Raw genomic sequence first — 60,948 nt, forward strand, 5'->3', positions numbered from 1 at the left:
CCTTAACAGATAAGCACATTAGCCACAAAATATAAATTAAAATGGCGGTCATTTATCAAGATGGCGGACATTGACTAAAAATTCAATTTTGGAATATTTTTAATCCCTATAATGTTATTTTTAAGAATGTTGAAACCAATAACTCTCACGTTATGTAATCCTTAAATGTTCAAACATGTTTTAATCACTTTAATCAACTTATTATTTACGATGGCATCCATTTTGAAAAACAATGGCTGTTTTTAGGTCTATTTGTAAGTTTGTTTAAAGGTTTTTTTGTTCATGATTCCTGAAGGACTTCCTGCATGTGGTGATTTTTTGTGTATATCTACAGTAAAGAGAATTTTTTTAGTATAAGAAATAAGTTTTTAAAACATTTTTTTTATGATTTATGGAGTAGTCGTCTAAGCACAACCAGGGCACAGTGGTAACGCCACTTCTGTGAAACCCAGTATGGGGTTCAGTGCCAGCTAATACATTATTCATCCACAAACGGTACATTCGTTTTTTATGTTTTTAATGTTTACTGTATGAAAGTGAGATAGCCGCACCTGAATTTACAGGGTGTGCCAGCGCGGGAGAGCCGAACCAAGGATAACGGGGTTTTTGTAATCTGGAAGGACAACAGATCGGACGGGATTTAATTGGTACTGGATGAACGATCGGTCTAGATGTAGGGTCGATTTTTTCTCTATTCCAATCTAGTTGTATCCCATACATGAAAGTGCTTTTGATTATCTAAGGTGGTTAAAGGATAAAACCTCGGCCTTTGGACATCAATTAGATTTATATTGCGATTTTGCAAACATAAACCATTTGCGTTTATCTAATTTACTGCAGATACTTTGAAAGATTATGTCAGAATTGAACGCGTTGGCCTGGCCAACGGCAACTGACTGGAGTAAATGCTGTCTTTGCCAAACAGAACGGGAAGAAGAAGAGTTAAAATCCCCACCTACAAGATACGAGATTAAAGGAGACAGAGACGGGTATGTCATGATCGCGAGAAATGTTCTCCGAAGAAAAACAAACAAAATATCACTAGAGTTGCAGGCTCATGTTCGGCAATAGCAAGCTCCAAATAGCAACTAATCGAGTAGCATCTTCAAGTTTAACCGATGTGATTTCAGAAAAACGTACACGACTGAGCATTGAAAGCAATGTATGTTTTCTTTGTGAAAAGACATATCGCAAGATCTTTGACAAGCAATGACAATGCAGCTAGATAAGAGATTAAACGAATGTGCCAGGACATAAAATGAAGTTTTTAGGCCTGTTAAGCGAGGCAGATGCAGCAGCTTACGAGTTAAAATATCACTGCTCATGTTTAACTGCACTCTATAATAGAGAGAGAGCATTTCTACTGAAACAAAGGGACCAGTAAAATGACACAGATGCAGGAGAAGAAGTGATCAGCAGGTCTTTTCAGAACTTATAGTTTATTTGAAAGAGACTAAAACAAAAACAGTTGATCCAGTAGTTTTCCGACTAGCGGATTTAATCAGTCTGTAACAGCAGCGTTTACAGTAACTTGGAGTCGAAGACTATAATGTCAATTCCACCAGACTCAAAGATAAACTCTTAGGATGAATGCCAGAGCTTGAAGCGTATAAGAAGGGTAGAGATGTTCTTTTGGCCTTTAAAGAAGATGTTGGTACGATTTTATCAGAGGCAGTAAACTACACCGAAGCTATTATCATTACAATAGCAGCAAAAATCTTTCGTCAAAGAATGATGGATCATAAATCCTCATTTACTGGAACCTTCAATGTCAAATGTGTTGAGGATTCGATTCCAACAACGCTTCTCCGGTTCATTTCTTTGATCGAACACGGAGCAGTATAACATCCCAATTACGACTTGGTGCGTCAAAAAACTGACTTTGCGATGTCCCAATTACTTCAGTTATGCGAAGTATCAAGAAGATGGTAAATTGTTGCGATATTCGAAAGACTGAGAGACACCCTTCCAAATATTTTCGAGATTGTCATTTTATTCAAAAAGCAGAAAGAAGCATTTAATGGAATTACTGCATGATCATGGTCTGAGCATTTCATACGATAGATTGCTTAAGGTTTAAGCTGAGTTGGGTGATGCTGTTGTTGTAAATATAAAGCAGAAGGAGTCGTATGTTTAAATATTTTAAGAAAAGGTTTATTCTCATACTCATCCTTCGATAATATAGGCCACAATCCAACTGCAACAACATCTACATCCTCATACCATGGAACAAGTATTTCTGTATTCAAACACCCAACTGCGAAAAACGAGGGAGTATTACAGGAACCATGGAACATAGATAGTAAGGTTAAGTCTTAATCCTGGCCAAGTTCCTGTAATTGCTGCTGATCAACCACTTTTTGCCATGCCAAAGCAAATGAAATGGCATTGGCCAGAAAAATATGGTGAAGACAAATTTGTGATTATGTTTGGTTTACTACACATAGAAATGGCTGCTCTAAAGTCAATCGGAATCCTCTTAAAAGACAGTGATTTGACGACAGTTTTGGTAGAATCAGGAATAAAAAAGATGGTACACCTAGTTACAAATATATAGTTCTTGGTAGAAATTCCTCATACTTTGTAAGAAATAATTCCAAATCATCTTCCAAATATACAGAGGAAAATGTTTACAAAATGCTGGAATTTTTAATCGACAACATATTTGTCTAGTGTGGTGGACGTGTTTTTCAACAAACGGTCGGCATTCCAATGGGAACAAATTGTGCTCCTTTACTAGTTGACCTATTCTTTCACTCTTATGAGACTGACTTTACAGCTGATCTGATCAGAAAGAAAGAATATTGTTTAGCTAGATCCTTCAATTTTAGTTTCCGCTATATAGATGATGTGTTATCTTTAAACAATCCTAATTTCGGGGATTTGATACATCGCATCTACCCAAAAGAACTTGAGATAAATGATACTACAAACACTGTGAAGTCAGCCTCATATCTTGACCTACACTTAGAAGTCGATGGTAAAGGAAAACTATTGACCAAACATTACGACAAACGTGATGACTTTTCCTTCAGAATTCTCAACTTTCCTTTCATCTGTGGCAACATCCCTTCGGCTCCTGCGTATGGAGTGTTCATATCAAAACTCATACGTTATGCCGAAACTACGCAGACTTTTTGTATCGCGCTAGAACTCTTACAAATAGGCTTCTGGAACAGGGTTATGTTGCTACAAGATTGAAGTCATCACTAAAGAAGTTTTATGGTCGTCATCATGAACTCGGGGATCGTTATGGTGTATCCATCAGCACCATGAAAACTGACTTATTCAACGGGTCATAGATTTCCTTTCCTCGTTTGTCTACCCCGGACTTGACCTTTTATGAGCAACTCGGCGGGTGTTTCTAGAAAAGCAGATGACGCTTACCCTACCGGTACACCTGGTCCATGCTCCCAGTTTTTAGTGGAGTCCGAGTTGCTCATTTACTTTTGTTACTTTGTATGTATGATTTTAGTTACTTTATGTTCTTTGTTGTGTATGTCTGTTTTCCATGGATTTTGATTACCGCTATAACCTTGGTTCCCTTGATTACTATTGTACAAAGGCACAAACATATGATCAACGTGAACTTCGTTCTGATTGGTGTGACATGCGACAGCATCAAAGTCCACAGATCCAGTATTGGTTAATGATTTTAGAAATGAAGCTGACCATTTTTCGCAAAAATTTCGATTTGTATTGTCAGGCTTACAAGAGTTGCTACCGTACGTTTTTGCCAATGACAATTCAAATTATGCTCGTTGGTTGCCGATTCATCTCCGAGATATGTTGCGTTTAGATGAAACTCATCAAGAGATAAGAACTTTAGTTGTTGCGGTGAACCTCTTGGGAGGTTTGATTCTTTATATGACAAAAAATTCAACCTACCAGTTGCTAGACATACATAATATTCTCTCTAATGATTCAACGTTCATTTCCTGCCATTGTTATCCGTAATGGCCTCCCAAACGTTTTTGGTTATAATATTGATAATGTTTACATGTGATTTGTTATATCTAACAAATATAAATCAAGTTAGGAGTTTATATCTGTCTGTTATGCATTTCTAAACATTTTTACTACTTAAGTTATTACGACTTTTTAGTTAGTGTCTACCATCTTGGACAATGGCGGCCTTTTTGATATTTCATACTCAAAGTTAGTAAGTATTATCAACAATTCATCATATTTGTATTTTTCTTTCAATGTCGTGATTGATCGACTTTGTAAAAAAAAAAAAGAATTGTACACGAATTTTATTCCGCTATTTTGAAATAACCGTAACGGCAGTTAATCCTTAAGCATGACAAAAATGAAACACAGGTGAAAAAACGAATTGTACCCGAATTTTATTCCGCTATTTTGAAATGACTGTAACTGCCGTTAATCCTAAAACATTACCAAAATGAATTACATGTGAAAAAAAAAGAATTGTACCCGAATCTTATTCCGAAATAACCGTAACGGCCGTTACTCTTAAAACATGACCAAAATGAAACACATGTAACAAAGACGATCTACAAACACAATGTGGCGAACCAAATGATAAATATTACACATAAAAATGAAAAGTATGGAAAAGGACGTCAGACAAAATAAAACTAAAGCATAATGAATATTGACTCCCACAAAAAAGGAGTGATTTCGATGCTCCGGAAGGGAAATCACGTCCTGTTAAACCAGCTGCTACTGTCATAGTGCAACTGAGTAATAATGGAATTTTCCGATGCGAGTCACTAGGGCGAAATCAATTATTTCAACAAAGTGTTATGTAAACATGGTTACTAGTGTAGGGATTGCGGAAAACTATCCGAAAAAGACAAAATTGAATTAAGATAATATCAAATCCCAATACAACATGTGACATTATCAACTAAATATTTTTAAAATTTTGTTTCTGATATCACATAACAATAAATCATGCGAGAGAACATGTTGCCATAAATTTGTTTAAACGATTACCAAATGCTTAATTGATGCTCACAACCATTGCTACATAACAGACTCAACATTGGAGATTTCATGTGTATCATCATCAGTGTTTGAATCTGGAAACAAATCCAGAAAGTATCATTATTCACAAAAGCTCTGAGTTTGCCAATCTTTGCTACTTTATCATTCTATAAGATTCAAAGCTTTGATACAAAAGATACAAAATTTGTACCGAAATGATATACAAAGGACGCAATAATAATTGCGCTAATATAAAGAAAGAGTTACAAAGTGACCCAAGATTATAGCGGAAATCAAAAGAATGTAATCCAGGGGACAAAGACCGGGCATCGCAAAAAAACGGAAAATATAAAATTCAATTATTTAGAGTAATTATAACGTGCAATTTACTAAATAAAATACACGATACTAAATGAAAGAAATGACAAGTTTCGCCTCTTGCAATAACATCAATTGAAAACTTGAAGGTATTTTTATTCTCAATGGAGAGCGCGAGTACAGCTACCTGTGTCACTGGACAAAATAAGGTAATCTCTTACTGCCTTTTTTTACCTGTACGTCTGGCCTTTTTATCAGTTACTTTTTATCGAGGCGTAAAGTAGTAAATTGGTGTATTTCAATTATAGCGCCGATTAAAAGAAACTATAAAAATGCTGACCTTAATGAACACATAACAAGGATGAAAACTTGATACAGTTGAGGAGGTTTGGATTAGCTTATGTAATAATGAAAGTATGGTTTAATAGTCTACCTAATGCTGCTGGTTCCTTTTGGTTCCAACGTTAGGTATCGACATAAACCTATATTCATAAGTCGGATGAATAGCCAATGTACTTTCATAACCTATAATAGTAAGACGATATTTCACCCTCAGTCGTACACTTCCGTAACACACACAAATGATGAAGGTGAAACTGGAAATGAGAAAGGCGCTGCTTATGCATTAAAATAAAATAAGTATAACGTTTATAGTGTGAAATGTTTGTTTTAGATGTACATGTAATTCAGATATGTTCTTGGTATATATTTTACAACTATTATTACCGATAGCTCATGGGTTTGAGTTTGTAAAGTTGATTGAATTGCTTTCTAGACTAAATAAAAAGCGTGTTTAATATCAAACGTTATTACACAAGAAGTATCTAGGATTATTACACCACAGGGAAGTGCCCGTAAATTCATCTTTCATACGAACTTGATGTTGCTATTTCACTGTGACTTTAGAAATCAAAACATGAACAGTTCGAAATGTTCGCTTTTATAACGACCTTTTGACTAAGTAGAAATGGAAGAAATACACACGTTTCTACATAGAATATAACTTTTTTTTTATAATAAACAATATATAAAAATAACCTTTTGGTGTAGTTTCCCTTTAAACAAACGGTGCCCGAATAAGGTGAACCAGCAATATAATTTGTCATCTGGATAAATGATTATATGTAATATCATGTACAAAACTAAAAAAAAAAAAATACTAATTATATCTTCAGTATCTACATTTTATGATTATCATTATTTTCAGAAAATCTTTATATGCACCACTTGGTCGGATAAGACTACAAATTAAGATAATTATTTTCACAGGAAAACATTATTACTCTGGAAAAAAACAACAAGAACATTTGACCTTTGTCATGTCAGATCAAAAAGATTTGTGGTAAGTCTCATTCATATGTTGAATTATACCTATTATAAAGATAAGTACAAAAAGTACCAAGATGGAATCAATATTGCCGACAAAATCATTTTTATTGATTAGTCGAACTTCGGGTATTGTCTTCAACAAGACTCTTATTTTGGAGTAACAAGCTAGCGCCATCAGTAAATTATGTCTTTACAAAATCCGAAATATTCAACGTGTTCGACCTCATTTAACTGGAACAAGCTTTTACAGCTTAAATTAGTCCACTCTACATAAAGATTAGATTACCACACTTTTCTATGGTGTAAATGCAAACTAAATAACTCCAACGTATCGAAAATACTACAGCAAGACTCGTTACAAAAACAAAGAAACATGAATATATAACACCTGTTCTAATGTCACTTCATTGGTTACCGATACAATATCGCTGTCAATACAAATGTTTGCTCTTTGTTTTAAGGTTATCCTTATTACCACACCAGCATACACCCAAGAAACTGTTTTGTTATATGTGATAGTAATCTCCTGGAAGAGCCAAAAGTTTGAACAAAAACTTATGGAGGGAGGCAATTCGATAATTCACGGCCACACTTTTGAACAATCGGCATGCTACACGACGTAGTGTTAATTCCCTGGACGTGCGTAAAAAGGACTTGAAAATAAATCATTTTAGACATTCATTTTAGATATTGTAATTTGGTCAGTTTATTTATGGTACATATGGTTTATCTTTATATTTGACATGTATAGTATTTTAAAAGTGTAAATATTGTTTTTTGTTATTTTGTTTTACACTGTAATTTACCTTATTGTAATTTCTATATTTTAGTTTGTGCATACATGCAATTACTTCTTAATTTTTTTAACATTTGCTTTTCTGTTATTTATTTTTATTTTGGTTTAAACTTTTCTGTGATAAAGATCTCATTTCTTTTTAATTCGTACAATATAATATCTATAGACATAATTTTTGTTTCTCATTTTTCATTTTTGAATTATTAAAATGTCTATTTTCAATTGGTATTTGTATTTGTTAGATATAACATATATTCTGTGCAAGTGTTTAACATCTAATTTAAATTTAAAGCGCTTAGAGTGAATACATTTGGATATAATGCGCTACATATATGTCTTGTACAATGTTGTAATAATAAAAAGTAGACATAAAGTTATGTGTCAGTCTCAAATAATATCGGACTGTCCATTTTTCTTTAAGCAAAAAAGCAAATAAAATACATTTTTTTCGTATTTTTATTCTATGTGTATATTAATAAAGACGAAAAATGAAAATAGAATAGGAGCACACAAACACTACACACTTGTTATATGAACTCCCGAAAAAAGGGATTGACATAAGATAACAAACAATTAGATGACAAGAACATACAGTACAAAAAAGTAAAATGGGAATCATCCTAACAAATGTGTGTGTTGTTGATTAGGTAAACATTATCTTTGATCTATAAAAAGAGCATTTCTTATTTAAAACATACTCATTATGAACTTGGTTTTCAAAATTAAGAAGACAGTCATTCTATACGAATTCGATTTTCGAAACTAATACCATAAAACCAACAAGGAAGATTTGCTTTGTAAGACGAGTTGATTAAATTAGACAAGAAATGTTGATAAGAGTTGAGGGGAATTAGATTTGTTAATGCTTCAGTATAGTTAGATCTAATTACATTTAAAAGTCTCTTTATTCAAATGAAAGTATTTGACATTTTATCAAGTACTAGCTGCATTATTCAATGTCATCATGAAGGTGAAAATATTTGAAACAAGTGCGTTTTTAAAACGAAATACAGGTATGGTGTTCATTGGATGTGTACAAAAATCGAGACTTGAATATTAATGATGCATATTGATTCTGTATGAGGACGAAGTTTTAAGTTAGAGTTTGCCCTATTGATGACGGCCCACATTCTGGTAGACTTGAGACTACTTGTCTGTGAGCTTTTTTGTTCAATATGTTAAGATCCGAAACTAACTTACTCTTCATTTAGTTCGTTTTTATATTTCAGAAAATTTCGATCATTTTGTATGCACTTCATCCATTAATCCCGCAAAGTCAAAAATCAGACTAACATCCGGATATCTGCTATACAGTTGTAATTTAACTTTGAGTTCATTACGGTCAGAATTTCGTCCTCAATAAACATGCAATCGTGAATTTAAGAAGGATGTAAAAAATATGTCGGTGAAATTATCCTGCGTGTACTTATATCGAATCCCAAAGTTCGGCCAAAGCTCTTTAATATTTGCAAGTATCCAAGCAAGGACCCTGTAATTGTAATAACTTAAGATAATAAAAGCGGGTGTAGTTCTCTTTTAAAACAATAAATAAAAAAGATTTCAATAGTACGTATTGCGTACTGTTAACCATCTCCGATTGGAATCGGAAAATGGAAATACAGATGGATGATTAAATCTGCTAGTATCAGAAAAATTAAATTCCAAAATATATGAATATTACACAGTTTCACATTATTATATCAAATTACAATTAAAAAAATAAACAAACTCTCTCTTGAGAATGTATGAAAATGTATTAGATATATACTTAGCTTGCATCATGCGATACATTTTTTTTTTGTATAATTGTCTTAAGAATAGTTTTCAGTTGTTATTATGGGATAAAAACGACTTTTGGTCTGTTTACACTGAATTTCACGTAAATTATTACGTTTTCTATTAAGAATTTTACAAAAATTAATACATTGATGAATATAATTTCTATTGTTGATAATTATTATGTTATTTGCACACAGAAACAAAAAAGGTAACGAACCTTATATTTAATTCGAGATTATGATAAAAAAAGATAACAAGTGTTAATTATCTCGCGTAATCAAACAATCCTGTTAATTTCAAACTGAAAAAGGCTTAAACTGATCCAAAAAAGAAACTGATTGTGGGACCGTTAAGTAATATTTCAGTCACAGGTGATTCAAAATATTGTGGCTTGCTACGGACATAAGTGTTAAAGAATTTAGAATTTAAAGGTTTGTTCACATTTAAATGAATTAAATCTTATGTAATTATATGAATTCAAAAATAGAAGTATTCTTAATCCGTAACTTTAACTAGGATGTGCCGTATATACGCAGTACATAACACTTTCTTCACCATATACGTGTAATTACGATTCTGTATTGTAAGTCCATGGATTGTCTATAGAGAAACAGATTTAAAAATGAAGAGTATTTTCACGTTCTCTTATTGTATCACAGTTCTGTTACTGGATTTTGTTGGGGAATAGATGTAAGATGTAAACAAGGTTATGTTGCTGCAAGATTGAAGTCATCATTTTAGAAGTTAATGTCTCGTCATCATGAACTCGTGAATCTTTAGGGTGAGTTCATCAACACCATGAGAAATGATTTGTTTAATATGTCATAATTTTCCCTTCCTCTCTCAATATCCCCTGACGCGACTTTTAAGAAAATCGAGAAAGTCCACTTGTTCGATACGTTTGCTTTTAAGATTACTTAGTTGGTAAACCATGAACAACTAAATATATTACTTTTTTTTAAATAAAACTTTATCGAATGTATTGAGAATAATTGCATTGAGTTTTGTAAATAGTAAATATATCAGATAACTCGTGATGAACGACTCAAAATAAAATATTGTTTATATCAAAATGTGCCTATTTCTATAAGCTTTAAATATAAGTAAACATTATTTGACAGACGCAATACATTTTATCAATTAAAAACTTTATTCATCGACGCGTCCCCCCTTTTTATCGCCATTTTCTTGTCTGAATAAGTTCGTCCTGGCAAGATTTTCGATTTATTGTTTTGATATTTTCAAAAAACAAAAAACTTATGACCAATTTAAAGCACTTTTATTATTCTGTAAGAAATCACTTTAAATTTTTGAATTTCACAGAGTAAAACTAAAGTTATAGCCAAACAAGCACTATCTTTAAAAAAAAAGATAGCCGACGCAGAAGAATTTGTTTCATTTTACTTTTAATTTTCTACACTAACACATGGAGCGCAATTTTAATTTTCGATACAATTTTTTTCGAACGCCACTAAGTTATCAGTAATTGGCCAATCGAGAAATAGAATTGCAATCAGGTGACTTGCGTTTCCATGGAAGAGCGTCTTTAAGATCAAAGGGTAAAAAGAGAAACTATACCAACTGCGTCGGAAAAAGTATCAAAAAATGCTCGTCCTGTTTTAAAACCAAACCGTTCAATTTCCGTTCTGGGCGCCATCTGTCGTCATAATAATCGTTAACATATAATGCAACTAAGCATAATTTAACATTTCTAGAATCGACATGTTTCACGTCACAAAACTTCAGAAGACGAACTAATAATTGTCAATCTTACGCTGTTTATTACATTGTCAAAAGCCGAATGACAAAGGACGATTTGTTCGCTATTTCAAAGAACGTTTAAAATGACGCATTACGAATTAAGAGTATTTGATGATTTACAAGTCTCGAAAAATGCATTACGAAGTGAGAAGTTGCAAATCAAGAATTTCAAAATTGTATTTAGAGATTGTCAATGTACAAAATGGAAAGTTACACACATACAAGTTACAAGTTGACAATTTACGAATTTCAAATATACAATGTACAAATTTCAAATTGACAATTTACAAATCAAGAAGCTACAAATTAACAATTTACGGATTAAGAATTTCGACCCCGTTGGCATTCCATAGATCTTAAGGTACTTTTTTATATTTACATTTTTACAGTGGTTGATGAATAGTGTAGAAACGGGCCAGGGAGATGAATTAAAAGTGAAAGTAGCATTTCAATTCATTTTAAAATTAAAGTATGCAATTCAAAAACAAAGAAAAAAACAAGAAAGAATAATTAACAGTATCTATGTCCGGTACGCTGATTTTTGTTTTTATTGGACGACTAATGTTATTTTGACCTATCCTATCTCGCCCTTTTTAGCTTTCGTCACAGTTTAGATGCCTGGAAAAATGTGATAAAAATGTATTAGTGGGATGATCGGTTGTAGGCTGTGCCTAACACATATTACAAACAATAACGGTAAGGATCTAACTGCGTAACAATATGTTAATATATCTTAGATATATGTAGATTATTTAAACGTGTGGTACGATCAAGTCAATGCATGATAAGAAATTTAATAGAATTGTTAAGTTGCCAACGGAAAAGTGATAAGATAAAAATTGTCTTCCAGAGCATTGCTTTAACTACAGCACCACTGGAAATCAGGAGAGACGTTCTTCAAACTACAGTCTTCCACCACGGGAGAAACCTATTAGTGATGAACACATAAACAAGGACTGGTATAGAATAAAAAGTACTTCTGAGATAGAATTGTAACATCTTCTCCAAATCGAAATATGTTGATTTTTTTTTTGTGTGTGTTTTTTTTTTAATTTTTTGTACTTCTCTCAAGTGTAGAAGTTCAAGATGAATTGTAATTAGTTAATGGCCATTGCTTAACAACTCAAATTTTTAAAAAATGCTCTTCATATTTCCCTATGTTATGTACATCACACGTATATAGGACGTCTCTTGTGGAAGCTGTGTAGTCTTAGTCTATATCATTGTATATATCAATAGTGTGTTTTGTAGGAGACCCTGTAATATGCGAAGATGGACTATCATCTGAAACAGGATATTATCCTGGATGTGTAGATAAGTAAACTGTAATGTTCATGTTTATATATTCAAACATATAGACACTCTACACATATCTTCATATTCTGTAAGTACATTCTAATTGCATGTGGTTTTCTTTTTTATGTTTATATCCCAATCACTGTCTTTTTATACTATATTTTATCAAATATTACATTCTTATAATTTGTTTGAATGAACCATTTAACAATTCAAATTCTATTTTGTTCTTATGTATATTTTTGCAATATTATTTCAGTCTATTATCCCGAGGTGACAATAACCCCTTCCGTTTCTGCTCAGCTAAAATATGACGAATAATAAAATAGTGGTTTCTTTGCAAACCTAACTTTTTTTCGATGTAATTTTTATTCAAATGAGCATTATTTCTACGATGTGTTCTGGAATGTAAACGGGTTCCATGTAACCAATGCAAAAACAAACAAAACAATGAAATATCGGATACAGATTTGATGCAAAACTCGTTCAGACCTATATTTACGATGAATATGGAGGTAATATAATAACAAATCTGATCATTTGTCTTGTTCCAGTGGCTTTATTATAATGAATAAGTTCTTACTATTCACAATATTCCGTGGTGTAAATCCGACGTGTTTTATGGGTACAGTTTGCAAAATTTTAATCAACTTACATAAAACTACTTTTTTTTTAAGACATCTGATAATGAAATTTTAAACTTAAAATCGGCGATACAGCATTGCTTTCATTTGTGTAATTTCCTTAACTTCTTAAAAGGGAAACTTAAGACATGTGATAAATGTGTATGTTTTATATTGCATTTAAATGCAAACAGCAGAACTTGATATAGTTTTCACTTTGAACTGTCATGTCCATTTTCTGCTGCGTTGGTTGAATGAAAAAAAAGGTGGTGGTTAATATATAGCGTGTCATACCATAATACGTTTCATTTAACTAAACGGTTCATTATTTTGTGCAGCAACATTCAGTTGGATTTTTATGATAGCTTTGAAACCAATATTATAGAAAACTAGAATACTGTTGTAAAAAAACAGCTAGAGTACAAAGGTAATGATTTCAAAAAGAATGCAAAATGTTATTAGTTAAAAGTAGAAAAATAATCATATAAAAATCATTTAGACACATGATAATATTTTCAACACTCAATATCACTAGCGCAATCGTGTATATAGACGCAATCAGCCTATCATTGAATGTTTAACAAAACAAAGTTTATCATTTATAGCGGAAAGTGATATAAGAGTCATAGATTTTGAAAAAATAAACTTTATTGTATGAACGTTTGCTTCACAATTATACCAAGACGACAGGTACAAATAAGTTACATTTTCTATTCTATTGCGACACGAATGTAGTATTTAAAAATGTATATACATATTTTTTTTCATTTTTAAAAAGGGTTACATGTTCTGTAAGAGTAAAAGCGAAATATAACGGTATTCCCAGCCCTCATACTCGCAATGAGATTTTCAAAGCAGGACTTTTTGTAAGTACTTTATTGATTGCAATCTGTCTATCACTACCTGCGTTGGAATGGGGGAAATGCATCATTTAATGTTTTATTTTTGACTAATCCTATTGCATATTAACTTTGCTAAACAAGATGTATAAGAAAGTATTAATGTATTTGAGTTTATTTTTTTCTTGTTTCATACAGAAACAATGATTCATTTTGACTTTTTCATAATAATATTTTTTCAATGTAAAAGCTACATCATTATCATTGTGTCCTAATATAACGAAATAAATCTAATAATTAACATCTTAAAGAGGTACAGACATAAATTGCTTAATGATCTTACTCAAGGTTTCATTTTTCGTAAACATAGATTTATATTTGGCATGACCTTCAACGTGTAGAAGGGATGATGGCTTGTCAGAATTAGAAATTGCTAACATTTTTCGGTCATCCGAATTCAATCTTAGTTTTACTAGAGATCGTACTAATTGTTACCATGTCCTATAAAGTTCTTTATTTTTGTACGCTTTATTTTTAATTTGTAGTTTGTCGGCCTTTGGCCTTCATCAAATAGTCTTATCCAAATATTTGACCTTGGTTTTTTTGTATCTTTGTTATTGCTTAATTTTCGTATAAACAATACACATTTTGATACACGCTGATTTAGGAATCACTAGGTTAATGGTAAAGGTACAGGCGGCTGTAATGTGGGTAATAGTTGAATGACAAAATTGCCTTTTAAAACTAAATTTAGGTATCTTTTTCAAATGCAAGCATTTTAATTAAACATACAATTATAGAAACTATGATTAATAACAAATATAATATCAATTGGATAACTTTTACCCAAAAAGTCATTTTGTAGGAGATGAATGGTTTTTAGGGCTAATAATTAGATTCATTTATAGTAATGTTCAATTTCTTATGTTTCTTTAACTGATCCAATAAAATGTTACTTCTGAGGTTAAAGTGAGTTCAGGCTGAGTTTTACCATAAGTTTCTAACTACATGTTGTTCTTACTTAAAAACTGAGACAACAAAATGTATGCGCATTGTAAAAAAAACTGCTGCTAAGTAGTTTTAAAAGAAGAAAAAAGTGTCCAAATATGCATAGTCGAATATACCCAGCGGTTGCGCTTGGTTGAACATACGTCAGGAGAGTGTTCAAGATAAACATGTTTTGTTACTTAAACTCTGTATTGAAAATGGATATTTTTTACGTTAATGATACCAATAAGAGTGCAGTTACAATGATTATTACTAACGTTTTTTGTACTCTATGTTGGCTTTTCAGTCAGTTCTTTTCTTTTGGGGACACCTAGACGATTAGAACTGATTTCTAGATATATTTATTTTTCAGTCAGTTACTACAAGTCTTTATTTTAGTTCCCTTTTCCACTTTCATATTCCAAAAACTACATTGAATGCAATCCAGAGGGTGACACAGACGGTCAATTGAAAGAATACTGTATAAAATTGTATAGACACTTTTATAGAGCAACAAATGCTTAAAGAAATTAATATCACTTATTTGAAATTTTTATACGAAATAATATCAATGGTTATATGGCGAACATCGTGGTTTTTATACATTGACCACAAGTGTCAAGACAACAACGAAACTGTCTAGTCTGTAGAGACATTTGATTAATTGGTCAAACTGTCATTTATGCAAAAAAGTAAAAGTTGAGAAAAATACCATGAAAACAAGTGAATCATGAAGTTTGTCTATTTCGTTATTTAAATATTTGTTCATGGTTGATAATTTAAGCCTTATACGTATGCATACGAGGTTGAGGAAGGAAGCTCAATGCTAATTACCTTTACGTCTACAGTTCCTGTTGGATATGATGGCACTACTCTTTGTAATGTCAAGTTCGATTTGTATTCGAAAAATCATCAAACAACTTGTTATGGGAACAATACTAAACCTGATTATGTTGTCTTTGGTAATGGAGGTACCCAGTCATGTGTTATCGTTATAGAGAGTAACACTTAGAACACCAATGTTTCGTTAGTAGTGTGATGATATAGTGATGGAATATACAACTACAAAGACATGATATAATTCATTCGACTTTCCTATATCGTAAATGTGGGGATTTATGATCCATGGACAAATGTAACACTTCCAGATATCAAGGTTTACTACATTATTTAGTTAGTATAATGTTTATGGCTTTATTTTGGATACAAACGAAACGCTTTAAATTGATGGTATACACACAAACACTAGTGAATAAAAGAGCAGCAAGGACTAAAATTACAGTGCAGAGTTTAGACCCGGTCACCGATAGGGTGAGCGCCCTCTCAGTTTATGAAGAAGCACTGGCCGAGTGGCTATCATGTTTGGTGCGAAATTAAGACATTATGCACAAATTCGTTCACGAAATCGGCATTTCTACCCAATAACGAACGATGAGCTAATGATTTCCATCGTAAAGCTTGTGAAGTGATTAAGTCTTGTGTCGGTATAATTCCATGCCGAAAACTTATTTGTAAGAAGTTCAGCACGTTTAAAAAGTCTATGTCTGAGGTACGAAATTGGCTCAACAGAAGGGTCTGATGGAACTTGCAACAGATAAAAGGAAAATAAGCAGTTTTGAATGAGAAACCTACCCTTTTGTGGTATAGTTGAGAAATGAGTTTCTACTTTTTTCTATCAAATAGTAGTATAGGATAATTTTTAGTTTTGGAAAATCTAATATCATCATTAGTACTCTTTACGATAAAGAAAGCATCTACATGGTGTTTTGATTTGTAGTGTTTCCGTTTTATTGTTTTCTGATTTATTATCTTTTTATAGTTTTAGTTTTTAAATGGATATTCAGATAGGTTCTATTTCAATCAAGGCAAGGAGTGATGTTTGTTTTTAAAATGCTTTTTAAATACGCAAATCTATGTTTAGATTCCTTGACAAACATAGTAAGTATTTCAAGTTGAAGATATATATCAATTTACAGGATAACTGATTGTAAAATGTGCAGATGTTTTTTACTTTCTTGAATTGATTATCACCATAAGTCTGGGTTGTTTTTGTTTTTTTGGGGTTTTTTTTTGTAACTTTTAACATTCGGTCAGTAGACATAACACTTCAAAATATTAACAAAACGTAGGTGATAAATGGCGACAATGTGATATAAAAACATCAAACATACCATTAATTTATTGTGATTTATTGAAATTTATCAATAACTGCATACTGCATCGAGGATCGTGTTATGAAATATTTCTGTTATAGAACATCTAACATTTTCTGTCGAAATTGAAATTGCAAGCACAATTGGAATTATAATTCAGTCCTTATTTAGAAAGCTTGTTTTTTTCAATCTCGCTTGAAGTAAATTAACTAAGCAGTTTTAAAATAAAGACAAGTATTTCAGGTAACTGCTGTAGACAAGGATAAATTTCGTCAAAGGAAACTATGTATAATAGTAATCGATCCTCACAACTTTTGATGGCACTTATCATCATTACATGGAGATAGGGGAATGTGTCCTGTATAGAAACGACAAAGGGCCTTTTGGGGTAAATATATGATGTTTTTAAGTCGTATGTGTCTGTCTGTGTAGCTGTTTTTAATAATCAAATATAAGAAAAACAAATATAGTCTACCTTTTAAGCTATGAAAAATAGCCTAGTTTTATAAATATTTAGATTAGTCGTTTATAGGTTTTCCTTCAGTAATTGCCTTTTTAAGCAGAAGAACAAATTTCGTTTCATGGTTATACTTTCGTATTCTGTCATGTTCCTCAACACTAACATTAACGCATGTTTGGACATTTTTGGTTATTCCCTTAACCAAACAAGATTTCATAAATAGTTAATTATTATGAGATCATGTATTTCAGGTACACGCATTTTTCACAAATTGTGGTTCGGGATGGGAAGGGTCAACATGTAACAGTGGTGTCGCGGTAAGAAGTGGACGATCTGTTTTCGTGTTTCGTGTCTGTGAAGAAATCACAAGAACAAAAAAGAAACTGCTACATCAACCTTACATTAAATGGATCAACTGTGATGCCAATGATATGTCTGTAGCTGTTCATAACCACGTGTACACGGTAGAGTATTAACATTTAATCAAACGGATCAAGAAATGCACTTTTTTCCTTCTATTATTCTTTGCACAAGAAGAGGATTTTTGGTTTACAACAGAACTTGAAGTTCAATCATTTTTGTTAGCTAGTCGTCGTTTTTAATTTTATCAAATTGACCTAAGAGACATTTAAAGCTCAATGGTTTCGACAAAGATATTTTAATGTACATATAATAAAATTACTTCTATGACATAAAGAAATAAAAAGCTTTCCGAAGACATAAACAAATATTTTTAGTTAAACATATACAATGCTTGACTTCATCAAATTTGTGCATTAAGGAATTACTTCCGACTGGTGCAAAGATTGTTTTCTATCCTTACTCACGGCATGGATTTATAAGTAGTATAGGTATCGTACCCTCAATGCACGACTTGCAACAAACGGAAGGTTTATGAGGCACATTAAGTGTTCCTCGAATCCCGGCAGATGACTATAAGAGTAATCAAGGGAACCAACGTTATAGCGGTAATCAAAAGAATGTTATTCAGGGACAAAGACCAGACATGGAGAACAGATATACACAACAAAGAACATATAGTAACTAAAATCATACATGCAAAGTAACAAAAGCAAATGAGCAACTCGGACTCCACTAAAAACTGGGAGCATGGACAAGGTGCACCGGTAGGGTAAGCGTCCTCTCCTTTTTCTAGAAACACCCGCCGAGTTGCTCATAAAAAGTCAAGTCTGGGGTAGACAAACAAGGAAAGGAAAACTATGACCTGTTGAATAAATCAGATTTCATGGTGCAGATGGATACACCATAAAGATCCACGAATTCATGATGACGACCATAAAACTTCTGTAGTGATGACTTCAATCTTGTAGCAACATAACCCTGTTTCAGAAGCCTATTTGTTAGCGTTCTAGCGCGATACAAAAAGTCCGCGTAGTTTCGGCAAACTCTGGCATAACGTAGGAGTTGTGATATGAACACTCCATATGCAGATGCTGAGGAAATGTTGACACAGATGAAAGAAAAGTTGAAAAAGTCATCACGTTTGTCGTAAAGTTTGGTCAATAGTTTTTCCATAACGATCCACGAGTTCTTGATGACGACCATAAAACTTCTTTAGTGATGACTTTAGTCTTGTAGCAACATAACTCTGTTCCAGAATCCTCTTTGTTAGAGTTCTAGCGTGATACATAAACTTCGGCCTGGCAATGTAACTACTGATGACCAAGAGTTCGGAAATTCATGGAGGTTGGTTTATTTGTTTTAAATATAGAATGAAAATGGGATACGTTGTAAAGTCAAAGACAGTTACTTCTTTATAAAGTAATTACTGTTAAAAAATATACAAAAGAAAATCGGAATATAATTTTAGATAACTATGTTTTTTTCATAAGTTGGACTATCACGTAGCAAATAAAAAAAATAAAAACTTAAATTATCAATGAAATTTAATATACAAAAGATGAGGAAACAAACAAAACAAATTTATATGCAATGAAATGTACAATACCAAAAGATTATTAAGTCTGACATAAATGATGTGTATTCCAGCCAGTATTAAACTTCCCATTTGATGAAATACTGGGCAAAACGAAATGGAACGGGGTCATGGACATTTTGGAATAGAGCAATGGACAATGAAAAGGGGGTTAAGTAAAATGGAGAATCGGGATTTTCAAGTCACACATAGATAATAAACACATTTTTACTTAAATCATGAATGTAAAATATTGATGGAGCGATCTTGAATATAAGTAGAGAGAAAACAATAGTTGATAAAAATAGAGAGGGGAACGTTTCCCTAATAGGGTAGCTATTTAAACCATGGAATAGGTATTTTTCGTACGAACAATATAACACTTCATTTTACTTTTGCGCATTTATGTTAATGCTGAACGTTGACGGTAGTGTAAATCATCTCACAAATTGAAAAAAATGGGTTTTCCCGCTTCGATTAACCATAAATACGAACGGTTGAGCATATAAATGTACTTTTTTAATTGCTGCCTAGGATACTAGAGAAATATAATGATTGATTCATATAATCGTACAAAGTATGTTAAACACGAACTTCTCAGCTTGTAAATACGGATTTCAATATCCTAATTTTATGAGTTAAGCAGTTAAGCAATAATTACTACACCAACACTGGGTAATGTGACATTCTACGTGAGCCAAAGCCTGTACACGTTCGACACCTGCACCAACAGCCGACATGATTAAGAAAAGTCTTGCTTCACGTGTACAAAACAATTCTTAATAATTAAGTATCTGTAAAATATAAATTGAGCCAACGGATTTCTAGATGTCTAAACATTACCTATATTCCCGACAGCGAGAAGGAAATATCCGCTCGACAGCAAGATTTACATTTATATAAATTGAAATAGAGGACAGACAATCTGAGTGTAAGAAAAAAATAACCAGGAATATTCCTGACCTGCACTGACCCCTAAAACGTTAACGTATCTAATGCATGTTCAAATCTGAGCTTAATCACAAGGCGTATGTTTCAGTCCAAATTCATGTGTCGACTGGCTTTTATCTCCCCTCCCCTTAATTTTCAGTAGTAATTGTAACACGTGATAAACAGTCATTGTGTTAGTCTTAGCTACGGCGTTAACCGAAAATATAACCATATTGGGTACCGTATAGCGGGTTATTATGGTGAGTGTAAAAGTTTGCGATTTGCAGGGAAAATGCCAAATATTTTGGCAGATGCTATGTTGTGCTCTAAGTACCTAAGCTCAGGGTAAATATTTCGCAGAATGTTTTTTACCGTTTTTGGACAGCCTGCTGAAATATGCCAGAATAAGCATTTCAAGAAAATTTCCTTCTATACGGTATAAAATAATAATAAATACAAAATTGTTAGCAGAACATTTTTTCTTAAAGTAGGATTTCGTACAAGATATGCATCTTTATTTTTGTAATTTCAAGTGCTAAATATGATAATATCAGATGTCGAATAAATGAACTGAAAACAATTAAAAATTGAAACGATCTACAACTTCTAATCGACCCAGCTTTGTAAACATGGTCATATTTTATCCTATATTTGTATAAAAGCATGAACGTGCATTTGATAATTCAATGAAAAATTGAAAAAATGTGAAAAAAATTGCTAAGTTTGATGCGTTATATTATCGGTTGGCATGTTTATGATAGCTTTTTCTCATACTATACATGTCACAACAAATCAGTATTATACAAACGTCTCGGGAAAAAAATCCAAAGAACAAACATTAAATGTTTTGAAATTTAAAAGTAAGATACTTGCTTGTTTCTTACATGTTCTAAGTTAGATGAAGTCGACGGATGCTTTATCAAAATATTCTTTTGCAGATCAAATAAAAAAACCAAATACTGCGTACCTTTTAATGTGTCTAATCTGTTAGAATAATAACTTCCAACAAAATTAAAAATACAAAAAAAGATTTTATTTTTTATTTTCGATCAAACTCATTTTTTCTATTATTTGGAAAGTCGACAGAGATATATATTCCCATTAATTGTTGGTACTGTGTTTGATCGCACGATTTATTGCTTTGTGATGTCAAGTTCAAGATCAGATTCCAATGGTTTAAAAAATAAATTGATAAATGCGTATGTTTAATAGTGATTTTTATTACCTTGATAAAATTTTGTCAAATTCGAATATGTTTCCACAATTATTTACTACGTTTACATGATAATAAGTAGTTGAAATGATTGATTTCCTTCCTTTGAATAATGTTTTACACCTGTCGTGTTGCTGCGTTTTTATTGCCTGATTAGTAAAGGATTATACCTGCTTGTAATATAACGGGTGCCGCTGGTGGAGCAGGATATTTTACCCTCCGGAGCACCTGATGTCACTCCATGTAGTTTGTACAGGTTCATATTGCTAGTACTTGTGTGTATGTGTGTGTGTGTGTGTGTGTGTGTGGTGTCATGTTGACTTTTTCTTCAGTTTGCACATGTAATTTTTTTCCGGTTCGCCACATTGTGTATGCAGATCGACTTTTTTTCCATTTCTTCACATTTAGGCCATGTTTAGGGATTTAGACGTATTTGAATCATCCCATAGCTAACGCTTCGGTATTTCTGCCGATATTTACCATAGCAATTTTAATTTAATTAGTTTTCTGTTGTTCAGCGACATTTGAAACATTTTTAACTTTGCTATTGTGGAGTGAATAGCTCCAGTTCAGAGTCATCTTTCGCTGCTGAGCTAACTCCCATGATAGAAAAATCGACAACAGAAATACCCTAGTCCACCATTAAGGAAATAACGACACAAACTGAACCCAACTTTGATATTTAAAAAAAAACAACAATTAAAATTGGTTTTACTACCACGATTAAGAAAAAGACACGTACAGAGCACACTACATCCAGAGATGACGTAACTGCACAAATTGAGGACACTCTTACGAAGGAAATGAAAACTGAACCTGCAACAAGTACGTTAAAAACGACTGAACAAACCTATACTAAATCAGATAAGATTCGATGAAAAAATTATCAAAACTAATCAGGGGATTCAAAAGAAGGGGAATGAAATTAACGTAAATATATTATTGATCACAAATTGTAAAATACTTCTTAGAGTAGTGTTGAGTGGTACATAAATCTACACCAAATATTTGTTGTATATATATGGCTCATTACATAGCTAGATCTGGATACTCTGTTGAGACAGTTTGTTTGACCGAATCAAGATGTTGTATTGCAGATTACCTTGCAGTTACAACACTTATTGGATCCTTTGCCGGAGTAGTTGCTGTAGCTGTATTTTTTTATAATAATAGTTGGACTTTGTTATAAATTCAGGTAGATTTTATTTTAAAATGCTATAATTCCCTTACAAAAATGTGTTTCTCAATGTCTACATGTACAGGTCCAGATAAATAGTCGTTGTCGTAAATTTAGATACGTATACATAACAATAAAAAAGCTTAAACTTATATGTAATTCTCATTATCATCCAGGGCGGATCTAGAATGTTATAACAAGTGTGAGGCTTACATGTAACACTGTTATCTTTATCCCTGGATTTGCCCTGAGTGACTACAGATGCACATGAATCAATTCATATGGAATGGGGAATATAAACATTTACATTTATACTGCATCTTCAAATATTTACTCGATCGAACTACGATGGCTCGAACACCCGGGCTTTCTCAAACACAAATGAAAGTACAAAACGTTTTATATCTACAAATCAACATAACAATCTGAAAGCGAATGACAAATGTCCAACAACAAAATAATAGCAATTTCTAACGATAATGACGAACTCAAACCGGCAACGAAACAAAATCCGGAAATCTTCGAACATATGAATAGTCCCTTGAGTTCAGGCTAGCGAGGTTTAACTGATGTATTTCAATCTGGTCATTTTTTTGTCATTTCCGGTATTTTATAATTTAGGAACAAAAAAAATGTCTCATTGCAAATACTATTGTTGACAGGAATACTAAGCGGAGTGATTCAGAGAAAACAAAAACCAATGGTGATAGTAATATGGACCATGATAGTATTTTAGATACTGGATTCTCACCTCTGTATCGGTCAATTTACTCAAGGAATGTTGATGAAGAAACTATCTTTGCTGAACGGTTCAAGAGATCGTCATACAATGGATCCTTCTAACAAAATTATCGTAGAGCAGATGAGTGTATAGAGAATGCGCATGTATTAACAATTACTCTGACTTCAACAGTTTATTTACAGTTCATGTGAATTAAGCTCCACATTAAATTCTTCTAATTGATCTTCTTATGGAATTCACTAAACATGGTTTAAATGTGAAATTTACACATGAAATGAATACGAAAGTTCGAGTCGCATGAATCTCATGCCATAAAATATATTTTCTCCATTTACGTGATAATCATTTGAAAATAATATGAAAATGATGTGTAAATATTTTTCCCGTGAACTTACAAAAACATGTTTTGTGTACTTTTATTTTCAATAGTCAATCACAAAGATATGGAGCGGGTTGTACTAATAATAAGTAATTTATCCGGCATTCGGCGTTGAACTTTTTAAATGCTAAAATGCAAATTTTTAAGTACATGTACAAGTTTCTGTTATAATCCGGCAAAATATGAAGAGTCTGAGACGTGAATGTCAATAATTCACCCATCTGTCAATATAGTTTCATTAAAGAAAGTTTCTATTTTGAAATTAAATGACAACTGTTTAATCGCAGCATCTTATTATTTTGATTTTACTTTATTATTTTTATATCTTAATTATTTTTCAGAAATGTTTCATATGAATGGCAGAATTGAATTTTTGAGAGTTATCTGTCTATTAAACTCTTCAGTGCATTTAATGAAATAATGACTACTTTTGTCAAAATGGTATGGAACATTATATATATCTATTCCTTGATTCTGGTATTACAAACAGTTGAATGACAATGCATCGTGGTGGTTTGTTATTTTATACCAGTTTTACCCGTCGCCTGATTCTTATGCAGACTGACACTTATACACTGAGTGATGGAACAAGGTAAATCAATCATGTTTCCATATGCTAAATGAAATAAAAACGGAAATATTATTGGTGGATTCAATATTATATACGATGAGTGCATTACTGTTTGTAGGTTTAAATTGGTAAGGAGCTGACATATCAGTTAAATGCTTAGTTCTTTCTTGTGCATTTGTGTAACGAATTGCTTTGTTTTAACAAGGGACTTAAACCTTTTTTTGAACTTACATTCAGGTATATTGATATCTGTAATATTGTTTTTGATAAATCACAATTGTTTTTCGTAGATACTTCTTTTATGCTTTCTGTATATTTTGCATATAATCGAATTGACCTTGTGCATGATTATCGCCGCTTTTTTCGGTTTATATTGTGACGAAAATATAAACACAGTGGATAACGTCAATTATCTAACTACTATCAACTTCCAGAGGCAGAAGATTTCTTGCAAATTGTATGAACTTTTTTTTCAAAAATGCAATCATTACAGATTATTGTGGTTGCTATTTTCATTAATAAACATGTTTATTTAATTGTATAAAACTTCGATCATTTAGGAAGATCTTAAATTGCCTTTACTTTTATAGTTGAATCTTTTGATAATCCTACAAAAGTACTTATAAATGAACAACAGTTCTGATATAAGTGCAAAATAAGACTCCTGTTGCATTTTGAAACAAAAACTCAATGTTTGTTTAAAATGAAGTAATCTAGATAGTTTTGTATGCGTTGAGCTATTTATGAGTACATATAATATATATGTGTTCATTCGAATTCTTGTAAAAGTAGATATGTTGTTTAATTACATTGCCTTTTGCGTTTTAAATAAAATCTATTTTCATAATATTTTGCATATATATACACATTGTAATAATTCACTTTGTATTGTTTTGACTTCGTTTTCAATTATAGCATGTTTGTATTGTCTGTTGGTTTGTTTCTAACAGAAAGATAACAGCTGATTTCTAAAACTAACCATAAAAGGTTAATTAACAAAAATAAATTATAGATAAGCAGTCCTTTATGAAAAATACCATAAGTGCAAGATTATTCATACGTTATGACGTCAATATCTTAACCTATTATGACGTAATAACACGACTAATTTCACACTTACTTTTTTGTGAAGTTTTAAGTCTTGCATCTTCATGACCTTAAACAAATTCTTCTGGACAAAACACAAATATACATATCCTGTCATTTGTTACAGACAAACCAATCAAGATCAGATGTGCCCTGTCATCTTAAACAATTCAATGCAAAGATTAATACATTTAGGCTAAGTATTTCGATCTGTAGAGAAAAAAACAGCATTACGTTTGGACAATGAAGATAAGATAATTAAGGACTGTAAAAACTGCTTGCAATTCATTTCACTTCTCATGATATTTGTAATGATTTTAATGATTCCAATTGATAGCTGTTGCAATTGCAATGATTGTGTTAGGAAAGGAGAAAACTTTTAATTTAATTCGCAGGCTAGGATTGAAATGGTTGCAACTGACGTTTTCCATATCAATTTAGAGCTCTTTATGTCTTGGATTTATCATAACTCTTTTATCAAATGGTTGTTCATATACAACAAGTATAAGCACTGCATGGGAAGGACAAATAACGAAATTCCGAAAATGTTGCAAAATTCCTTATCATAAAGTCGCAATAAAACTTGCGCTTTTTAAAATAATATATATGCATTATTGATACGGGATATTCCTCAGAACTGCACAAGTTTTAATCTCAGTTTTATCTAAAATTACAAAATCGCAATAATTAATGACCTAATAATTGTACACTTAATTCTGCATTAAATCAAAAGTATTTGTTCGAGAGATTTTCTAGCTGGTCAAAATTCATTCACTAAATAAGTCTTGCACAATCGCAATGCAAGTTATCAAATGAATAGCTAAAATGTATTCATCTACCAGATAACTATTGTGACAAGTAGGCGTTAGTATAAAAGGAGGGTGTTAAACTAATAAACAAGTTTAAAACGAAACGCAATAAAGAATATTTGAAACGGATTAAAACATATTTGAGAAACGAAACGCAACGTAACAAAATTTACTAAAATTCTTTGTTAACAATTTTTATTTTATTTTTTGAAACGAACCGAAATTCACTAAACTGCAAAACGATATGAAGAACCAGAATAAATCACAAAAATCTTGATGAATATACGTATTGGGGTACTCAATTCTAATTTATTTGTATTTAGGCCACTTTTTTTATAGCTGTAAGATTGTTGCCACTGTTTCCTATTCGTTTAGCCCCATTACAAATACCCGTGCCCAATACACACGCAAGTCTATAGAGTGAAGGGAATAATGTCTACGTCTGCAATTGAGAAACAGTAATCAAAGTAACCAATGTTCTAGCGCAAATCAAAAGAATGTAATACAGGGACACAGACCAGACATGGAAAACAGACAAACACAACAACGAACATAATATAATCAAAATAATACATACGAAGTAACAAAAGTAAATAGGGCTCGGACTCCTCTAGAAACTGAGAGCATGAACCAGGTGCACCGGTAGGGTAAGCGTCCTCTTCTTTTCTAGAAACACCCGCCAAGTTGCTTATAAAAAATCAAGTCCGGAGTAGACGAAAGAAGAAAGGAAAACTGTGACTCGTTTAACAAATCAGTTTATTATGATGAAGATGGATACACCGTAATGATCCACGAGATGATTATGACGACCATAAAACTTCTGTAATCATGACTTTAATCGTGTAGCAACATAACCCTATTCTGGAAGACTCATCGTAAGAAATTATTTCTACTTGTACACACTCAAGTCAATAGCATGAACAAACCGAGGATTTTCTAGAAAACGCATGACTAGTTTAATGAAAGTTTGCTTATTTTTATGGATCTTGTGGATTGAACACAATTGTAGGCATCAGTTTCTGTTGTTTAAAATTGATAAACTCTTTCTAGCATGGAATTTAATATTGCGAGCATCATCTTTGCAGTAATCTAAAGTAGCGAATTTAGTACACCGCAAAAATTGATACGTTTACAATATCAATTGTAATATGTTCTCTGTATCAGTAACATTTAAGCTAATCCATGAAATAATACTATATAAGTAAATTTAATCAATCTCCTCCACAAGTTTATAACCGTTTCCTGATTTACTACGTATCACTCTGCTGGTTTATAAACTCTGATTTACAGGATATGAAAATCTTACAAAAACATATGCACTACTGGCTGTTTTCGATGTACTGTACTAATTTGCAAAAAGAGGCGGGGTTCAAGTGTTCAGTGTGGCAGATGTGTTAAGAGCTTTGAAATAGTGTATACACCCTATGTGCAGGAGATTTATTGAAACTATATTACCTCCAGGTTAATTATCAAATTTAATGGAGCAATTGTCATGTATTAACCGTAATTTCACAAGTATAGCTTCTGCTTGCTACAAGCGTCATTGATGATAAGGTTGATAACACCCATACAAACATTCAACATTAATTAAACATTATAAAATAATCATTAGGTTACTTGAAGGTCCTTGTCAAAAAATTAATCACAATTTATTACCAAAAACGTCGACGACTAATTTCAGATAACACCAACATTCATCTTACAAAATACAAAACACTGACTTTAATATAATACCGTTCATCACGTCAAAAAGATATGAAAGAGATTAAATTATAAAAAACTGAAAAAAGTGGGTTTTTTAAGTGCAATAAATGCGTTTTCAGATTTCTCCAATAGATATAGTTTAATTACTGACAGCTTTCGCAAACGCTTACAATACGGTCATTTAACTATCAAAAATTTGAAATTATAAAATTTACAATTGCAGTTAAAATTCAACCAACAACGAGAACCCATTTGTTTACTAGGTACATTTACTATACACGTGTCAAACAACTTCACTTGTTTGGTATATTAACATTTGTTAATATCTCGTGGTAACAACTTATCTTGTTATAACAGAGAACAAAATAACGATCATCAAAATATAAAATATTAAGATTGACTTAATAAAGCCAGTTGCATAAACAGACAAGTGCAATGATTAAAATGTCTTAAAATCTTAAAAGCCGAAGATTTTAATACAACACGGTTGCGTAAACAAATGCAAGCAATAATATCATGTTTTGCTCCAGCTAAGGCCAAAAGAAGTTTTGAAAGCCCAATATTGACTTTAATATTGTAAAGACTTTCTTCATAACAATTTAAAATAATTTAAATCATTTAGAAAAATAATCAAAACGTTTAACAGCTTATTCAAAGGACGTACTGAAGTATCATATTATGTGATAGACTGTTTGAATACGACACGATATAACGTTGATTTCAATTTACTTCTTTTAAAAGCAATAATAGACACCGTTTCTAAACATGCCCATGAAATAAATAGCAAACATACCGATACCGAATTCGAATCTGTATTTAAAACAATGATTTGTTCTGTCCTGATACCAAGTCAGGTGTGTGTATTTAATTCGGTCAAGGCCGCGAAGTTAACATAATTCGAACTTTGAGTGTTGTTAATTGTTGTTTGTTTAACGTTCAGTCCCAAAAAAAAATCACGAATAACGGGAACAAACCGAACAAGAATCAATAAGAAAAAAATGCAAAAAACAGGGGAATAGGAAAAAAGAAAAGCAAAATTGTGACTGTCGATCTGGGATATCTTAAGACTAGTATTTATATGTAGTTCATATTATGAAATATAATACTTGTTCTACCAGTGGTAAAACGAATAAAGGACAAAAAATGCCAGACAATGGCCAGGCGCGGATTCATAGAAGGCACGTTTCATTTACTCAGATGTTTAAAGATTTTATAACTTACTCGTGTTTTTCTAAGAGTTTGTGGAGGTAATTTTGTAACGTTTTCAAACGTCAAAAATAAATCATCCTTCATAGCAAGTTCAATCATCATGATTAATGTCGTCACTGCTCGTAATAACGCATCAGCAAATACAATACGATTAGTCCTTAACCAATACCTTTTGATATCTTCTCAGTCAGTATGTTTTGATTGCGTCCTCAGACAAAACCTTTGATTATGTCTTAAGCGAATACATTTCGACTACGTCCTCTGTCAATACATTCAATAACGTTTTCTGCAAACATAATTTTAATTCGTCCTTAGCAAAAACATTCTGGTTACGTCTCCAGCCAATACATGTTCTTCTAAGCTTTACTTTAGCCAGATTGATAGGTAATTTTTCTATGGCAAACATTCCATGCATTTCCAGATACCAACATTTGATTAAATCAAACAGACACGCTTTTGCCATTCTATCGGCTTTTATGTCTTGTTATATGGGATTGTTGGTCATCATATTTAATATACATGAAGTATTATTGCGTAAAGTTTTCATTTTGGTATATTTTTTGGTCCAATATGGTCATCCGAGGACCAATAACTCAGCCAATATGGAAAACCTTACCTAATTATACCTTTATTGACTAACTAGTCCAATACCTCACACTGGTAAGGCAGTGATTGTGATTTTGCCATGGCAAACATTCCATGCATTTTCAAATACCAACATTTGATTAAATCAAACAGACACGCTTTTGCCATTCTATCGGTTTTTAACCATGGTAGGGCAGTCTTTATTCAGTTGTTCTTGTTTTGATTGTGCTTTACCTGGGAATTTTGTTAGTTTTATTTAATTTTGATAATTTTTAAACCATTTTAAGTAAAATATAGAACATGTTGAACCTATCTAAGTCTAATCCGGATTTGTTAGGTGTATGTTGTTGACGATGGCGTGTTTTGGTAAGATATGTTCTTATTGCATCGTAAACACCTGCCTCGCTGGTCGTTGAATGAAATATCCGATAAGAGAGAGATGATATCCTTGGCTGTTTGATGTCATTTGTCATATTGAAAACGCACACTCAATGTCGGTTTTTCACTTCAGTGTGACGACTGTGGAACTTTTATTAATCATATGTATCACAATTTGCAGTATAATGAATTTCAACTTCCTAATACAACAGAGCTTCATTCCATATATTGCACGTGGTAGAACCACTCAGTCGTGGATTACGCTTCCTGTTTCGATAGTTTGGTTTTGAGTACTTTTTGTATTTTTTTTTTTTTTTTTTTTTTTTTTTTTTTTTAGATCTTCCTATATATTTGATTAATATACTGTTTATGAGCGTTAGTATGTTATCTGTAGATAAGACAGCAGTATAAAACGTAGAAAAATCGAAGGATTTCAAGCAACTTCATATAATATGATTAGATCTTAACCTCTGTATAAGTTCTTCGGAATTATTTTTATCAAAATCCACATCAATATTCTGCTAAATGAGTCCTTTGGTATGACAAAAATTAAAATTTGGAGACAATTTTTTTAACAAATTGTTAAGATTTAGCTAAGCAATTAAGCAGAAAGGAATTTGGTACAAAATTTAGTTGATACAGTCCTTGAACCGATCCGCGCAACAATTTGACAGATCGAGGACCGTTGACTGATTGATCGCTGACGGATCGAAGACCGATGACCGGTGACCGACCTGATCGCAATTTTGTAATGTAAAATGACGTTAAATCTGTTTAATTTTTTTAAGTGTAAAATAAACGCATAAAGTAATGTTTAAATCTACTACATTATGTAAATATGTGTTAACTTGACAAAGAAAACAACAAAAACCGTAAAATACATTGACAGCTCTATGGTCACGTGATGCAATCATTAGGTTAATGGATCGGTTTGACAGACCGTTGACTGACCGGAAACTGATCTATGATCAATAACAGATCGCAATTTTTGTTGTATGGATAGGTTCAGGTACTGTACAATAATGAAACATCTTCTATAAGAATATTTATGAAGAATATGTAACCCGTATATATGTAGAAAAACATCTTCATCTTTGGTAGATGGAATCAAGAAAAACAAGACCAATTTGAGACTTTCTTTGAATGTGTCAGCTGTTTTAATGTAATTGTCTTGTGAAGTTTTCATCCAATTTCATTTAAACTATAAATGTTGTGGATCAACATTTAAAGGGTAAATGAGATGACTTGACGACACAGATTACAAACAATGGTTAATATGGACAGAAACTTTTCAAACTTTGTGTTGCTTTTGTACAAATTGTATGAACTCAAAATTTCAAATAAAAATTTATATTATTACATTTAAAACTCAACATTAACAATCATTAAAATAAGTATGTAAATATAACAGTTTTTTTTTCAAAAAATTATCAACAATTAAAAAATACATTATCATAAAAATTGTTTGATATAAGTAAAATGGAATGATTGTCGACTACGGTTTAAACACGTCCTTTTGGCTATGAAACATCTTGGTTAGAAAACTCGCACTAAGTCGTTGTACATCGTTTATGTATTCCACGCCTTATTTTGGCTTAAAAACGTTCTTTGAATAGCTGCCTATCATGTTTCCAGCAGGACGGTAGTTCGCCACCACAATGACTTTTCCATTTCCTCTGGCTTTTCCAATACCCATTTCCTTTGTACCATTCCAAACCACTTGGGTAAAATGTCCATATGCTGAAAAGATTGGGTATACAATTAAATTCTAAGTTTTTTCAACACCTGGTTTAATTATGACCGTATTAAAATGGAGGCTTTTGTGAAAAGTCTCTCTCTTAAACTGACAGGCCTTCTGAAGAGAATTAAAAGGGTAATTTCGTTTTCATCAGAGATTGTATATTTCTTATTCATACAACTTTCACTCAAAATGTAAGCTGATATCGGCTATTGGGAAAATATGAAATCGTAAAATTTGTGTTTTTTTTTTTTGTTTGTTTGTTTGTTTGTTTGTTTGTTTGTTTTTTGGGGGTTTTTTTGGTTTTTTTTTGGTTTTTTTTTTGGTTTTTTGTTTTAGAAAATTTCAAAGAGATGAGGCGATCGTCCGATAGAAATTTATTCTTAGAAATATAGTACTGTATAAAAAAACAATGTAACACTAGTCAAGATTTTGTTTGTTTAAACGCTAGAAGATGTGTTCAATTTGTATGGTTATTTTTGTAAACAGAGTATTAGAATAAAACACGGAAATCAGCTCATCTTCGCCCACGCATCCCGCAATTTTGATATATCTCTAGTACCCTTTTTTTCATTTAATTTTAAATGCCCGAAAATAGTTTACCAATAATTTGAGTAATTTGGTCGTTTTGTGTCGTTAAATAGGTCAAATAAATTATGGGAAAGTTATTTTTTTAAGCTCGTTATGCTTCTTCTACACACAAGTTCTATTTATTGAAACATGTACAACAACAGAAAACAACTATGTTATGCTGAAGTTTAATAGATAGAAACCTTAATAAAAAAATACTTTTTTCACTCTTATTCAAGAGCTTTTCCTACCAAACAAAAACAATAAGTATAGGAATCAATTGAAACCAGGACTTAAAAGGTAATCAAAACAAACTTATTAAAGGGATAATGATGAGTCAAAGAAAATACACAAACGTAACAAAGAACATGAAATAACCAAAATAATCACACATAAAACAATTGTTCTACAGTAACACGGGCGCCACTTTTATTTTATTTATTTATTTATTTATTTTTGTATTGGTTGTATGTTCATGTACTAACCTGGCACAGATCCAAATGGTGGTGGTTCCTTCCCATAGTAAGATCCATACTCTTTTATCTCGCTGTACCAAGACGCAGTGGCCGCTGCAGCTATAACAGAGAAAAAGGCACTTTTTATCAATCTGATTAATATAAATGTGTTAATATTTTTCGGTTGCTAATTTTCGCAGATTCTGTCAAATGACCGTATTCGCGGGTATCGATACGAGGTTTAAAAAAAATGATTAATGTTACAAAAAAATCAATTTCACGGGTACTATTTTTCGCGCTGTTCAGTCCACCGCAAAAATAGTAAAATTAGTACACCGCAAAAATAGTAAAATTAGTACACCGCAAAAAAATACATTTACAGAATATGTATATCTAGTTGGGTCAAATGTGTATATACTAATACAATGTATGCGTAATAAATTTTGAAAGTGGTACTATTTTAATTTACTTTTAATGAGCGAGCGGAACTCGCACTAAAGGGGTACATAACACCCCAGGAAAAGAACGTTTTATTTTGTGGCATTCTGATTTTAAACTCAAAGCATCTTAGTGATTAAAAGATTTTTTGATGAAGTAACTATATGATCTTTTATCGTAGTAAAACACTGAATACAAAATTTTCAAGGTAGCCAAATAAATTTTAGAGATGTACATGTAGGTACCCCCTTGAATGTACAGAAATTCTTCTAAATTTGAGAAACTTTCGTCAATGGAAAACACTACAATCTATTAAAGCTTTTCAAATAGTTAAACTTTGATAAAAAAAAAACAAAAACAAAAACAAACAATAAAACATTTCATAGACGGCTATGTTGTTCGATCGGAACTTCTCTGACATTTTCAAAACAAAAGCTACTTTCGCTCTGAGGAATCTTGACAAAACCCTCCATTCTACACCGAACCGGAAACTGTTCGACCAATAATTTTTTTCAAATATTTAAAATGTTTCTTTCCGTTTTCCGATTGATGAAAGTTTAATCATGGGAACCAAGGTTATAGCGGTAATCAAAAGAATGTAATCCATGGACAAAAGCCAGACATGGAAAATAGACATAAACAACAAAGAACGTGAAGTAACCAAAATCATGCATACAAAATAACAAAAGCAAATGAGCAACTCCACTGAAAACTGGGAGCATGGACCAGGTGCACCGGTAGGGTAAGCATCCTCTGCTTTTCTAGAAATACCCGCTGACTTACTCATAAAACGTCAAGTCCGGAGTAGACAAATGAGGAAAAGAAAACCGTGACACGTTGAATAAATCGGTCTTCATGTCGCAGATGGATACACCATAACGATCAACCAGTTCATGATAACGACCATAAAACTTCTGTAGTGATGACTTCAATCTTGTAGCAATATAACCCTGTTCAAGAAGCCTATTTGTTAGAATTCTAGCGTAATACAAAAAATCAGCGTAGTTTCGTCAGACTCTGGCATAACGTATGATTTGTGATATGAACAGTCCATACTCAGGTGCTGAAGAGAAGTTGCCACAGATGAAAGGAATGTTGACAATTCTGAATGAAAAGTCATCACGTTTGTCGTAAACTTTGGTCAATAGTTTACCTTTATCATCGATTTCTAAGTGTATGTCAAGATATGGGGTTGACTTCACAGTGTCTGTAGTATCCTTTATCTCAAGTTCGTTAGGGTAGATGCGATGTATCAAATCCCCGAAGGATAATACCACTACGGGAGTAACAAGTGTTGTGGTAGGACTGCAGACCCTCTTTGATAGTTGTGAGTATAGAAGTTAAAAGTTTTGAAATAAGTTTGGTGATACGTTTTGCAGATCCAGCTATGAAACGTTGTTTGTATGGATTCTTGTGGAGTTTAGAAATCCAGTACATAGACGGTAAATCACAATCATCGTCCCTGGTTGAGAGATAGAGGATAGCACAGATTTATGGTTTTCCACGATTGTTTTTCTCTTCTTTGTAGAGTGTGGTAGCAGTATATGTATTATTACTGATAATATTTTCAACCTCTACCTCAGATAATAAACATTGGATGTAAAACGTTTTTAGACAAAAACAATGTTGTTTAGGCTTTGTCTGCTGGTACGACAACATATTTGTCATGTACTTTAAAGTTATAATTCCAATTTATGGACCGTGGTTCACGGTACTTAGGACCTTTATAAAGGATATTACGCAGAGATTCGTTTTCGATTATGGTTTAATCACCCTTAACGACGTGACCAGAACGACAATATTTGAATAGAGAGTTTTTGCATGAACAGTCAGGTGGTTTAACATTGAAGTCCTCTATCTGGAGGTTCTGCAACAGCCTTTTATAATTGAAAATTTTGAATGCAATGGGTGAAGAATTGGAATATAAAATATTCGGTATCGATTTGTGTTTGAAATATGGGGTAATTTTGTTGGAAACGTTTTTGTGTCGAAATGATCGTTTTTCGTCATCTTAACCTTTCACACAAACACTTTTAAAGAGTCTGTGGAAACAAATATCCAAAATGATCGCAACAAGTCTGTATAATGGTGAGGTAATGTCGGAAACAGGAGTGTCAAGACTTGTTTTGTAAAGGGGGTGTATTAGAGTGAGAGGTATAGAATAGTGTTTGGTTCTAATATAATGAAGTCCAAGAGTTTTTTGTAGGAAAGGAAGGAGACCATCTATGGAGACATCATGTGGTAATGTATAGTGGCGATGGCCATGACTCCTTCCCCGTCTTGAATTTTTGTCAAGAAAATATTCTAAACAAACTCGAAAAATATGGTGAATGGAATGGAGTCTACGTCGTTAATAAGTGTATCTAATACTTCGTGTTTCTAGCTTCACTAACCTTAAGTCCATTGCCTCCCTCATATAATAAATAATTTACCATCATAATCTAAATCTTTACTGGTTCCCATCATGTAGGCTATGTTTTCTCCTATATTGTCTCTATCGGCCTTTGGACTATGCCCTGTAGTATTCGTAGCTAGGAGATGATCTGCCCATTTTTGTGCCTTTGTGGACAGATCTGAAGCAAGTGTAAGATCTGGTACGCCATGTTTACTCCGGAACTCATTGTGAGCCTTTACTGCTTGCTTTGCGTATTCACCAGGGGGCACAATGGGAGTTGGTTCCGAACTGGTTGTTGTAGGTGTCGGTCTGCTGCCTTTATTTTGTGCGTTGGGTACATCAGAAATGCTAAGCTTTTTCATTGCCTCATCGTCGACATCACCGGCGTCAACAAAAGCTTTCTGAAAAACAATTTACTGCATATATATCTCAACCTGTTTTAGCCTGTTACAGACAAATGTACCAATATTATCGGAGTCCGATCATCCAAAAATCTATAACATCTTATACTACTGCGTAACATCGTCAAAACAAGGATAAATCAAGGCTTAGTATTTTGATTAGGTACGATATGGGTTTTTAAACAATGAAGTTTGCACAACTGATCTCAAGGTAAAACACTCCTTTTGAAATTCAACTAGGTCTGATGAACGCGTTATGTACAATTCAACAATGCGTGTGAAGTCGTTTATATTTGTAGTTGATCTTTACAACTAAGAAACTGAAAACCTGAATTTCTTTCACGAAAAGTCTAAAAATTTATGGGTTATGCAAGATACTCCATTCGTTCCTCCTTTTTTAACAATAATACTGATATCTTACAATTTGTTCTTTTGAAGGTGGTGGCCCTTCAACAGTCATTTCTCTTGTTTTGAGTTCAGTCTTTCCATCTGAATATGTGTATGTTTCCTCTACTGTGATCGTCGTAGTCGTCTTAGACCCGACTGTTTTCGTACTGGTTTTCGTTTTTACAGATTTCCCGGTGACAGACATTGTTTAGACCTGATGAAATGATAACAAAACATATCAGCGAAATATTTATTTTGCATGATGAGTTATCTCAAATATTTTTGCAGTGTATTGGTCTTCCGAAATTATTATTATTATTATTATTATTATTATTATTATTATTATTATTATTCCTGTTTTAATTTATTTCAATTGAATTGTCGTATGACCTATCTAAGATCGTTTTAAATTCTATGGGTCATATATTTTAATATTAAATTCACAAAACATTTCGCATAAAGATCAAATGGCTGCACCTGTAAACGAGTATTTACACTAAATATCTATTTTTCTTAACAAATGAACAACGATAAACGCAGATAAACCCGTGTGGGTTCAATGCAGTCCATTATGGAATATATCTTGAATCGTGAGAATCTTAAAATTTTGATCGTCAAAAAGTCGTTTTTTTTCATAATGTCTTCTAACAAGAGGAGGGAATTCGCTCTGATAATGGGAAATAAATCATGCACATGTAAATACATGTATTACCCGAATGAATCAACAATCTATACGTTACTAATATGAGAAGTCAAAAGAAGGTTTTTTTACCAGACGCCATGTTTGAGCATGAAAGTATCAAAACAATAACTTTAAAGCGAGTTTAAAAAACCACAATAAATTGAAAAGTTTCAGAAGGTCAAAACATTGCATGACATTTTATATCTACGGAAGGAACACTGAATCATTGATTACAATACGATTCCATGAAATTCAGGACAAATAAAAAAAGATCGGTTTTCCAAAAATTCATGTATCGGTTTATCCAATATTTGGAGTAATAACTGAATTAAGAATATTTCCTAATCGTTATTTAATGACTAAAGTCAAACTAATTCGAAGATACAAATAGTTTTTACTTTCCCTCCCTTGCCAACACAAACTTGATTGGTGACAATGAATACTTCATAATTCATAATCATACTGAAATGCAGATATGTCTGTAAGTTGGTATACGAATAGCTCTTCTATGGAGTAAACTTTTAACTCTCCACATTCCCCATGTCCCTTTGTCCCACACTTCAGTCATATAAGGTATCTTGTTTTTTTATTACATTCTTCATATATTTCCTGTTGAAGGATCATGAACAACTATTTATCGAAGAGTCACACGGAATGTCAGTAGAATTTTACTGATATTCGATTGTAAGTTAAACACACGTAATTAGGCACCATCTATTTTTATACTGGGACTGGGATTATTTTGAAAAAAAAATAGTATTCCAATTTTAGCCAACAATTTGTTTTCCTCTGCTATGGAATGAAAAAAAATGATTCAAAATTTCCTCTATTAATTAACAATGTAGATTTTCAATAAAAATTTTCAAATCGGGCTGTTGTTGAAAAAAAATGATTATTTTTCGGCCTGTGTGAAAATAATTTCTAACTCAACAATAAAACCCTGGCCCCTTCCTCGCAAATAAAATGGTCTGTAAAGCAGTAGTACAAGATGACTCTTAACATACTCAGTGCACGATAAAGTAACATTTTACATATATTGTCTATATGTTCACGTACGGTCATTTGTATCGCTTCACGGTGTGATAGGGATTTATAAGTTTGACGATTAGAAATGAAAGTTATTTCTTAATTATAATATAGTCAGAAATTTAAAACCAAAGACGTACGTGTTCAGAGTTAAACTATTTTACTATGTCTTTTAATTCTCACAACCGCTAATAACAGTATTCATAAAAATGGGTAAAACAAGTTTACAAACAAATTTCACATATAAAAACATGTCTCTTATCGATCAAGTATATTGAAAAGTCAGTTCCAGGTATATAAATTACATTTGACTCTGTTAATCTGAAAGTTACCACAAATGGTGGTTCATATTACCAGAGTAAAATGTTAAAAAAAACACTAGCATACATTAAATTTTCTAATTGTCTTACTAATATAGCTTAATAAACCATTTCATACGCTTTTGTAACATCAAATGAGAAACATTGACAATTCTGTGTATCCATGTGTTACATTCAATCTTTTAATAAAACTCAGTGGCGGATCCAGGGTTGATTCCGGTAGTTGGACCCTCCTTTTTCTCTTCCTTTTTTTCTTTATTGCTCAAATGAGCAAAATATCATTCCACCATATTTTAAAATATATATTTGGTTCTAACACTACCACCGTAATAATAAGGGTTTTCTCAGTTAATCCCTCTTGTACTTTTGACGTATCCTCCAACAAATTGATCTTAGGTAAATCGACAGATCACATCCCTCTGAACAGAATGCCATTTATTTTATTCTACTATTGTGGTTTTTTCATTCTTTTATTTTTTTTTCATACAGATACAGTTCGAAAGTTTCCTTTTTTGTTATCAATGAAATTTTTTTCATTGTATTAGCAATTAACAAATTACAAATATTTGAACACAATAAACGATTGCATATATATTCATGTTGAAGGGATGTCAAGGGAACTAAGATTCGAAAGGTTTTCAAAAAGAACATAAACTAGGGATAAAGCAGGTACGGGTCCAGACACTAAAAAAAGAGGCGTGCCAACCGTGGTTCCTCGAGAAAAGGAGGTGCTAAGACATGTTTTACCATTTTTCACACATAAAAATGACAAATTATCCAATAAAAGGAAGATTGCCAACTCTTTGCACCACCCATCCTCTGGATCCGCCCCTGCAAAGACTAGACTAAAACGCATAGTCGTTGAGAGAGAAAAACTACCGTAGTTTTCTCTTGATTTCCTTTTTCTTTGAATTAATATAACAATTGTAAAACCCATGGATGGTAAAACTATGTAGTCGATTCTACCTTCCAAACTCCAGCAAACTGCCAATTAAATGTATTGGAAAACCAACATTGGCTTTAATATAACACCATATAATACAAACAACTATATTATTTCTAAAAGGATAAAAGATTTAACTTTTGAAATTGGAAAACTGGGGTTTAAACTATAAGCAGAATATAATAACAACTTTTAATAACTTACGGCTTTCACTTTTGAACGGACATTAACAAATTCTTTATTACATAATATTCCGTTTTAAATATGAAAAATTATTAGGCGGACTTTAAAATTTCTTATCTGCAATTCAATATCAGATACCATTGTTACACGTATGTCCATGGCTAGAATGGGATTTGTTCCGGTTTAATATTATGTCATCGGTACGCGCAGCATTTAACTTGGTCAGGGTCGTTTAATAAGATCTTAGAAATAGTGAAATAGTTCAAAAGAGCAGAAAAATTAAGGTCAAGGTAAATTACATGACAGCGACTTCTTCCAGGAAAAAGATAAGTGCCAAGTGCATATTCACGTACATATGTTTAAACGGAAGTGTTTCACGTGTGCACATGAAAAAGGGGGCATCGAAGGTCACTTGTTTCACAGGAACGACGTTCAATAATCTTTATAGATTATAGTAGGTAACGAACTTCTTTTACGAATATATAAAATACATATATTGGCATACATGTAGATGTCAAATGATGCAAACAAATCTTCACATCTACGAGCTTAAACTACGATTTTTACCTACCTGTTGGTGCGCACGGACGAACTATTTTTATGTTATACTAATATTGATATATTAAGTAAAAGTAGAAGTTGTAGCTCGTAGATGCAAAAATTTGTTTTATTTAACCTTTCGAAATAAAATTGGAATCCTTTGATATTTATATTGTATGCTTATTCTGCTACAATATTTAGAAAAAAATTCCATACCCACCGTTCACACAAATCACTACCCATCGTTCCGAATGAATTAATAAGTTTCTACAAGCTACCAACTTAAATGACGTTCATAACATATTTCATTAAATATATATATACAATGTAATTGAAAATATAATACGATGAGGGCTTTTGTATACGAAACAGTGAGCTTAAATTTAACTGTATAGTTTGTCGTGCTTGTTACTATTTCTTGAATGTAAATAGTTGAAATTTAAGCATTCAAATTATTGGTTAAGTTGTGTATTATTTAATAAAGAAAAAAATAAAATCATTGCAATATGCCCAAAATATATATATGATGAAATGTACGATCGTTTGTCCTACAATATCCGTATAAATGTTAGAAAAATAGTTCATAAGCGGGAGAGATCTGACAAATGTTTGAATGTTTATTAAATTGTAAGACGTATTAAGAGAGCGTCAGGCAGTGGGTGGCACGTAAAAAATTGTTAAGGGAACTTTAAAATTATTTTGTGGGCCATCTATAATGATTGTCGATTTAAAAAAGAGATTGTACTATTGGACATGCATATGATATAAATAGTAAATTGGAACAAAAAAATGACAATGTGCCATCCGTATCATAATAAACTGCCTAATCTATAAATGGACAGTCTCTTAAAATTATATGCAGATTTAGGAGTACCGCATCACGAGACGGCTCTAGATCTTTTAAAAGTTTTTGCAGAACCGGTTCTTCTGACAGTTCCTGCGGAGATGACAAAAGTAGAACAGATATTTTGGGAGTTTTGAGGCTTTGACATTTGTGTCGAGTAGGGGTGGCTTTGCATGGTTAATCAATTTATTTTAAAATAGAGGATACACTTGAATGTGTCACCTGTATCCTTACCAACCTTTCCTCATACCCAAATAATGTTTTGCCAATTTTTCCAGCTACGAAATGTCAAGATCTGAAAATGGCAAAAGTCCATTATAATTCACCCCAGCTATATAGTTAAACAATTTTTTGACGAAGACACACTTAAAAATAAAAACTCGATTACGGTAAAATAATTGTGTGCGTCTCCACCGATTTTTGTGGTAAATTCAAATATAATTCATCTAAGAACACCAGTCCTGTGAATTTTACATGGAAATGTTCAGCAGTCATAATTCTGATTTTTTTTTAATTTGAAAAAAATAAGCTTTGAGATAAAAATAAAAATAAATACCGCGAATAAAAAATCACTCTGGATTTCTTGTTTTTCTTGTAATCAAGCTATAATTTGAAAGGATTCTTGTACCTTTTCGACAACGCTCGCAATATTTCCACTTAAGAGTAAATGATTGTTTGGTGCATGTCGGTGTCAAAGAAAGGTAAAGTGTACGCATATTTGGAAACGAAAATTACGGGAAAATTTAAAAGTCTTACCGTGCAAAACAGAATTAATTTTGCTAGTTGTAGTTATGGTATCTATGTCACAGACGTCACTTTCGCCCTCAATTGAAAGGACGTCAGTGGATTCAAAATGGATCCTTAGTATACAATATGATAAATTAAATGTCTATGATATTAAGTCAGTGGCAAATCCAGCGGGAAGTAGATGGTTGGCACCTCCCCGTTTTTATTGGAAAATTTATCATTTTCATTTGTAAAATTGACAAAAATAGTAAATCATATCGTAGCCCCCTCTCCCCCACACACAGACACACTAAAACACACACACTTTTTCTGAGGAACCCTGACAGCCCTCCTGTTCAAAGTAACGAAATTATAGGCTTAGCACAGAGAAAGTTTCCACAATGATTACACAGCCACAACGTTACATTCATAGCAAAGAAAAGTAATATATGTTAACAGAAATGAAGTAAAGAGTTACCTCCCCATCACCGTCACAGAGCTCACCATTGAAAGAACGATGTTGTACTCGACTACAAACGCTATTAATTAGTTTTGCATTATCTATGAGTTAGCGGCTGTTTTTCATAGGTTAACGAGCGTTATCTATGGGTTAGCGAGTTGCCAACCCATAAATAGCGTAACAAGGCCATGCCGCTTAGTATACAGAAAAGTTTTAGCATGATATCTGATTAACCATTGAGAACGGAAAATTAGTAAATTAATTCACATATAACGGCGTTTTAAATGAATAATTAAGAAATAGTTATCAATAGCAAACGGTATTGATAATTAATTTACCTTTATCTGTGGGTTATCGAGCGCTATCCATGGATTAGCGGGTTGCTTATCCATAGATGCATGTAGCGGAATTAAACTATCAATCACCGGTGATATTGTGAATAACCGTCTGTTAACCCGTGAAACCATAGATACCGAGGATTTTGTTAATTTCGCATGCCACATGTATTATGTACTGTAACCCCGCACAGGTTTATCTGGGTTCACCAGACTGTTCATTTTTAAATAAGCATTTTTGTCTTCTCCTTTTTGTACGAAATACTTGTTATGCAGGAGCAACCATCCTGTTTTTATACAAGAGCTTTTGTTCAATTAATTTTGAAATAACCCATAAAATGTTACAAAAAATGTAATACGAGAAATAATGTTCTGTTCGGTATGCCTGCGTAAATATGATTAAAAAAAGGGTTAAGCAAGGGAACTAAACTAGCAAAAGCTGATATAATGGGTGCTTTAGGTTATCGAGGGCGCCCCCTACGACGCTACATGTGGAGTGAAATTATCAAAGCCCATGAAAAAAGATCTCGAGATTTGGCACTACTCTCCACAACATTACAACGGTACCACTGTCATTTTCGACGAAAATTGGGCCTCCGCTGACTCTATTGAACTCTATACTGATAGTGCTGGGAGAAAGACTGTGGTTTTGCATGGTGTATTTTACTGGGGGAAATGGGCCCAAGATAATTGGCCGGCAGAATGGTCAGGGAATGGAACTATCAAAGACATATTGTTTTTGTTGTTGTTCCTGGTAGTGGTTGCTTTTTTTATATATGGGGCGACTACCTAAAAAACAAGAAACTAATTTTTCACATTGATAATCAGTATGTGGTTTATATTATCAATACAATTACTTTAAAAGTCTCCTAAGGGTATGGGACAGGTCAGATGCTAAGTTTAATTTTGTCTTCACTTAAAAATAACATACTATCATGCAACACACATTTCTGGTAGATTAAATGAAATATCGAACGTTTTAATTCGTTCTGATTGATAGAAATTCTAGAAAAAAATGCTGATGTCAAAGCGTGGTTTTTTTTGTTTTTTTTTTTTCGTTTTTGTTTTTTTTTTTGTTTCTTTTTCTGTTTTGTTTTGTTTTGTTTTTTTTTTGTTTTTTTTTTTGTTTGTTTTTTTTTAATTTGCTTTAATGTTGTAAGACATCGTATTTTTGTGTTGACTTAGACAAATTTGTTTTTTAATGAACATTTGAAGTTTTGATATGGTCAAAATATGACTAAGTAAAACAAAGTGAGCTTTTAAGTTGACATTATATTTTTTCCTCAGTTATATTTTGCATTGTCTCTACAGCCATTATTTCAGTCAGCAGTGTACGGTATAGACATAATTTGGCTTGCTCCCTTTTATCATTTTCTTTATATCATTTCCTATCAATCACAAACATGCCACGCCCCATCGACTGTGTCGTCATACCTTGCTGCCCTCAGTCACTATCACAAATTACGAAATGTGGAGGACAATACAAAAGCAATGATTGTCGGTAAAATGATAGAAGGATGAGACAAAGTACGCAATGCAAACCCGATGCGCATGTCACAATTTCCCTATCCCTCCTCATGTGTTTACTGGTAATTACCCTATTACCCGATGTTTGTTTTGTTTTTTTTGAATTTCGAATCATGTTTATTTTAAGCAGCATTCGGTTTAGCCTTTTTTTTGGTTTGCTAAGAGTAGGAGAATTCGCGCCCGACTCTAAATCTCGACCATGTATCCATGTTGTATGTCTTTAAGAGGTTGAATTCCATTCTGACAGAAATAGCGAGATATTGCAGACTAGTTTATGTAACTCAAAGATCGATCAACAACAAAGTTTCACTACGCTTATCATTAAAAGCCTAAGTGACCAGCTTATTTCTCCAATTCGAAACCTTAAACGTAACTTACAATTAAGATATAGCAACTACATGTACCCCAAAACGAACTTTTTGACTCATTTTGATGTAACTAACTTGACCAGGTACCAGTTTCCTACTATGTTACAAGAAAAGGGACATTTTAGGACTCAATCCTTTCCTATAGGTGGCCAACCGAGGCAAAGGTACTTGGTTTTGATGATGAAATGATAATGAAATGGGGTAGGTGGTTCTCTGACGCATACAAGAAGAACATTCGCCTGGACCTAAAAATATTTAGCTTTTCTAAATACTTACTTCAATGTATATGTACGCGAGGCTTAACTTCTTGAAACAAAAACAGTAATTGCACGCATTTTATTATTAGCCAGTTAAATATAGTCAGAAATTTAAAACCAAAAAACTATTTCACTATGTTCTTTAAATTCTCACATATACTAATAATATTATTTATTAAGAACGGGTATATTAAGTTTACAAAAAAAATCACGTAGAAAAATATGTCACTTACCGTTCAAGTATATTGACAAAATCAGTTCCAGGTATGAAAATTAAAGACTGTGTTTCACCTTTATAGGTACAGATATAGATCATTAAAAAAAGACAACAATGGACTTCCAGGAATAAACGTGACAAAAAAATCAACCCTGTAAATGGATTTACCAGTAAATCTGAACGGATGGGTCTCGTATTCAGTATGGCGAAATAGGATATCTTTCTCGGTATTTAGGTATTTACAAAAAAAGTTTTCAGACAAACTAGATCAAATTGAAAAAACGTCCCTCAGAGAAATGCACTGATACATAAAATTATTTTTACTACGTGTAGCTTCTCCGTGTTTGTAGATTTTCTTGTCCAGGTCTTCCTCATCTTCCTTAATGTTTACCAGACTAAGTATTTTTGTAGTAACCAAAAGTATTAAACTAGTTATAAACCTTGGTAACTAATTGATCTTGTTACCAGACGGTTATTAGTATTGCTTCCTGTCGGCTGTTTTGAATACATTTTGGAACTTAAAAATACTTAGGATCATCAAACTGTACTGATTGTTTACAATTGTGCAACTCCTACTAAGATAATAGCAATATTTTAGTGTCTTATACAATACGAACTAGTGTTGTATTATACATTTCAGTCTGTTAATCTGAAAATTACCACAAATGGTGGTTCATATTACCAGAGTGAAATGTTAAAAAAAACACCAGCATACATTAACTTTTCTAATTGTCTTACTAATACAGCTTAAAAAACCATTTTATATGCTTTTGTAACATCAAATCAGAAACATTGACAATTCTGTGTATCCATGTGTTGCATTCAATCTTTTTAATAAAACTCAGTGGTGGATCCAGTGTTGATTCCGGTAGTTGGGCCCTCCCTTTTCTCTTCCTTTTTTTCTTTATCGCTCAAATGAGCAAAATATCATTACACCATATTTTAAAATACATATTTGGTTCTAACACTACAACCGTAATAATAAGGGTTTTTTTCAGTTAATCCCTTTTGTACTTTTGACGTATCCTCCATTGATCTTAGGTAAATCGACAGATCACATCCCTCTGAACAGAATGCCATTTATTTTATTCTACTATTGTGGTTTTTTCATTCTTTTATTTTTTTTTTCATACAGATACAGTTCGAAAGTTTCCTTTTTTGTTATCAATGAAATTTTTTTCATTGTATTAGCAATTAACAAATTACAAATATTTGAACACAATAAACGATTGCATATATATTCATGTTGAAGGGATGTCAAGGGAACTAAGATTCGAAGGGTTTTCAAAAAGAACATAAACTAGGGATAAAGCAGGTACGGGTCCAGACACTAAAAAAAGAGGCGTGCCAACCGTGGTTCCTCGAGAAAAGGAGGTGCTAAGACATGTTTTACCATTTTTCACACATAAAATGACAAATTATCCAATAAAAAGAAAGATTGCCAACTCTTTGCACCACCCATCCTTTGGATCCGCCCCTGTAAAGACTAGACTAAAAACATATAATCGTTGAGAGAGAAAAAAATACGTAGTTTTCTCTTAATTTCCCTTTTCTTTGAATTAATATAACAATTGTAAAACCCATGGATGGTAAAACTATGTAGTCGATCCTACCTTTCAAACTCCAGCAAACTGCCAATTAAATGTATTAAAAAACCAACATTGGCTTTAATATAACACCATATAATACAAACAACTATATTATTTCTAAAAGGATAAAAGATTTAACTTTTGAAATTGGAAAACTGGGGTTTAAACTATAAGCAGAATATAATAACAACTTTTAATAACTTACGGCTTTCTCTTTTCAACGGACATTAACAAATTCTTTATTACATAGTATTTCGTTTTAAATATGAGAAATTATTAGGCTGACTTTAAAATTTCTTATCTGCAAATCAATATCAGATACCATTGTTACACGTATGTCCATGGCTAGAATGGGATTTGTTCCGGTTTAATATTATGTCATCGGTTCGCGCAGCATTTAACTTGGTCAGGGTCGTTTAATAAGATCTTTGAAATAGTGAAATAGTTCAAAAGAACAGAAAAATTAAGGTCAAGGTAGATTACATGACAGCGACTTCTTCCAGGAAAAAGGTAAAGTGCCAAGTGCATATTCACGTACATATGTTTACACGGAAGCGTTTCACGTGTGCACATGAAAAAGGGGGCATCGAAGGTCACTTTTTTCACAGGAACGACGTTCAATAATATTTATAGATTAAAGTGGGTAACGAAATTCTTTTATGAATATTTAAAATACATATATCGGCACACATGTAGATGTCAAATGATTCAAACAAATCTTCGCATCTACGAACTTAAAATACGATTTCTACCTACCTGTTGGTGAGCAAGGACGAACTATTTTCATGCTATACTAATATTGATATATTAAGTAAAAGTAGAAGTTGTAGCTCGTAAATGCGAAAATTTGTTTTATTTAACCGTTCGAAATGAAATTGGAATCCTTTGATATTTATATTGTATGCTTATTCTGCTACAATATATAGAACCAAATTCCATACCCACCGTTCACACAAATCACTACCCATCGTTCCGTATGAATTAATAAGTTTCTACAAGCTACCAACTTAAATGATGTTCGTAACATATTTCATTATGTATATATATACAATGTAATTGAAAATATAATACGATGAGGGCTTTTGTATACGAAACAGTGAGCTTAAATTTAACTGTATAGTTTGTCGTGCTTGTTACTATTTCTTGAATGTAAATAGTTGAAATTTAAGCCTTCAAATTATTGGTTAAGTTGTGTTTTATTTAATAAAGAAAAAAAATAAAATCATTGTAATATGCCCAAAATATATATATGATGAAATGTACGATTGTTTGTCCCACAATATCCGTATAAATGTTAGAAAAATAGTTCATAAGCGGGAGAGATCTGACAAAATCGAATTTTTAAATGTTTATTAAATTGTAAGACGTATAAAGAGAGCGTCAGGCAGTAGGTGGCACGTAAAAAAAATTGTTAAGGGAACTTTAAAATTATTTTGTGGGCCATCCATAATGATTGTCGATTTAAAAAAGAGATTGTACTATTGGACATGCATATGATATAAATAGTAAATTGGAACAAAAAAATGACAATGTGCCATCCGTATCATAATAAACTGCCTAATCTATAAATGGACAGTCTCTTAAAAATATTATATGCAGATTTAGGAGTACTGCATCACGAGACGGCTCTAGATCTTTTAAAAGTTTTTGCAGAACCGGTTCTTCTGACAGTTCCTGCAGAGATGACAAAAGTAGAACAGATATTTTGGGCCTTTGACATTTGTGTCGAGTAGGGGTGGCTTTGAATGGTTAATCAATTTATTTTAAAATAGAGGATACACTTGAATGTGTCACCTGTATCCTTACGAACTTTTCCTCATACCCAAATAATGTTTTGCCAATTTTTCTAGCTACGGAATGTTAAGATCTGAAAATGGCAAAAGTCAATTATAATTCACCCCAGCTATATAGTTAAACAATTTCTTGACGAAGACACCCTTAAAAATAAAAACTCGATTACGGTAAAATAATTGTGTCCGTTTTCACCGATTTTTGTGGTAAATTCAAATATAATTCCTCTAAGAACATCAGTCCTGTGAATTTTACATGGAAAATTTCAGCAGCCATAATTCTGACTTTTTTTTATTTGAAAAAAAATAAGCTTTGAGATAAAAATAAAAATAAATACCGCGAATAAAAAATCATTCTGGATTTCTTGTTTTTCTTGTAATCAAGCTATAATTTGAAAAGATTCTTGTACCTTTTCGACAACGCTCGCAATATGTCCACTTAAGAGTAAATGATTGTTTAGTGCATCTCGTACACAACTACATGCACATGTATTCTGGTTTCATCGCGGATGCTACTGATACAGTCTTGAGGAAAAAATGTAAAGATCCTGAAACCAAGCATATTGTATCCATTAAAATAGGCCGATAATGCATGGAGTGTACGTAGTTGTATAGGCAGAAAGTCAGGCAGGCATAATACTGAATGATATGTACATAAAATTGACAGTGTGGGCTGTTGAGACTTGGACTGGACAGTCACAGGGGCTATGGTAAGGACAGGCTGTGTGGGGTTAGTAGCGTATTTTGAAGTCAGGACTGAAATTGATTTGATTTCAGACTATTTGAGGGTACTGTGCAAAACTTTAAGGATATATATATATATATATATATTGTTAGAAATACGATAAGCTAAGATATGCTGCAACAAATAGTAGAATGCTTTTCCACTTGGATGGAGGGTGCTTATTTTAAAGTCGGTGTCAAAGAAAGGTAAAGTGTACGCATATTTGGAAACGAAAATTACGGGAAAATTTAAAAGTCTTACTGTGCAAAACAGAATTAATTTTGCTAGTTGTAGTTATGGTATCTATGTCACAAACGTTACTTTCGCCCCCAATTGAAAGGACGTCAGCGGATTGAAAATGGATCCTTAGTATACAATATGATAAATTAAATGTCTATGATATTAAGTCAGTGGCAAATCCAGCGGGAAGTAGATGGTTGGCACCTCCCCTATTTTATTGGAAAATTTATCATTTTCATTTGTAAAATTGACAAAAATAGTAAATCATGTCGTAGCCCCCCCCCACCCCCCCACCCCACCCCACATACACACACACACTTTTTCGGAGGAACCCTGACAGCCCTCCTGTTCAAAGTAACGAAATTAAAGGCTTAGCACAGAGAAAGTTTCCACAAGGATTACACAGCCACAAAGTTACATTCATAGCAAAGAAAAGTAATTAATGTTAACAGAAATGAAGTAAGAGTTACCATCACCGTCACAGAGCTCACCATTCAAAGAACGATGTTGTACTCGACTGCAAACGCTATTGATAATTAGTTTTGCATTATCTATGAGTTAGCGGCTGTTATCCATAGGTTAACGAGCGTTATCTATGGGTTAGCGAGTTGCCAACCCATAGATAGCGTAACAAGGCCATGCCGCTCTCTATAGAGAAAAGTTTTAGCATGATATCTGATTAACCATTGAGAACGGAAAATTAGTAAATTAATTCACATATAACGGCGTTTTAAATGAATAATTAAGAAATAGTTATCAATAGCAAACGGTATTGATAATTAATTTACCTTTATCTGTGGGTTATCGAGCGCTATCCATGGATTAGCGGGTTGCTTATCCATAGATGCATGTAGCGGAATTAAACTATCAATCACCGGTGAAAATGTGAATAACCGTCTGTTAACCCGTGAAACCATAGATACCGAGGAGTTTGTTAATTTCGCGTGCCACATGTATTATGTACTGTAACCCCGCACAGGTTTATCTGGGTTCACCGGACTGTTCATTTTTAAATAAGCATTTTTGTCTTCTCCTTTTTGTACGAAATACTTGTTATGCAGGAGCAACCATCCTATTTTTATGCAAGAGCTTTTGTTCAATTAATTTTGAAATAACCCATAAAATGTTACAAAAAAAATATAATATGAGAAGTAATGTTCTGTTCGGTATGCCTTCGTAAATATGATTAAAAAAGGGTTAGGCAAGGGAACTAAACTAGCAAAAGCTGATATAATGGGTGCTTTAGGTTATCGAGGGCGCCCCCTCCGACACTACATGTGGAGTGAAATTATCAAAGCCCATGAAAAAAGATCTCGAGATTTGGCACTACTTTCTACAACATTACAACGGTACCACTGTCATTTTCGACGAAAATTGGGCCTCCGCTGACTCTATTGAACTCTATACTGATAATGCTGGGAGAAAAACTGTGGTTTTGCATGGTGTATTTTACTGGGGGAAATGGGCCCAAGATAATTGGCCGGCAGAGTGGTCAGGGAATGGGACTATCAAAGACATATTGTTTTTGTTGTTGTTCCTGGTAGTGGTTGCTTTTTATATATGGGGCGACTACCTAAAAAACAAGAACCTAATTTTCCACATTGATAATCAGTATGTGGTTCATATTATCAATACAATTACTTTAAAAGTCTCCTAAGGTTATGGGACAGGTCAGATGCTTAGTTTAATTTTGTCTACACTGAAAAATAACATACTATCATGCAACACACATTTCTGGTAGATTCAATGAAATATCGGACGTTTTAAGTCGTTCTGATTGGCAGAAGTTCTAGAAAAAAATGTTGATGTCAAAGCGTGTTTTTTTTTGTTTTGTTTTTGTTTTTTTTGTTTTGTTTTGTTTTGTTTTTTTTGTTTTTTTTTTGTTTTTTTTTTTTTTGTTTTTGTTTTTTTTTTTTGTTTGTTTTTTTATGTTTTATTTTTTTTTTGTTTTTTTTTTTAATTTGCTTTAATGTTGTAAGACAACGTATTTTTGTGTTGACTTAGACAAATTTGTTTTTTAATGAACATTTGAAGTTTCGATATGGTCAAAATATGACTAAGTAAAACAAAGTGAGCTTTTAAGCTGACATTATATTTTTTCCTCAGTTATATTTTGCATTGTCTCTACAGCCATTATTTCAGTCAGCAGTGTACGGTATAGACATGATTTGGCTTGCTCCCTTTTATCATTTTCTTTATATCATTTCCTATCAATCACAAACATGCCACGCCCCATCGACTGTGTCGTCATACCTTGCTGCCCTCAGTCACAATCACAAATTACGAAATGTGGAGGACAATACAAAAGCAGTGATTGTCGGTAAAATGATAGAAGGATGAGACAAAGTACGCAATGTAAACCCGATGCGCATGTCACAATTTCCCTGTCCCTCCTCATGCGTTTACTGGTAATTACCGCATTACCCGATGTTTGTTTTGTTTTTTCGGATTTCGAATCATGTTTATTTTAAGCAGCATTCGGTTTAGCCTTTTTTTTTTGGTTTGCTAAGAGTAGGAGAATTCGCGCCCGACTCTAAATCTCGACCATGTATCCATGTTGTATGTCTTTAAGAGGTTGAATTCCATTCTGACAGAAATAGCGAGATATTGCAGACTAGTTTATGTAACTCAAAGATCGATCAACAACAAAGTTTCACTACGCTTATCATTAAAAGCCTACGTGACCAGCTTATCTCTCCAATTCGAAACCTTAAACGTAACTTACAATTAAGATATAGCAACTACATGTACCCCAAAACGAACTTTTTGACTCATTTTGATGTAACTAACTTGACCAGGTACCAGTTTCCTACTATGTTACAAGAAAAGGGACATTTTAGGACTCAATCCTTTCCTATAGGTGGCCAACCGAGGCAAAGGTACTTGGTTTTGATGATGAAATGATAATGAAATGGGGTAGGTGGTTCTCTGACGCATACAAGAAGAACATTCGCCTGGACCTAAAAATATTTAGCTTTTCTAAATACTTACTTCAATGTATATGTACGCGAGGCTTAACTTGTTGAAACAAAAACAGTAATTGCACGCATTTTATTATTAGCCAGTTAAATATAGTCAGAAATTTAAAACCAAAAAACTATTTCACTATGTTCTTTAAATTCTCACATATACTAATAATATTATTTATTAAAAACGGGTATATTAAGTTTACAAAAAAAATCACGTAGAAAAATATGTCACTTACCGTTCAAGTATATTGACAAAATCAGTTCCAGGTATGAAAATTAAAGACTGTGTTTCACCTTTATAGGTACAGATATAGATCATTAAAAAAGACAACAATGGACTTCCAGGAATAAACGTGACAAAAAAATCAACCCTGTAATTGGATTTACCAGTAAATCTGAACGGATGGGTCTCGTATTCAGTATGGCGAAATAGGATATCTTTCTCGGTATTTAGGTATTTACAAAAAAAGTTTTCAGACAAACTAGATCAAATTGAAAAAACGTCCCTCAGAGAAATGCACTGATACATAAAATTATTTTTACTACGTGTAGCTTCTCCGTGTTTGTAGATTTTCTTGTCCAGGTCTTCCTCATCTTCCTTAATGTTTACCAGACTAAGTATTTTTGTAGTAACCAAAAGTATTAAACTAGTTATAAACCTTGGTAACTAATTGATCTTGTTACCAGACGGTTATTAGTATTGCTTCCTGTCGGCTGTTTTGAATACATTTTGGAACTTAAAAATACTTAGGATCATCAAACTGTACTGATTGTTTACAATTGTGCAACTCCTACTAAGATAATAGCAATATTTTAGTGTCCTATACAATACGAACTAGTGTTGTATTATACATTTCAGTCTGTTAATCTGAAAATTACCACAAATGGTGGTTCATATTACCAGAGTGAAATGTTAAAAAAAAACACCAGCATACATTAAATTTTCTAATTGTCTTACTAATACAGCTTAAAAAACCATTTTATATGCTTTTGTAACATCAAATCAGAAACATTGACAATTCTGTGTATCCATGTGTTGCATTCAATCTTTTTAATAAAACTCAGTGGTGGATCCAGTGTTGAATCCGGTAGTTGGGCCCTCCCTTTTCTCTTCCTTTTTTTCTTTATCGCTCAAATGAGCCAAATATCATTACACCATATTTTAAAATATATATTTGGTTCTAACACTACAACCGTAATAATAAGGGTTTTTTTCAGTTAATCCCTTTTGTACTTTTGACGTATCCTCCAACAAACTGATCTTAGGTAAATCGACAGATCACATCCCTCTTAACAGAATGCAATTTATTTTATTCTACTATTGTGGTATTTTCATTATTTTTTTTTCTACAGATACAGTTCAAAAGTTTCCTTTTCTGTTTTCAATTAAATTTTCTCATTTTATTAGCAATTAACAAGTTACAAATATTTGAACACAATAAACGATTGCATATGTATTCATGTTGAAGGGATGTTAAGGGAACTAAGATTTGAAGGGTTTTCCAAAAGGACATAAACTAGGGATAAAGCAGGTACGGATCCAGACACTGAAAAGAGGCGTGCCAACCGTGGTTCCTCGGGCAAAGGAGGGGATAAGACATGTTTTACCATTTTTCACACATAAAATGACAAATTATCCAATAAAAAGAAAGATTGCCATCTCTTTGCACCACCCATCCTTTGGATCCGCCCCTGTAAAGACTAGACTAAAAACATATAATCGTTGAGAGAGAAAAAAATACGTAGTTTTCTCTTAATTTCCCTTTTCTTTGAATTAATATAACAATTGTAAAACCCATGGATGGTAAAACTATGTAGTCGATCCTACCTTTCAAACTCCAGCAAACTGCCAATTAAATGTATTAAAAAACCAACACTGGCTTTAATATAACACCATATAATACAAACAACTATATTATTTCTAAAAGGATAAAAGATTTAACTTTTGAAATTGGAAAACTGGGGTTTAAACTATAAGCAGAATATAATAACAACTTTTAATAACTTACGGCTTTCTCTTTTCAACGGACATTAACAAATTCTTTATTACATAGTATTTCGTTTTAAATATGAAAAATTATTAGGCTGATTTTAAAATTTCTTATCTGCAAATCAATATCAGATACCATTGTTACACGTATGTCCATGGCTAGAATGGGATTTGTTCCGGTTTAATATTATGTCATCGGTTCGCGCAGCATTTAACTTGGTCAGGGTCGTTTAATAAGATCTTTGAAATAGTGAAATAGTTCAAAAGAACAGAAAAATTAAGGTCAAGGTAGATTACATGACAGCGACTTCTTCCAGGAAAAAGGTAAAGTGCCAAGTGCATATTCACGTACATATGTTTACACGGAAGCGTTTCACGTGTGCACATGAAAAAGGGGGCATCGAAGGTCACTTTTTTCACAGGAACGACGTTCAATAATATTTATAGATTAAAGTGGGTAACGAAATTCTTTTATGAATATTTAAAATACATATATCGGCACACATGTAGATGTCAAATGATTCAAACAAATCTTCGCATCTACGAACTTAAAATACGATTTCTACCTACCTGTTGGTGAGCAAGGACGAACTATTTTCATGCTATACTAATATTGATATATTAAGTAAAAGTAGAAGTTGTAGCTCGTAAATGCGAAAATTTGTTTTATTTAACCGTTCGAAATGAAATTGGAATCCTTTGATATTTATATTGTATGCTTATTCTGCTACAATATATAGAACCAAATTCCATACCCACCGTTCACACAAATCACTACCCATCGTTCCGAATGAATTAATAAGTTTCTACAAGCTACCAACTTAAATGACGTTCGTAACATATTTCATTAAGTATATATACACAATTTAATTGAAAATATAATACGATGAGTGCTTTTGTGTACGAAACAGTGAGCTTAAATTTAACTGTATAGTTTGTCGTGCTTGTTACTATTTCTTGAATGTAAATAGTTGAAATTTAAGCATTCAAATTATTGGTTAAGTTTTATTTAATAAATAAAAAAAATAAAATCATTGCAATATGCCCAAAATATATATATGATGAAATGTACGATTGTTTGTCCCACAATATCCGTATAAATGTTAGAAAAATAGTTCATAAGCGGGAGAGATCTGACAAAATCGAATTTTAAAATGTTTATTAAATTGTAAGACGTATTAAGAGAGCGTCAGGCAGTAGGTGGCACGTAAAAAAAATGTTTAGGGAACTTTAAAATTATTTTGTGGGCCATCCATAATGATTGTCGATTTAAAAAAGAGATTGTACTGTTGGACATGCATATGATATAAATAGTAAATTGGAACAAAAAAATGACAATGTGCCATCCGTATCATAATAAACTGCCTAATCTATAAATGGACAGTCTCTTAAAAATATTATATGCAGATTTAGGAGTACTGCATCACGAGACGGCTCTAGATCTTTTAAAAGTTTTTGCAGAACCGGTTCTTCTGAGAGTTCCTGCAGAGATGACAAAAGTAGAACAGATATTTTGGGCCTTTGACATTTGTGTCGAGTAGGGGTGGCTTTGCATGGTTAATCAATTTATTTTAAAATAGAGGATACACTTGAATGTGTCACCTGTATCCTTACGAACTTTTCCTCATACCCAAATAATGTTTTGCCAATTTTTCTAGCTACGGAATGTTAAGATCTGAAAATGGCAAAAGTCAATTATAATTCACCCCAGCTATATAGTTAAACAATTTCTTGACGAAGACACCCTTAAAAATAAAAACTCGATTACGGTAAAATAATTGTGTCCGTTTTCACCGATTTTTGTGGTAAATTCAAATATAATTCCTCTAAGAACATCAGTCCTGTGAATTTTACATGGAAAATTTCAGCAGCCATAATTCTGACTTTTTTTTATTTGAAAAAAAATAAGCTTTGAGATAAAAATAAAAATAAATACCGCGAATAAAAAATCATTCTGGATTTCTTGTTTTTCTTGTAATCAAGCTATAATTTGAAAAGATTCTTGTACCTTTTCGACAACGCTCGCAATATGTCCACTTAAGAGTAAATGATTGTTTAGTGCATCTCGTACACAACTACATGCACATGTATTCTGGTTTCATCGCGGATGCTACTAATACAGTCTCGGGGAAAAAATGTAAAGATCCTGAAACCAAGCATATTGTATCCATTAAAATAGGCCGATAATGCATGGAGTGTACGTAGTTGTATAGGCAGAAAGTCAGGCAGGCATAATACTGAATGATATGTACATAAAATTGACAGTGTGGGCTGTTGAGACTTGGACTGGACAGTCACAGGGGCTATGGTAAGGACAGGCTGTGTGGGGTTAGTAGCGTATTTTGAAGTCAGGACTGAAATTGATTTGATTTCAGACTATTTGAGGGTACTGTGCAAAACTTTAAGGATATATATATATTGTTAGAAATACGATAAGCTAAGATATGCTGCAACAAATAGTAGAATGCTTTTCCACTTGGATGGAGGGTGCCTATTTTAAAGTCGGTGTCAAAGAAAGGTAAAGTGTACGCATATTTGGAAACGAAAATTACGGGAAAATTTAAAAGTCTTACTGTGCAAAACAGAATTAATTTTGCTAGTTGTAGTTATGGTATCTATGTCACAAACGTTACTTTCGCCCTCAATTGAAAGGACGTCAGCGGATTGAAAATGGATCCTTAGTATACAATATGATAAATTAAATGTCTATGATATTAAGTCAGTGGCAAATCCAGCGGGAAGTAGATGGTTGGCACCTCCCCTATTTTATTGGAAAATTTATCATTTTCATTTGTAAAATTGACAAAAATAGTAAATCATGTCGTAGCCCCCCCCCACCCCCCCACCCCACCCCACATACACACACACACTTTTTCGGAGGAACCCTGACAGCCCTCCTGTTCAAAGTAACGAAATTATAGGCTTAGCACAGAGAAAGTTTCCACAAGGATTACGCAGCCACAAAGTTACATTCATAGCAAAGAAAAGTAATTAATGTTAACAGAAATGAAGGAAGAGTTACCATCACCGTCACAGAGCTCACCATTCAAAGAACGATGTTGTACTCGACTGCAAACGCTATTGATAATTAGTTTTGCATTATCTATGAGTTAGCGGCTGTTATCCATAGGTTAACGAGCGTTATCTATGGGTTAGCGAGTTGCCAACCCATAGATAGCGTAACAAGGCCATGCCGCTCTCTATAGAGAAAAGTTTTAGCATGATATCTGATTAACCATTGAGAACGGAAAATTAGTAAATTAATTCACATATAACGGCGTTTTAAATGAATAATTAAGAAATAGTTATCAATAGCAAACGGTATTGATAATTAATTTACCTTTATCTGTGGGTTATCGAGCGCTATCCATGGATTAGCGGGTTGCTTATCCATAGATGCATGTAGCGGAATTAAACTATCAATCACCGGTGATATTGTGAATAACCGTCTGTTAACCCGTGAAACCATAGATACCGAGGATTTTGTTAATTTCGCGTGCCACATGTATTATGTACTGTAACCCCGCACAGGTTTATCTGGGTTCACCGGACTGTTCATTTTTAAATAAGCATTTTTGTCTTCTCCTTTTTGTACGAAATACTTGTTATGCAGGAGCAACCATCCTATTTTTATGCAAGACCTTTTGTTCAATTAATTTTGAAATAACCCATAAAATGTTACAAAAAAAATATAATACGAGAAGTAATGTTCTGTTCGGTATGCCTTCGTAAATATGATTAAAAAAGGGTTAGGCAAGGGAACTAAACTAGCAAAAGCTGATATAATGGGTGCTTTAGGTTATCGAGGGCGCCCCCTCCGACACTACATGTGGAGTGAAATTATCAAAGCCCATGAAAAAAGATCTCGAGATTTGGCACTACTTTCTACAACATTACAACGGTAGGTACCACTGTCATTTTCGACGAAAATTGGGCCTCCGATGACTCTATTGAAATCTATACTGATAATGCTGGGAGAAAAACTGTGGTTTTGCATGGTGTATTTTACTGGGGGAAATGGGCCCAAGATAATTGGCCGGCAGAATGGTCAGGGAATGGAACTATCAAAGACATATTCTTTTTGTTGTTGTTCCTAGTAGTGGTTGCTTTTTATATATGGGGCGGCTACCTAAAAAACAAGAAACTAATTTTCCACATTGATAATCAGTATGTGGTTCATATTATCAATACAATTACTTTAAAAGTCTCCTAAGGTTATGGGACAGGTCAGATGCTTAGTTTAATTTTGTCTACACTTAAAAATAACACACTATCATGCAACACACATTTCTGGTAGATTCAATGAAATATCGGACGTTTTAAGTCGTTCTGATTGGCAGAAGTTCTAGAAAAAAATGTTGATGTCTAAGAGTGTTTTTTTTGGTTTGTTTTGGTTTTTTTTGTTTTGTTTTGTTTTGTTTTGTTTTGTTTTGTTTTTTTTTTTGTTTTGTTTTGTTTTTTTTTTGGGGTTTTTTTTGTTTGTTTTTTTTTAATTTGCTTTAATGTTGTAAGACAACGTATTTTTGTGTTGACTTAGACAAATTTGTGTTTAATGAACATTTGAAGTTTCGATATGGTCAAAATATGACTAAGTAAAACAAAGTGAGCTTTTAAGTTGACATTATATTTTTTCCTCAGTTATATTTTGCCTTGTCTCTACAGCCATTATTTCAGTCAGCAGTGTACGGTATAGACATAATTTGGCTTGCTCCCTTTTATCATTTTCTTTATATCATTTCCTATCAATTACAAACATGCCACGCCCCATCAACTGTGTCGTCATACCTTGCTGCCCTCAGTCACTATCACAAATTACGAAATGTGGAGGACAATACAAAAGCAATGATTGTCGGTAAAATGATAGAAGGATGAGACAAAGTATGCAATGTAAACCCGATGCACATGTCACAATTTCCCTATCCCTCCTCATGCGTTTACTGGTAGTTACCGCATTACCCGATGTTTGTTTTGTTTTTTCGGATTTCGAATCATGTTTATTTTAAGCAGCATTCGGTTTAGCCTTTTTTTTTGGTTTGCTAAGAGTAGGAGAATTCGCGCCCGACTCTAAATCTCGACCATGTATCCATGTTGTATGTCTTTAAGAGGTTGAATTCCATTCTGATAGAAATAGCGAGATATTGCAGACTAGTTTATGTAACTCAAAGATCGGTCAACAACAAAGTTTCACTACGCTTATCATTAAAAGCCTAAGTGACCAGCTTATCTCTCCAATTCGAAACCTTAAACGTAACTTACAATTAAGATATAGCAACTACATGTACCCCAAAACGAACTTTTTGACTCATTTTGATGTAACTAACTTGACCAGGTACCAGTTTCCTACTATGTTACAAGAAAAGGGACATTTTAGGACTCAATCCTTTCCTATAGGGGGCCAACCGAGGCAAAAGTACTTGGTTTTGATTATGAAATGATAATGAAATGGGATAGGTGGTCCTCTGACGCATACATGAAGAACATTCGCCTGGACCGAAAAATATTTAGCTTTTCTAAATACTTACTTCAATGTATATGTACGCGAGGCTTAACTTCTTGAAACAAAAACAGTAATTGCACGCATTTTATTATTAGCCAGTTAAATATAGTCAGAAATTTAAAACCAAAAAACTATTTCACTATGTTCTTTAAATTCTCACATATACTAATAATATTATTTATTAAAAACGGGTATATTAAGTTTACAAAAAAAATCACGTAGAAAAATATGTCACTTACCGTTCAAGTATATTGACAAAATCAGTTCCAGGTATGAAAATTAAAGACTGTGTTTCAACTTTATAGGTACAGATATAGATCATTAAAAAAAGACAGCAATGGACTTCCAGGAATAAACGTGACAAAAAAATCAACCCTGTAATTGGATTTACCAGTAAATCTGAACGGATGGGTCTCGTATTCAGTATGGCGAAATAGGATATCTTTCTCGGTATTTAGGTATTTACAAAAAAAGTTTTCAGACAAACTAGATCAAATTGAAAAAACGTCCCTCAGAGAAATGCACTGATACATAAAATTATTTTTACTACGTGTAGCTTCTCCGTGTTTGTAGATTTTCTTGTCCAGGTCTTCCTCATCTTCCTTAATGTTTACCAGACTAAGTATTTTTGTAGTAACCAAAAGTATTAAACTAGTTATAAACCTTGGTAACTAATTGATCTTGTTACCAGACGGTTATTAGTATTGCTTCCTGTCGGCCGTTTTGAATACATTTTGGAACTTAAAAATACTTAGGATCATCAAACTGTACTGATTGTTTACAATTGTGCAACTCCTACTAAGATAATAGCAATATTTTAGTGTCTTATACAATACGAACTAGTGTTTTATTATACATTTGACTCTGTTAATCTGAAAATTACCACAAATGGTGGTTCATATTACCAGAGTGAAATGTTAAAAAAAAACACTAGCATACATTAAATTTTCTAATTGTCTTACTAATATAGCTTAATAAACCATTTTATTCTGCCCTCAGTCACTACCACAAATCACGAAATGTGAATACAAAAGCAATAATTGTCGGTAAAATGATAGAAGATATGAGTCACACTCAGCCATGTAAACCCGATGCGCATGTCCCAATTTCCATTTCCCTCCTCATGCCATTACTAGTAGTTGCCGCTCTACCCCATGTTTATTTTATTTTTTATTTTTTTTATTATTGTTTTTTTGTCCAATTTTTAATCATGTATATTTTAGGCAGAATTCAGTTAAGCCTTTTTTGGTTTGATAAGGGTGGGAGAATTTGCGTCCGATTCTCAATCTCGACCAGTTAACCATGTTATATGCCTTTAAGACGT

At 32.8% G+C, this 60,948-nt stretch overlaps 2 protein-coding genes across 6 annotated transcripts; one reads left to right on the forward strand and one right to left on the reverse strand.

Moving 5' to 3' along the window:
- Positions 1 to 14,579: 14,579 nt before the first annotated feature.
- On the forward strand, positions 14,580 to 25,066 carry LOC148598411 (uncharacterized). Of its 2 annotated transcripts, XM_088561973.1 has the most exons (6): positions 14,580 to 17,222; positions 17,546 to 17,758; positions 18,913 to 19,001; positions 22,471 to 22,568; positions 23,213 to 23,435; positions 24,013 to 25,066. In XM_088561973.1, the coding sequence occupies exons 1-3, from the start codon at positions 17,172 to 17,174 to the stop codon at positions 18,925 to 18,927; spliced, it is 279 nt and encodes a 92-aa protein (XP_088418099.1). In that variant the 5' UTR covers positions 14,580 to 17,171; the 3' UTR covers positions 18,928 to 19,001; positions 22,471 to 22,568; positions 23,213 to 23,435; positions 24,013 to 25,066. The 2 variants fall into 2 exon arrangements, with proteins under 2 accessions (XP_088418099.1, XP_088418098.1); XM_088561972.1 differs by lacking the exon at positions 18,913 to 19,001.
- Positions 25,067 to 31,347: 6,281 nt separating this feature from the next.
- On the reverse strand, positions 31,348 to 48,749 carry LOC148598412 (Golgi-associated plant pathogenesis-related protein 1-like). 4 transcript variants are annotated; one of them, XM_088560183.1, is made up of 5 exons: positions 48,615 to 48,749; positions 36,432 to 36,611; positions 35,647 to 36,010; positions 32,807 to 32,896; positions 31,348 to 31,753 (listed from the first exon to the last, which is right to left on the reverse strand). In XM_088560183.1, the coding sequence occupies exons 2-5, from the start codon at positions 36,600 to 36,602 to the stop codon at positions 31,599 to 31,601; spliced, it is 780 nt and encodes a 259-aa protein (XP_088416309.1). In that variant the 5' UTR covers positions 36,603 to 36,611; positions 48,615 to 48,749; the 3' UTR covers positions 31,348 to 31,598. The 4 variants fall into 4 exon arrangements, with proteins under 4 accessions (XP_088416309.1, XP_088416310.1, XP_088416308.1 ...); XM_088560184.1 differs by lacking the exon at positions 48,615 to 48,749 and adding an exon at positions 46,620 to 46,727; XM_088560182.1 differs by lacking the exon at positions 48,615 to 48,749 and adding an exon at positions 44,842 to 45,232.
- Between the last annotated feature and the right edge of the window lie 12,199 nt (positions 48,750 to 60,948).

This window comes from Perna viridis, chromosome 14, assembly GCF_037379345.1.
Source record: "Perna viridis isolate PV_CMFRI_1.1 ecotype Kerala chromosome 14, ASM3737934v1, whole genome shotgun sequence".
Classification (NCBI taxonomy): domain Eukaryota; kingdom Metazoa; phylum Mollusca; class Bivalvia; order Mytilida; family Mytilidae; genus Perna; species Perna viridis.

Bases quoted from the DNA above. Each gene is read 5' to 3' on its own strand.
- LOC148598411 (XM_088561972.1), top strand. From the start codon at position 17,172: ATGGAGATAGGGGAATGTGTCCTGTATAGAAACGACAAAGGGCCTTTT. The intron at 17,223-17,545 runs GTAAATATATGA...CATGTATTTCAG, and splicing joins ACGACAAAGGGCCTTTTGGG to GTACACGCATTTTTCACAAA. The intron at 17,759-22,470 runs GTAGAGTATTAA...GTTGTATTGCAG, and splicing joins TTCATAACCACGTGTACACG to ATTACCTTGCAGTTACAACA.
- LOC148598412 (XM_088560183.1), bottom strand. From the start codon at position 36,602: ATGTCTGTCACCGGGAAATCTGTAAAAACGAAAACCAGTACGAAAACA. The intron at 36,011-36,431 runs GTAAGATATCAG...ATTGTTTTTCAG, and splicing joins CACCTTCAAAAGAACAAATT to AAAGCTTTTGTTGACGCCGG. The intron at 32,897-35,646 runs GTAAATTATTTA...TCTCTGTTATAG, and splicing joins TAAAGATTTAGATTATGATG to CTGCAGCGGCCACTGCGTCT.